The following is a 72089-nucleotide window of genomic DNA, read 5'->3' on the forward strand; positions in this document are numbered from 1 at the left end:
ATGTATGTATTTCCTCTACAGCATAGCAATGCCATCATTACGCTGTCAAAATGCAATGACCAAATAATAGTGCAACGGTCCAAGATCTGATATCTCAAAAGACTTCTCTAAATTAGCTATAAAAGCTAAAATATGATCACCATTAGGGCCTGTGAGCCAGTATGTCATCAACGTATAACATGATGACAAATAAAACATCCTTAGTCCCCTTAATATAGAGGATACTTTTAGCTGGTGGGCTATTGCAAAAACCTTGTGCAACCAAGTATGCATGTATCTTTTTGTACCATGCTTTGGAAGCCTCCTTAAGACCATATAAAGCTTTCTTCAATTTGCATACTTTTGATTCCTGAATTTTTCAAACAAATCCATAAGGCTGAGATACATAGACCTCCTCTTACAAACTTTCCATTCAAGAAAGCAGTTTTGATATCCAACTGACGTACATTCCAACCTTTATGTGCTTCAAATGCAATGATAGTCCGCATGGTAGTCATACAACATGTGGATGCAAAGGTTTCACCATAGCCAATGCCTTTCTCTACGGTGCATAACCCTTTGCAACAAGCCTAACTTTGTATCGCTCAACAGTGCCATCCACTCTACGTTTAAGCTTGTAGATCCATTTCATACCAATGGCCTTCTTGCCAAGAGGCAAGTCTACCAAATCCCATGTATCATTTGGTAGACTTGCCAATAGGCAAGTCTACCAAATCCCATGTATCATTTTTTAGTATGGAATCATATTCAGATTGCATAGCACTTGTCTAATTTTCATATTCCTTTGCTTCATCAAAGGAGACAGGTTCCTTTTCATCACATAAACTAGCAATAATAAGAGCATAACTTGCATCAACAAGAGATGCATGATGAGAGCTTGCACATGTTCTACGAGGCAAAGGAGTTGTTTTCATGTAGTGTTTGCACTAGCCATTTTGGAATACTTTTAGACTCCACAATTTCCCTTCTTTCCTCTCATCAACTGCATCATCCACATTTACCTCATCAATAAGCTGATCACAACGGGCTCAAAAATATGCTGATTTGTAACCTGTGTGGGCTGATTTTCAGCATTCCTTTGATTACCCAAATTATCTATATCAATGTGTCCTACATTGAACAATGGAAGGAGAGTGTCGAATATGTCCTGCGAACGTACGTTTTGCTGTTTTTTACATGAAAGCAAGGGTTGAATTGCATCGTCCACAAATACAACATCTCTACTCACAAGAATCCGCTTGGTAGTAGGATGATAAAGATGGTAGCCCTTACTTTCTGAGTTGTATCCCACAAAAATACATTTAAAAGCCTTATCATCAAGCTTGCTACAAAGTTTCTCAGACCTATTTTTACATTCAACTACACCATTTTTACATTCAACTACACCATTTTGCTAAGGTGTATAGGGCACAATACATTGGTGTTTTATCCCATGATCACAACAAAAGAGGTCTAGAAAGAAGATAAAGTGACTAACATGCATAATAGAGTATATACAAGCGGTCCATAATGTGAACATGCTAAGAGGAGTGGGTAGATGTGGATTGGTCGATGTAGTCCAGTTGTAGAATCTCTGGCAAAGATATGTCGGTGCCAGCAGCTACCAAACCCGCCAGTGAGTTTGACATGTCAACACTCCCCTCAAGCTCACAACTCCAGCTCATGAACTCCGAGTATATCTCAAAATCTGCGGAGCTTCTCAGCTCCCAAGGCCTTCGTGAAGATGTCAGTAACCTGATCTTGTGTGTGCTGACATAGGCCAAGTTGATGTCACCTGCCACCAAGACTCTCTCCCTGATGAATTGGCAATGCACCTCAATGTGTTTCGTCCACACATGGAAAACTAGGTTCTTGGCCAATTGTATACTACTAAGATTGTCCCAATATATGACAACCTTTATCTCCACATGCAACCCCAAATCAACACAAGTAGCTTACGTAACCAAGCTACTTTACATGCTGCCACCGCAGCTCCTCTATTCTCTGCCTCTATGCTCGATAAGGCAACTGTGGGCTGCTTCTTGTCACAACACCACTCCCCAATGAAAACATAAATCCACTGGTAGATCTTATGTCTGAGATGCTACCTGCCCAATCTGCATCCGTGTACCCATATAGCTCCAATGGTACACCTGCTACATAAAACAATGCATAATCAATAGTGGCCCTCAAATACCGAAGTGTGTGTTGAACACTGTCAAGATGTGGCTTACGTGGAACCTGCATAAAATGACTCTCTAAGCCAACAGTGTAGCTCAAATCTAGCCTGTTGATCGTGACATAGATCAGACTCCCCACAATCTTCCTATACATCTTCCTGTACATAGTGGGATCCTCTAATACATAACCTGCATTAGTACTAAGCTTGCCATTTTGATCTAATGGCACAAAGATTGGCTTACAATCAGCCATCCCATACTTGGATAACATGTCCAATGCATACTGTCTATGTGGCAACCAAATACCCTTAGGTGAGCGAATGACCTCAATTCCCAAAAAGTAGCGCAGATCTCCCAAATCCTTCATCTCAAACTTCATTTTGAGAAGACTTTTCACATGCTCAAAATTTTAGCTTGGAAATGGTGAATACAACAAAAGGAAAGGGCAAGCGCAAGAGGGGAAAGAACACTGCTGGCACTACTTGATGAGGTAGATATTTTGGTGTATGATTTTACTCTCACAAAAGCAGGCTACTTGAGAAAGTCAACCATTTCTATTTTACAAGAAAAGATCCCTTGCTTCAATAACTCTAAGCTTGCTAGCACATCCTCGGGTGTACAAACACACGACAGCGAACCCAAGGAGTCTTAGCTTTAGGTGTCTAGTTGACTGCCTTTTGAAAGATTTTTTCTTGTCCTTCAGAGATTGGGTAATATTCTTTTGTTTTTGTATTAAGGATTCAAATGTGATGATATGCTAGTATTGTTGTTATGTCTTAAGAAACCAGCCACCACTAAATATTATATTCTTGTATATTAACTTTCTACTAATAACAACAAAAGCCTCCAACTAAAAAAGGCAAAAAGTCACTCTTTCAAGAAGAATCAGAGTGTCCACAAAACTTTCTTGTGCACCTTGAAAGAGCTCATCAAGAGAAAGCAAGACACCTTCTACGAAATGCTGCTCCAGCTGAAGGAGATGAACTAGAAGAGTTTTTTTTTCCTGTACAGGAAAGTAAAGCAACATCCTATAAAGTGATTTGTGGGGATGTAAATAATCTTCAGAATATCATTCCAAAGAAAGATTACAGTCTTGTTATTGCCGATATCCCATATGGTTTTAATATGAGTGGTTCTATGAATGATTTCAAAAGATGTTACAAAATTTTAAAGATGTAACTACTTCGAATATGTTGAGATTTGTGATCTTTCATAGCACTAGTCAAGCTGCATCAGTACTCCAGCCTTTGAGAAAAGAAGCACATGGTCTAGAGTCTCTTGTTTGGTATGGTTTCAAGAACTTATGTTTTTAGTTTCTTTGCTTTATTATTCAAACACTTTAAATTTATGTTTCACTAAACTTGATTGTAGGGTCAAAACAAATATAGATCATGTTCCTGGTTTTTGTTTCAAAAGTTCCTTTGAAATGATCACGTTCGCTATTAGGATGACATTGAGCAAAGACATGTTAAAGCACATGTCAATGAGTCTAGATGCTCCAATGTGCTTTCTTTTATCGTAGTAACTAGAAAACTAAGGCATGTGACTGAGTCCAAAGACTTGGTGAATCCCTACCAGAAGCCTCAGCACTTGATTAATCGTTTGATCGACCTATTTTCTACGCCAGATGATTGGATACTTGACTTGTTTTCTGGAACTGGTATACACTTATTTTTGCTTTAAAAAATCATATTTAAATATATAATTTTTTATTATTTGTTGTATGTTAGTTCTTATATTCACTTTTTTAAAATTGCAGGTATAACTGTGACATGTGCAGTTAAGAGAAAGAGAAATTGCATTGCAGTTTTGAAAAGGATGAGATCCAAGCAGCCTTTATTCCTATGCATGTAAAGGGTGCTATGGAACTACGAGATGAAGATCAAGAGGTGGGAGCAGTCTCCATTGACGCTAATGAGAAGTTCCAGTCAGCATCAAAAGAACCTATGCCTCCCCTCTCTGATGAGCTTGGGGAATTGGCATCTCTAATAGAAAATGAAAAGCTTACTTTGATGCTCCCTGATCCCCAAGGAGAAGAAAATGATCACCAATCCAATAAAGAAGCCAAGGAATATCCAAATCAAGTCCTAGACGTTTAGATTTTTGAGTCTACTACTTTACATAATTTAGTTTATCATCATGACTCTCCTACTTTACATACTTTAGTTTATTGCTCTAGAAACCTTCAAGAAGTTTCATCTCTTGTATGAAGAACTTTTACTTCATATTATTTGTATCAGCTTTGCTATTTGGGTTTAGAAATACATTCAAGCCTGATTGTAGGGTTTTTTATAAACTATAGAGCTTATGATGTTATCTATTCTAATCTTTTTTTATCACTTGTCAAATAATGTGTATATTCATGTATAGTGGTAAACTTTGTTCCAAGAAAGTTCATTAAAAAAGGTCTATTTCATTCATGAAATTTATAAAATAAATTTTAATTTAAAAAAATTTGGTATTTCTTTAAGTTGTGGAGACTTCTTCTATCCCATTTAAAAGTCAAGTTGTTTTTATGTCAAGCATTATTAGTTTATAAATCTATGGAGATCACCACGTGTTCTCTCTTGAAAAAAGTGTCAAAGTTCATGTAGTTTTTTAATCTACACATGGAATTCTAGATGTGCTTTTAAAAAAAGCATGTTTTTAAGCTATTTTAAAGCTTTCATGCATTTTTGGAGGGAATATTTTTAGGTAACCCTCGTTAGTTACCTATTTTGCCTGCAACAATGTTTCAACCTCTGCACATGATTTTTGACTCTTCCAGATCTTCATGACTTTGCATTCATGGATTCCATAGCCTGTCCTCATTGCTGGAATCCCAAGCTCCTCATCAAGGCTCATCTCTGAGCCACTAGAATCTCCATCAATAAGAGAATGCCCTACATAAATGTCGGGCATACCAAGGGACTCAACCACTTTCTCTTTGCCTTTATGTGATGTACCAACTACATTTTCAGACTGGTATTATGACGCAACCTGCCACTCCATGGTCTATCAATAGAAACACTAGATGAGGACTCTCTTGGTCCAATCAATGATTGTGATTACTGACTTGCATTCTGTGCAACCACATTTCCACTTACATCAGCCCTAACAACATTCTTTTCAGCACCATACCAACTACTCGTCTCATCAAATACAACATCCATGCTTAACCTCAATTCACATGTAGCAGGATTATAACATCTATATCCCTTTTGCTCAAGGGAATACCTAATAAACACACATTTTTCTGCTTTTGGATCTAGCTTGGTACGTAACTCATCTGGCACATGCACATATGCATATGCAATACATCCAAAAACTTTCAAGTGAGACAAATCAAGTTTCTTGCCAGTAAACTTCTCCTCTGGCATTACATCATGTATGGCTGCTGCAGTAGGAGTCTTGTTCATGATCTAAACTATTGTAGAACAGCCTCAGCCCAATAGCTATGTGGCATATTCTTCTCAGCCAATCAATGCTCGTGCTATCTCTGTAATGTGCCTGTTTTTTCGCTCAGCAACTCCATTTTGCTATGGCGTGTATCTACATGTAAATTGTCTCTGAATGCCATTATTTCACAAGAATTCAAAGAGCTCATTAGAGAAGTATTCTCCCCCTCCATCTGACCTTAGTGAATGTAGCCTTCCAAGCTCACAAAAACACAGCAAATCAAGCTCAAGCACGCAAAATATATGCATGGAGCTTTGCTCCTAGCCATAAAAACTGCAAGAAACTCTCAAGAAACACACATATACACACATACCATCTATTCTCTCATCTCTCTCTCTAAGAAAACACCATAGCCATATACCCACACAAGTGGAAAGCCTAGCCTATGCTATGGCACGCAGAAAATACACATGCATATCATCCTCACTATCTTCATCATCCTCACTCTCCATTAGATCTTACAATGCAGCACAAGAGAGACAAGAAACAAGAAAGAGAGAGAGAGTTGTGCCAAGGGAAGAGAGAGTTGTGCCAAGGGAAGAGAGAGAAAAATGAGTCGTGCCAAAGAAAGATATAGGAAGGGAGAAGTTGTAACCAACTTTCCAACTCCCCACCTCTTCAAATCACACGACACACTCCTCTCCTTTTCTTTTATTGATTCCAAAAATTAAAAGGTACAAAAGTTTAAACTTTAGGCTTAGGCTTTCACTTGTGTGTATACATAGCTTGGACCTTTACACAACATGGAGAGAGTTTCTCTGCATTGGCTTTGAATTTTTTTTATTTTTTATTTTTGCAGACCCGCTATTTAGCCAAGAACATTTACATAGATGATAACAACAAGGATACAACTAGGCATAGATGCCTCAAAAAGATGGACAAGATAATGACAATGTGATAAAAACCCCGCATCTTTTAGCCTTTTTGGTGACGAAATCGGAGGCTATCATTCCTCCCCCACTTAACTTGTGAGCTCCCGCGAACAACATGTTAATGAAGATCTCCCCTGTTCAACATACTTAATAAACCCCACCATCACTTCTCTTCACACCCTTCTTCAAAAAAAAAAACTCCTCAACTCCACACTTCTCAAAACTTAGTCAACCCAAAAAAAACATCAACACTTCATCAAACTTCTTCCAAGACATCCCCAATCTCACATTCTAAACTTCTACTAACTTTCCTACTCTAACTTCATCACGCCCATCTTCGAACTCAAACATCACCCAACTCCTACTAACTCTCCTACACTAACTTCATTACTATTCTCATAAGACATATGATAAGGAGCACATCATCAACCTCTCTCCTGCAAAAAACTCACAATCTTCATAAACAAAGTAATGACCAACCCCCAAATCCCATCACCAAAATTATTTCCCCAACAAATGATAAAAACAATGACGTGCTCCCTCACTTAGCATCTCTCAATCAAACCCAACCACCCGCCGATGCATCAGCCTTGCTGCGAAAAAATTCTCCGACGTAAGGATTTTTTTAGCATCATGAAAACGCCAGTGTGTGTGTGTATTGGTTGCTTCTGGTGGGAACGGCCACTTATGTGTTGTTAGGTAGGTGCACATTAAAATGGAAATTGAACCCCTTTCTGAAAAAAGGGGTTCCAGCGCAGAGCCGATTTCTCTCTGTCTATCTCTCACTGTTGCTCGGGCCCATCTCTTTCTCCCTCTCTTTCTCGATCTACTCCAAGTGCCACTCGGCCTCTGTATACTGCACCAAGAGCGCTGACACCTCTCCTTCCTCTTCACCTCAGTGGCGGCCCTGATCTTCTGCAGGTGATACCTCTCCATCTTCTCCTGCTACTCGACACTGGACAACCCTCTTCTCCGGCTTCTTCATCTTCTGCTTGATCTACTTCCTTCACACTCTGTAGCAGTAGCGCATGCCCTTATTCCTCCTCTTGGATTCTTGGTCTTGGTGCAAGGCTCGTCTCCTCCTGGTGCAAGGCTTGTCTCCTCCTGCTCTCCTCTCGGGACCTGCTTCGACTTGCTTTCCCTCATAGTGCCTGCTGGATTTCAGCCATGGATCTACTCCTGATTATGCCCCCCCGAACCTACCCAGACCCTTTTCATCTTCGGCTACAGTAAGCTCGGATGCTTCTTCTCAATCAAATCCCCACTATTCGGTTGAAACACCCCTCCTGATATGGTGCACCACCCTCTGCACTGATCTGCGCTCACTTGCTGGCTGGTCATAGGGCAACATGCCCCCTCTCCTCTCTCATTCTCGGCAACCTATGCAAGAACCAACAAACTGACCACGACCCACTTATCTCGTGTCTACTTTGCATATTAATCTGTTTCAATAGATCTGTAGGCTTCATCATCGCTCCCGCCTTCTGACCACCTCTCAGCTTTACCTTCCTTCAGTACTGCACTGGCCATGCTCGCATCTGCAAGCTTCCTCTCGTTATTGCTTCAATTTTCTCCCTTTCCCATACTAATTCATCTGACTCTCCCAAGAACAATCCCAAGGTGATCAATAGGCTTACAACCTGCAGCTTTCATAGCTAGCCTCTCCCGGCGAATGCACCAAATGAATGTGGCCTTCCAAGCTCACAAAAAGACAGCAAATCAGGCTCAAGCACGCAAAATATATGCGTGGAGCTTTGCTCCTAGCCATAAAAACTGCAAGAAACTCTCAAGAAACACACATATACACACACACCATCTATTCTCTCATCTCTCTCTCTAAGAAAACACCATAGCCATATACCCACACAAGTGGAAAGCCTAGCCTATGCTATGGCACGCAGAAAATACACATGCATATCATCCTCACTATCTTCATCATCCTCACTCTCCATTAGATCTTACAATGCAGCACAAGAGAGACAAGAAACAAGAAAGAGAGAGAGAGTTGTGCCAAGGGAAGAGAGAGAAAAATGAGTCGTGCCAAAGAAAGATATAGGAAGGGAGAAGTTGTAACCAACTTTCCAACTCCCCACCTCTTCAAATCACATGACACACTCCTCTCCTTTTCTTTTATTGATTCCAAAAATTATTAGGTACAAAAGTTTGAACTCTAGGCTTAGGCTTTCACTTGTGTGTATACATAGCTTGGACTTTACACAACATGGAGAGAGTTTCTCTGCATTGGCTTTGATTTTTTTTTATTTTTGCAGACCCGCTATTTAGCCAAGCACATTTACATAGATGATAACAACAAGGATACAACTAGGCATAGATGCCTCAAAAACATGGACAAGATAATGACAATGTGATAAAAACCCCGCATCTTTTAGCCTTTTTGGTGACGAAATCGGAGGCTATCACTTAGGCACTTCACATGCTTTCCTATCTGTTTTTCAGCCATAACTCTAAAATTATGAAAATGAGTGAATACTCCACTCTTCTCCTTCATGAAGTACACCCACACTTTCCTCGTGTGGTCATCAATGTGAATGTTAGACATAGTCTTCACGTAGGACCCCATACACACAGTCTTCACGCAGGACCCCATACACACAGTCTTCACGCAGGACCCCATACATCTGAATGCACATCTAGTACATTCCTACTCACATTTCTGTCATGTGGAAATACATGTTTTGTTTGCTTTCCAAATTGACATGCTTCACAAACTTTCTGCATACCTTAAACTTTAAACTTAGGCAACCCTGCCACAATTTGTTTAGTTTGCATAGGCTTCATTCTTTACACAAATACATGCCCCATTCTCTTATGCCAAATGTTTGTATCTGCAACAACTCCTGAACCATTTGCAAACATTGCAACACTCACTTTAAGCATATTTACGTTCAATGTAAACATTCTGCCCACTTTGTTGCCTTTTACAACCAACCTGCACTTATCTTTGAAGTCTTCTACGTAACAACAGGGTTAAACTGAACGTGCAAACCCTGCTCAATCATCTGGCTAATAGAAACTAGATTCTTTGTAATGTTTAGAACATGAAGTACATCTGCACAAGGTACTTCACTTTACCATCCCTGCATAGACAATGGCACATCTCCAACATAGACAATGAGTAGTGTCATCCCCTATTTCAATAAAACTTGGTCTTTCAAGACTCTTCATTTCCTTAAACCACTCACCATAACTTATCATGTGGTTTAAAGCACCTAAATCAACATACCATACATCATCCTTACATGTTGCTACATCATTTCCAGACACAGCATTAACCACATGTTGCTACATCATTTCCAGACACAGCATTAACCACATGTTGCATAACAAACAACCTCTCATTATTTCTATTAGAGGATGCATAGTTGTTTTTCTCTACACTTTTCCATTTCACATGTCACTCTGCTTCTTATAGCAATCTGCCTGCACATGCCCAGGCTTACCATAGTGAAAACAGCCTCATGTATCATTATGTTGTCTTTTCCAATTACCACAACCTCATTGACTACCCCTGTCTCTAAACTGGCCTCTTTCACCTATAATGTTGTTGTTGTGAATCTTGGGACTGTTACTCTACTAACCATAATTTTGATTACCTATTCAGCCACCACCTTGGCCACGTCCATGACCTCTACCTCGTCCTCTACCTGCGCTTGTGTAGAAGGCCTGCGCTCTAAACTGTTTCTGTTTTGCGAAGACTGTTGATCTTCACCTAAGTGCTTCTCTTCAATGATTAACATTTACACCAAATCTATGAAGTTGGGAATGTTCTCCTGAGTTTGAATAGACATCTTAAATGCCTTGTATTGTGGTATGAGACCACCTAAACACACTTCCACCTTATCATCATTATCTACAGAAACACCAATTGATGTAAGGGATTCCACAATGCCCTTGATCTTCAAAGCATAATCATTCACAGACATATCCTTCTTCCCCACAATATGAAGCTCATTCTTCAACTGAATTTTTCATGCCTTGGTGTTGGTTTCATAATAGCTTCACCAAGGTGTCCCAAGCCTCCTTAGGTGACTTGGAATCTTGTATATGCCCAATCATAGTGTCATTGAAAGATCCCTCCCCCCTCCGCACAACAAAATCTGGGGTGCTAGCAGCGCAAGTAGCACTTCTTGCGTAGGGCAGTGCCTCTCACTCGGGGCCTCGCCCCACGGATATCCGGACAAGAGACTAATCCCTCGTCGGTTCTTCCAAAACCTTCCAAAATCGAACCCAAAAAAAACTTCCCTCACCCAACAGACATAGGCGATTCCTCTAGGATATTTTATTCTAATGTAGTCAAGGTCATCACTAACCAAACTGATTCGACCGAACCTGTAAGTCTCATGGTCAGATCAAGGAAGAGACTTGCACTTGGATCATAGAGTCCAATGCTTTTTTCCTCATCAAGAGGCACAGCCGTTGATTCTTTTTCATAGAACAAGGGTCATTCTGGGATTTACTTCAACTATCGTAACTTAACAGAATTGAGTCTCATTTTAGGGATCCATCAATCCAGCCTAACCCCATCCAATCCCATGGGTTAGCCAACTGCCCAACCACTGTAGTGATAGGATCCATCAATCCAGCCTAACCCCATCCAATCCCATGGGTTAGCCAACTACCCAACCACTGTAGTGATAGGATCCATTTAGGAATTTGGTTATGTTTTGCCCCAGGTACCAGGGAAAAGAGTTCCTAGGTCCCCTAGCCACGCTTCAAGCAAACTTCAAGATAGTCACACCACTTACACACCCAATATGAAATTGCCCGTTTCACAGATCCACCTATCTTTAAAATAATCTTTTAATGAAACCATAGTATCACTGATCATAATCCTCCAAAATATATAGCTTGAGTTTCATTTTTGCAACATTCCTCCATCAGTGTACCTATGGCATCATTGGCAACCAGAACGCTCACCACCTGCTCACTCAGGGGCCTTTTCGATAGTTATTAGCTCATAGTACCCGGAAATATAATCACATAAGGAAATCCAGATGGACTCTCCGTTTGAAGATCAGCAAGATAAACCAATAGATCCATATAAAAGAGCCATGGACTCATCTGTGAGGACCAGCAAGGCCAATCAACCGGATCCATGCCCGAGTTCAGAAAATAACTCTTAACACCTTGTTCCATTTTTCTTCCCCGATGCACGCGCGGGTATCTTCGGAGACCCAGAACCCAAGCACCGTATGGTCAGTACCCTCTAGGCTCCTTCATAGGTCACCTAGCGCTTCACTCATAGTAGGCCGCTTCCTTGGTCCCTCATCCACCGTACTAAAAGCTCACCATATTGTCAGTACCCTCTAGGCTCCTTCATGGGTCACCTAGCGCTTCACTCATAGTAGGCCGCTTCCTTGGTCCCTCATCCACCGTACTAAAAGCTCACCATTTAAATCGAACCAAGGCTGGTCATCATCACAAGACCTCGGCCGAGACCTTGCTATGCGAGACGTCCTCCATTGACTCTCCACTCCATCAACTATTGCAACTTTATCACTTAGGTCTCCATGACCTCATTCACAAGATGGTCAAAATTCTTCCCCAGCATTCTTGACATAAAACAGTCATTTAAAAACATGTTTCATAAATACAGTTTCTAACGAACTCTCATCTTTCCACATTATTCCACATCATTTCTCGTTATTCTACATTCTTCTACATCAATTCACATTGCTTATTCCACATCCAGTCATGTGTATTCCCATCATCTTCATCCAATCACATCATATTACAACTCATCACATCTATCCTCATCACATCTCATCCATTCACATCTACCCATTCACATCACATCTCATCCATTCACATCTACCCATATCCACCTCACATCCATTCACATCTACCCATTCACATCACATATCATCCATTCACATCTACCCCGATCCACTTTACGTCACATCACATTCACATCCATTTACATCTCATCATATCATATTCACATCACATCACATTCATTCACATCTACCGATATCCATATCACATCCATTCACATCTACCTAGATCCACATCACATCCATTCACATCACATCACATCCATTCCCATCTCATTACGTCACATTCACATCTCACCGCATCTCACCACATCCATTCAGATATCATCACATCACATTCACATCCATTCACATCTCATCGCATACATTCAGATATCATCACATCACATTCACATCTCATCGCATCCATTCACATCTCATCACATCCATTCACATTCACATCTCATCACATCCATTCACATCTCACCACATCCATTCACATTCACATCTCATCACATCCACTCACATCTCATCGCATCCATTCATATCTCATCACACCCATTCACATCTCATCACACCCATTCACATCCATCACATTCATTGCATCCACATCACATCACATACATTCCATCCACATCTATCCTTATCACATCACATTCATTCCATCCATATCACATCACATCCACATCTATCCATATCTCATCACATCTCATTCACATCTCATCCATTCATCCACATCGATCCATTTATTCACATCCATCCATTCATTCACATCCATCCATTTATTCACATTCGCATCTATCCACATCCATCCATTCATTCACATCTATCACTTCACATCTCATTCTCATCCATTTACATCACATCACACCCATTCACATCTCATCACATTCACATCCACATCCATTTACATCACATCACATCTCATCCACATCTCATCACATTCACATCCACATCCATTTACATGACATCACATCTCCTCACATCACATTCACATCTTATCACATCACATTCACATCTCCTCTTATCACATTCACATCTCATCTAATCACATCACATTCACATCTCCTCTTATCACATTCACATCTCATCTAATCACATCGCATTCATTTACATCCCATCACATTCATTCAGCTCCACATCACATCTTATCACATCCACTTTTAGTACTGTTTTCTACTTTCGATACCGATAGGACTTTTCTAAGTTTCTGCCAATTGCTTGGCCTTGTTAAAGGTACTTTTTCTCGATCTCATTAAATCTACGTAACAAAGTATTGTTGAAGGTTTAAAAAGGAAAATCATACCTTATCAGAATTGAATAGTTAAAACTCAGAAAGAGCATTTACATATTGTATTTTCATTCCTTAAGCTTCATTAATTAGAACTAAATCTAAACTTCCATTTACTCATTGGATCCTAGATCCTCCTCCCAGGGATTCCAGATTCCCTTTTTCTGAATAAGAATTATCCAAGTTTTCTCGATGGATATTTTCATATTCTTTCTCAAATTTCTCAAGTAAGATATATTCAATATTCTTCTTTTTGAGTAAAAGATTCATGGGATTTACAAAAATCAATTCTACCCATATTTCCCAATAAAGTTAAAAATACTCAAAATTTCACTTTTGATAAATACTCATAATTTGAATTATGCAACAAATCCCTCTTTTACCATTTAATTACTTGGATCTCAATTATCATGGGAATTCCTCTTTTTGCATAAAAATAAATTTTCTAAAAATTCGTCTTTTATCATTTAATTACTTGGATCTCAATTGTCATGGGAATTTCTCTTTTTGTATAAAAATAAATTTACCAAAAATTACTCTTTTCTCATAATCAATTAATTATGCAAAATTATAAAAAATTTATTTCTCATGAATATAATAAAAATCATTCTTTTTGCATAGGATGTCCAATCCTAGAATATGGTAGGAAGTCCTCTATTAGCATTATGCATAAAAATAAGATATGTATTATTTTCTAAAAATTTTACCATAGCTTCGCTCTGCTATTACTGATAATTCTTTTAAAAAAAATCTAACGTATAAAAGCTTGTAATGAAAATATGATAGTAGTTCCTCTTTTATGCACTTAAAATCAAACTATGATCTTAAATCATAATAAAATTAAACATAACTATGATTATCCCACTAGATTAAGCTAATTTCAACATTTCTCTTTTCCCAAATAGTTAGGATAATCCATTTCTCATTTAGAATGAATTAGAGTAGTTTTCAACTACTCATAAACAATCTAAAAGAATTTACTATTATTTTAATAGTACAAAATCATGAAAATATCATTTTCTTACTCTCTAGCTTAGCAAGCTTAGAGTTTAGCTTTGAATTAAGAGACTATCATTGAGAAGCATCCTTTTCCAAGGGATTTAGCCATAAAGATGGCTATTCTTTTAGAGAGAGAGAGATTTACTTAAAGAAAGCATTACAAATAAGCATAAAGATTAACTTTCTCTTAATTAAACATTAAGACTTTAAGGGAAAGCTTGATTTGAATTAAAACAATCATTTAGAAAGCTTCCCAAGCTTGAGAGGGATTGAGAAGAAGAAAGTCATTGAGATAAATTGGAAAAAACCATAAAAATTTATTTTATCTCCAAGTTTGGCTTGATTCTCTAATTGCAGTGAAGCCCCCGACCAATCAATTTGTCCACCAAGAGGAGAAGAGCAACTCCAAGAGTTATTGTAGAGAGAGAGACAGGTCCAAGCTCCCAAGAGAGAGAAAAATTTAAGGGATAATAGAAAATATGATTATTTTAATATAATACTAGCATGGTATAGCTCCAATATCCAATTACAAATGACTGAGGGTCTATTTATAAGTGAAGGATGCCACTAACCAAGTCCAACTGGGTTCTAGAATTTTCCAGGTTCAGTTTGAGTCAATTTAGACTCAATTTAGACAAGATTTGGACCAGTTTGGCTTCCTTTTTTATTTGGTTTGATCATCTAGAAGAGAGGAGAGATAAAAATATCATAATTTTCTTAAATTAAAAACCCTTCCACATGTGAAAGAGGCGCCTACCTCAAGAGTCCCCCTTTTCCTTACCAAGGTGTCAAAAATGTATCATTATTCCAAAATATCTCATTTTTTTAGTAATATCTCATAATTTTTAACTAATAAACCTTGTACTCAGTCAACTCTTCATCTTATGTGAGCATTTACTCATTTTCGGGCATTTTCTTTCATTCCTTTGGATTTATCTCATCCCAACACTTGGATTAATCCAATTGGTCCAATTGGTCCATTGGAACCTTAATTGGACCATAATCCAAATTTTTTTGAAAATGTAGACCCTTAGGCTAAGGTCCCTTATACCATTTTCAATTAATTCCTAATGCACATTGGAAAGTTCATTTTGAACTTCTGTTTTAGGGAAATCTATTTTAGACACTAGAAGGATTTTTATATCCAAAGATATCTCAATTTTGGATTATCTCTCTCTAGGCCAAAATAGGATAGAATAAGATCTTTCTTCTATTTCAGAGAGGGAAATAATTATAAGAACAGAGAAGGGAAGGTTCTTATACCTTTACTCCTCAAAAGCTAGAGGGAGGAATCTTACAGTTATGTATGCTGATAGAAAGCTAATACATGACTTTCCTTGCTCCTTGATTCCAATCCTTGAACTCTTTTATATTTGCAGCAGTTGCATTAATCTCCGGTATCTCCAATGCCTCCTCATGCTCACCTTCATAGTCCCAGTAACCTTTTTCCTATCAAGAAATTTGTCAATCTAAACCTCCAAGCATGGAAGTTGTTCTTGTCAAAAGCTTCTCTGCAACAATCTGGTTTATTCCATCATTTGACATCTTTTCTATAACACAAATTTATCAGCAATAGCACTCTTGCTTGACCTACATAAACTGTTGTATTCTCTGCTATACTACACCCAAATTGTCACAACCAATGACCTTAATTTGCATACATACACCCAATGGCAACTTTGAGACCTTTTTGCAGCACACAGAGTGTCTACACAACTAATCGTCCTTCCTACAGTTCCAAAAATAGAGTTCTACAGAGAATCAAAACTTACCCGTGCAGTGCTTGTGAACGCCTGCGAACTAAAAAACGGAGGTCCAGACGCACCTCAAATGCTTGTTTGGCCCGAAAAGTTCTGTCCAATAGCTTTCCTCCCGCGAAGAAGGCTCCTCAATCGTCGGAGTTCATTTGCTAGTGCCTCCCGAAGAGCTCCTGACAAGGGTGTAGTAGACAACACAAAGGGGGAAGAGTAGATGAAGCTCTTACCCTCGTACCGCTTCTTGTGCTTCTCTTGCTTGCCGCTCAGCCCTTAGCATGAACCAGGCTCTAATACCATCAAAAGATGCAGGGGAGAAGAGAGCTTGAGCTCTTGCAAGCACACACACACTCACACAAACCCTAGAAGAGAGCACACAAGGTGAGAGGCTGAAAATTCTTCTTCTTCTTCACTCACAACAAAAGAGGTCTACAAAGAAGATAAAGAGACTAACATGCATAATAGAGTATATACAAGCGGTCCATAATGTGAACACGCTAAGAGGAGTGGGTAGATGTGGACTAGTCAGTGTAGTCTAGCTGTAGAATCTCTGGCGAAGATATGTGAGTGCCAGCTCTACTACCAAACCCGCCAGTGATATAAATGTCAAACAGACATGCAAGCGCCTTCTGAGTGTCCACAACTTAGCATCACCTATTGCCTTTGTGGTAGAAACTACATGTATAGTATGCCTTTATCTTTCATATGCATCTAGCATGTAAAGGCCACAAGACAAGATATCAAAAGCAACAATTGTCTTACCACTGTTGCGATCATGTACAATACATTTGTCATCATCAAACTAAGCCACTAAGCCAACTTTAGTAATGGCAAAGATAGATAACAAGTTCTTCTTAATCCTTGGTACAATAATACATCTGAAAGTGTGATTGTTCCACCATTTGCAGCAGTGAGAACAATTTTCATGAGGAGAAATATGGACTCTCCATTTTTCCCCTTAAGGAGTGAATAAAAAAAGATTGGCCTGACCAATGAGAGAGCTGGGATTCTAGATCTATGTAACATGGATCTTTTTATCATATCTTTGCCCAAATCTCTTAAGACAATAAAATAATAGAGCCCATATCTTAAAAAAATAAAGAAATGTCAGATTTCATGTCTTGTGGTCAACACATGGAAGTTTGAAAATTAAATTTTCTTTTTTTTCTTTTTTTATGTTTAAATTTTTACTTTCCCTCCTTTTGCATTTCACTACCTTTTCATTTCTCCCCTTTTTTTTAGCGGAATTCAATTTTGCCATATCTTCCGCAACTTTAGTTCTTTCTTCACGAAATTTTACAGGTATGTTGTTCTCCACCACCATATCTCTCTCCTCATAAAATTTCATCTCATTTGGACAAAACCTCTATGAGTTATGTACGTTTTCTCACTGTGTGAATCAAAGCAATAGGTTGCTGTTTATTTCTTGTTATTATAATGTTTATTTTTATTGCTTACAATCTTAACATAGATATTTATTAATCATGCAGTAGAGGTGTTTAATAGGAGAGAGCATCAAATATAGTAAGTTAAATTGGATTTTAATGAGACCAAGTACTTGTGGGAGTTTCAAGGTCAAGCTCAAAGATGTAACAGACCCCAACAAACAATGGAAAGGTAGAATCATAGAGTTCAAGAGACGCACCAATGGTACAATAACAGAGGCTTTCATTCAGCATGTTTATATGCATAAAGAGATTCAAGTGCATCATGACAACTTCAGTGCGAGACATAAGCCTAAGAGTAAGTTTATATCTCTGTGCTTTGTGTTCTTGTGCTTTGAGTCCATGGTTATTAGATAGAGTTTTAATACAAGCATGTCTGTTGCTTGCAGATTTATATCCATCAACTCTGCATGAATGGCAAAATGTAGAGTGCGTAAGTGGAAAGCTAAATGTTTTACATGCAGAGATAGGTGCCTTGATATATGACAACAAGAGTGCAAGCGAATTGGCATCTCAAAATGTTTACTTTTATGATTCCACATAAGTTGTAGAGAAACATAGTTTGGAGTACATTCCACTACCACCATTGTCTAGCCAGGAATGGTATAATCCTAGCTTAGACATGTCATAAGCATGTAGGGTAAAGATAAAAACTGATGTTTATGCTGCCATGAAACCCTCCACAGGCTCTAGAGATGTGCATCATCTAAGTTGGTTTGTTCTATTAGTTTTTTTGCACATTTTTTGGATCCTGTGTAGTAAAGAAAACTAAGATTACGTATCAATGCAAGTGCCCATCTGAGGATTGGATGACTCAGTTACTAGGTGAGTCGTGGCATCTCAAGAGAACTCACCATGATGATATCATTGAGTGCTCAATCACTATGTTAGATGGTATCTTTAGGTAAGATTACACTGATGTTGATTGTTTATAGTTTTTATTCATAAAGCAAGACACCGATCATTGTTGATTTTGTTTTTATGTTTTTATGTTTGTTGTTGATTTTGTTTTTATGTTTTTATGTTGGTTGTTGATTGTTGTTTTTATGTTTTTATGTTTTTATGTTGGTTGTTTGTTTTTTATGACAGATACTTCATTGCAAGACAAACTTTGTGCATTCGCTTCAAGTATAGGAGGTGACGACTTCCTACGAGGGGAGTGGCTCCAAGACATACGAGATGGCACGCATTCAGCACTCATTGATGTGAATATTCTTTGGGAGGGTCATAAACCTTTTAACGTTAATGTAGAAAGTCATTGGCCCCTTAGTTTTCTGAGAGGCACAAAATCTAACTCGTGTCCAATAATCCCCCTTGTAATTTTTATTTCAAGTTGGATGGTAGGAAGGTTGGGATATGATTTCTTATGTTTTAATGAATTGTCATTAATTTTAAGTCTATCGATATAAGTATAAAAATAAATATAACTTTAAGTATATATTTAAGTGTAAATAATAATATAAGTAACTTTGTAAATAATATAATATAATAATAATAATAATAATAATATGTAGCAAGAAATAGAAGTATGATTTATTATTTATTATATTTTATTGAAGTGTCCTTTATTTACTAAAGTATAAACATAAGGTATGAAAATAAATATAAGTTTATAGATATTTTAAGTACAATAATAAATATAAGTATAAATTGCATCCATCCAGCCTCACAAAACCCAAAGTCATGACCCACCACTAGCTTCAGTAAGTGCCATCACCATTGAAGGGGTGGAGTACCTCCTCGTGATGCAGGATGTGTTGGAGCTCTGGAGTTTTAATGAAATAAATATTTATAAGTAGGGGTTATTTTCATTCACTTCTATTGCATTCTCTATCTTTTACTTTCTATCCACCTTGCGCTTGTTGCTCCCTTTACGCCTTCACCATGGCTTCTCATCATGATCCGTTCACAGTGGATGAGTGAAACCCGTTTTACAGTGAGATGTAAGACCAGATTTACCCTAGGTTTTGTTATAGTGTTGAGCTAGAGAATATATTTAGGATTCTACAGCTCGATAACTCAATTCTTGCATATTTTTGCATAGGATGTGATGATATCACATTTTTATCCCTGACTCCACTGCTCGGTGGATACCCCTAGAGTTCCTCTTCTCCATGAAGAGCAGTGACAACCATAGAACGGTTGTGCAAAGAGCACTTGCACATGTTCCCCCCCTTCCGAGATCTACCTCTGTGCTCCTCACTTTTGAGGAGGCAAACCTGATCGATCTCATCGAGTGGGATATTACCTTTGCTATTTGTATATTATGCTCTGATTTTGAAGAGGAGAATGATGAGGAGCCAGTGGTGCCTCTATGTCGACTACCCACCAAGAGGTAGCCCATCCTACCGAGAATGCAAAACTTGCATCATTGAGTGCCATCATTATAGATGGTGTTGAGTACTTGCTCATGTAGGATGTCCTTGAGGTGTTGGATCTGAGGGAGGAAGAGCTGTACTGCCACCTTGTCTGAGATGTTGATGAAGACCTCATTGACTTTGACACTGTGGATGTCCCTCCTCAAGTAACTGAGATTGGCCGATACGATGGCATGAGCATGGATGATGTCTCTGCAATCATCCACATCCAAAGAAGTCCTGCAGAAGCTTCTCCTAACTATGATATCTCAGATGCAGAATTTGAGAGGTTGCAGGAGGATCGCTTTGGACCGCAACCACGAATTGACTTCTCGGACTCTCTTCATGGTGATAGAGCGATCACTGGGGCACACCTAGATGCACCGATCGGGAAACAAAATGATGAGACTGAGAGGGTACGTTAAAAAAAATTTTAATCTTCCTGAAAATTTTAGTGCGGGGACTCAGGGGCCTGGGGACCCCACACATGTGATGTGGCATGCATCGGGGCCCTCCAGGCATGCCGAAGGCTAGCAAGGATGGCCCTGATTCTACATGTGAGGTCCCACGCCCCTGAGGCCCCACACAGACAATTTTAACTCATTTGAAAATATATTTTTTTCATGCAATTGTATTTTGGAATAATTTTTGATATTTTATTTTTGCATGTAAATATTTTCTTAAGGAAATTGTCTATGTCGATGAGTTTGCATCAAGAGCTGGTGGAACAAGGGGTGGCAGAGGAAGAGTCGAGGATGCAGCTTTGAAGGAGTATATTGGCAAGATCTTCCAAGACATCATTGTCTTTCACAAAGTATGCTCCCCTGATGGACAAGTCTCTCTCATGAAGATCAAGGCTTTAACAAGTTTCTCTCGCTCTAGGCTATTTTCTCTCACTAACGTTTTTATAAGGCAAACAAATTTATTTGTGCGCATTGATTGTTCCAAAATTTTCCAAAACATAAGGATAATATTTTCATTAATTTACATGACTCCAAAATAATTCCAAATGGTCCATTTAGGGACCCACACCTATTTAGTAGCTCCCATTTTATAGACTCGTACTCTAAAAATTCGTGTCTATTCTACGATCTATTTATCTTTTTGGGTTAGTGGAAAAAAAGGAAACTTTGTATTCAAGTAATTTTTCAAATCATAACTCTCTCTCTCTCTCTCTCTCTCTCTCTCTCTCTCTCTCTCTCTCTCTCTCTCTCTCTCTCTCTCTCTCTAAGTTGATTTTCTCACTCTAGAATTTTAACTAGAGAATGAAGGATTTTAGTTATACATGCCGAGGATCAGGAAGGGATCTTACACATCTATAGGTGTCACACCTGCATCTTATATACATGACCAATCATAGAATCACACACACTAATAGCACACTAATAGAGAGCTAATATGTAACCTTTGCTAGCTCTCTCATGCCATGCTTTAGAATCCTACACCTGTTGTGGGGTGGGATTTTCTTTCAGAAGCTCGGGCTCCTTCTTGTCACTAATATCCTTTTTCCATGAGCAAGTTTGCCATCCTGAAATTCCATGCCTAGAAGTTGTTCTTTTCCATCTTCTTGCTCACAATCTAGCATATATTATCAAACATTGTTACTTTTAGTAACTTTTTCCTATATCAAATATGGTATTTTATAGGCTAAACAGAATTTACAATAACTTTTACACTCATAGTAAGCTTGAAATTTTCAATAATCTAACAAATACATAGTACATAATAATTACCAGAGCAGTACTATTGTAAATGTATTATGTAGCCAGCTATGAAATCACATACAAAGGGCATAGAGTACCATACAATCACATACACATATAATAACATCCAGATGCAATAACATCCACATGTATATAATATCTGGGATGAAGAGATTATGTATAGGGAGGGTGGGACAAGGACAGAGAGGGAGGGAGGGAGAGAGAGAGAGAGGGTGGGAGAGTGAAAGAGAGGGAAGAGGATGGGAGAAGGAGAGAGAGGGTAGTGTGGGACAAGGAGAGAGAGAGAGAGAGGAAAGAGGGTGGTGATAAGAGTAGGCCAAGCCTCTTGAGGCTGTAATGGGCTATGGGAAAGTATAAAAAGCAAAAAAATAAAATAAAATAAATATAAAAAAACTGTAATTACTCATTAAGGAGCATTTAGGCACTCCGACATGGCCACAATAGAGGGAGTGCCAGGGATTACACAAGGACTAAACCCAATGGCTGTCATCTTCGAGCCATTGAGATCTATGCCACCAATTTCCCTCCCCATGCCATTGGTCATGCCTATAACAATTGTGTCATCAGGTTTTACACCCCTTATGACTTCGATCCCGGGCTTTGGTCCCTTGTCTAACATTCCCGCAAATCCTATAAGTACCAACCCTTTCTTGGATGCCCACACCTTGGACATACTAACTAGTCTAGAAAGGGGGTGGCCCTTTATGAATAGTTTTGTCTAATCATTTGTGGATATTGTATATGTTTTAAAGCTAGCAACACCCACCTATACGCAAGGTTGGCCTAAGGGCAAACCTGGCCTACCTTTCTTGGATGCCCACACCTTGGACATACTAACTAGTCTAGAAAGGGGGTGGCCCTTTATGAATAGTTTTGTCTAATCATTTGTGGATATTGTATATGTTTTAAAGCTAGCAACACCCACCTATACACAAGGTTGGCCTAAGGGCAAACCTGGCCTACCATTCTTGATCCCTTTTGTGCCAGTCGCTAACTACTCCCTCATTATCTTTATGCACTTAGTTGCTGACATGTGATAAGGTTGGGACTACTACCCTATAGCCGAGGTATGACTCACAGTCCTTATGTTTTTAGCTGACTGAAGGAAGGCATAACTACCTCGTTACCTTTCTCATACCTGACTCTTTAAATCAGGAATGAAAGCCGGAATACAAAAGGTCAAATCGATGGGATTTTTTACTCTTATTTTCTAGAAATCCAAGATTTCTTTTTTTAGCCTCTCCTTGTCCATGGTTAATATGTAATATCGTGTAGACAGAGAGTAGCTTGCGTGCAGAGAGAAAGAGAAAGAGAGAGAGAGAGAGAGAATTGCCTGCGTGTAGAGAGAGATAAAGAGAGAGAGAACAGCCCTAGCCCTGCGTCCCCCCCTCCCCTCATGCCTTGCAGCCCTGCGCTTGTCAATTCCTGCCCATGTTGTCGCTCTTGTCGCCCATGCCACTGCCTCACGAGCAGCATCTGTGTTTCTTCCCCCTTCTCTCTCATGCCATTGATCATCATGTGCAAAGGACAGGGCTCTTAGCCACTCGCATTTGCTCAGAAAGACTGGGGGGGGGGGGGGAGCAAAAGAGAAGGGGAGCAAACACCATATTCTGGAGAAGGAAACACAGATCTACGCAGAGGTTACAACTTGTGCCTGCCTCCCTCCACCCCAAGCACATGACAGACCAAGACCCTCCCCTCCTTCTCGCCCACCTCAAGTTCCACACAGCCAAATGTGATGTCTAGCAACAAATGGTGAAGGATTCCATTGAGAGATGTACAGCAGTATGCTACAGCCAAAGGGGTCTGCAGACTTGCTCATATCCCAAGAATGCCCTCACACTCACCATGAAGATCATCCAATTTTTGGAGACCTTGCATTTGATGTCTCACATTCATTTTGCCAGGTCAACTTGGCCCTCCTTAAAGGCTCTACATACTGTAGATGTCGTAAAAGATTGTGCTTCCAAGGTTGTGAAGAAGGTATGGCATGATGCTAATGTAGAGGTTTAATTTGTTGCCATTCAAGCTGTGCTTCAGCCTGTTATTCTAGGTTAAGCACTAGGCGTTTTACCATCAAGGGTAGCCCACTCAAAAATGAGATATAGTCCTTTTTCCTACATTTTATCTTGTAAAAGAATGAACATAGAACATAATCGTATACATCATCATATCTAGAAAAGATGTTCTTTTGGAGCATCATCAAGATTTGCTTCCACCATTACATTTGATTGTTGCTTCTCCTTTGACCAACAATCAAGGTGGCCTATCTTGTCAAATGCATCACATACAAGCTTGCAAGTGAAAGAGGGATTAATCCAATAATGAACGTTAAGAAAGTTAATGAAACCTCAATCAAAAAAGAGGTGCACGTCTAGATCTCACTCTGCACACCACCAAATGCGACTTTGAAGCCACGAGTGTGTTTAGCATGCTCGAAAACCTCTAGGACCAACTCAAATGGTCATGAAGATGTGCGATCGTGATGAATAGCCGTTTTTTCCCAAATTTTTGAGCGCCACTGCAACGACATGGAATTCACCCAGTTCTTGACAATTTTTCTTGATTCTTTCAATATGTGTGGATGCCTTGAGGTGTACTATGTTCTCCTAAAAGGGCTTGCCCAATAGTTGAGGGAGTAGGGAGAATCTAGGTGCTCAATGGCAACCACTACTTGAACGTGTGGATAAGATTGCTTATAGTTAGTAAGTAGCTTAATTAATCCTAATAATATTACTAATTACTCCTAATGCTGAGATTGAGGATGCAATGGTGAGCCTAGCTCTATAATAGCAAGTTGAGAAATACTAGATTTGAGAAGGCTATGGAGTGTGTGGGAGGTACAAGAGAGAGCTATGGTGGGTGGAAGATGAAAGAAGGCATCATTAGAGTATGATATCAACACTAATAGAGATAGTTAAGGTATGAGTCTAGGCTAACCACAACATCAAGACTTGCATTAGTGAGAATGAGGTTCATACATCAATTTGTAACCATAGGATCTTCTTTTTGGACCATATGAGGTGTCCACATGCTACATGCCACTATCCACTTTAATGCTACACATGAACTTAGTTGCCCATTCATTGTTCCTACCCACATGGCTCTCACATGATCTCAACCATACATTTTCCCATATCCTAAGATTACTATCCACAGATAAATCATAATGGAAATGACATAAACCTACATGGTTTGACATGCACACATACATTTGGCACTATATTTTCAACAAACTTGGATACATTTACTAGGAGATGTAGGGCTCTATGCACGAGATCCTCAGTGAGCGGATTTGATAGTGAGCGGATTTGATGAAGGGACCTATCTGACATCTTAGCCTCTCCCAAGAATTATATGTATTATGGTAGGATTGGACATAATGGAGAGTAAGTGGGAGATTCAGATCCCATGGGGATAGGTTTTTTAAGGTCATGAAGCTAGCCTTATCAAGGAAAGGGGCTATTCTAGTAATTGGAGTATGTCGTGGCACTCAGTTGACCCTAACAAGGTTGTCGAGGGGGTTTTGACCTAGGCATGGAGGAGGAAACCTTGGACAAATTGAAGCATTTCTGGTTCTTGGACATAAGAGTCGTTCATAAGGTAAGGAACAGTTCAATGAATGGATCTAGAAGATCCAAAGGCCCCTTTCGAGGTACCTGATGGAGGGGTGAGAGACAAAGTGGATGTGGCATCGCCTACCATGATGTTTGAGCAAAAGTTCCTTGTGCTTAATGGATTGAGCCCTTAGGTTTTGGATAAGTGCACGGTTGTGGAGAAAAGTTTTTTTTTGGGAGAAAAGTTTAATTGTAGTATTAAACAAAAGAGTTACATCATAAGACAATGCTCAAAATTTTATGTAGAATCCACTATAAGGTCCAAAATATAAAAATATTTTAAAGATACTTAAGTGATATTTGTTCCAAAGAGATAGATATCCATCTATATTGAGGGTAGAAGCATCAACATAGGGAGGAGAAAGGAGATCCAAAGGAAAATCCAAAGAGGTAGATATCCATCTATCTTGAGGATCTAGAAGCATAAACATAGGTGGGAGAAAGCAGACCCCAAAGGGAAATCCAAAGAGATGGATATCCATCTACCTTCAAGGTCCTTCAGCAAACTCCAAATAAGATCTTTGTATTAAGATGGGTACCTTTGCATAAAAAGACTATTCAAGCCTAATAATGCAAATTAGAGAATGCGAGTTCTTGGGATATGATGGAAAGAGTCCCAACAAACGATAGGATGGGTTGGTAGGCCTAGAAGCTAAACATAGGTGGGAGAAAGGAGACCCAAGGGAAAATCCAAAGAGATAGATATCTATCAATTTTTAGTGTCTAGAAGCATAAACATGAGTGGGAGAAAGGAGAACCAAAAGGAAATCCAAAGAAATAGATATCCATCTGCCTTCACGGTCCTTGAGAAAACCCCTAATAACATCTTTTTATTAGGATGGATACCTAAGATAACTCCCCCTTTTTGTGTTATGAAATGATCAGTAAAAAACTAAGGGTAGTCTTTTTTAATAAACATCAAATTTTGAGATACAATGTCTCCACCAACTTTAAATTCCTCAAGGAGGTAATAAAGTCAAGAGAAATGTTTCTTTTAAAAAACCATTGAGAAATAATTATAGGTCTCAAAAAATGAGTCAACCCTTAGGTTTTGTAGGACATAATGGAGATGGACTTCATATTATTTTTTGGGTTTGTGGAACTTTCCAACTCTCCCTAGAAGATCCCAATTTCACTTGAAGTTTCATTATATCAGCAAATTCTGTTAAACCAAGGGTTGTTCCAAGGTTTAATATCTAAGGTCACGCAAGGTCTATAAGTGTGCATTCACCAACTCAACCGCATCCTCAAAACTGGCTTCTTGATGGTCTCCTCCTTTATAAGAAGAGGACTCTCCTTATATGTCAGTATATCAGCTAAGGTAGCCGTGGTACTCTCTTCCACCAAGAATGAGAAAGTAAACTCCTATAACTCAATCACCCACTTCATCATAGCCTTAGATAAATTTGCGAGTGGATACATTGCGGGCCTTGGGGAAGAAACAAGTGGATTACAGGATGGTTCCCGTTTGGGTTTTTTTGGAAGAGGGTGGGGCATCATGTATTTGTGGAACAAGGCACCGCAAGGTGTCTAAGGCACAGTGACAAGAAGCTCTTTATCAATGGCATGACAAAGGATCTTGATGAGCATATATACACAATATACCTTTCCCATTGTGTTCTTGTTGCAAGAGCTTTGGAGCTCACAGTGAAGGCTTCGGCCCAGTTTGTCGATTAACCAGAATGCATCTTGGCGAGGAGGGTGAGGGACACCCTATTGTGGGCAGTCTCGAGCCTTCTATAATGAGTGAGGAAAGTGAGCACATGGGATGGGGTACCCATTTTGGGATGACTATGTTATGCTGAGCATGGCTCCCTTCCCACTCTATGGAATAGTTGAGAAATATAAGATTTGATAAGGCTATGGAGTGTGTGAGAGTTGCAAGAGAGAGCTATGGTGGGTGAAAGATAAAAGAAGGCATCATTAGAGTATGATACCAACACTAATAGAGATAATTAAGGTACGAGTCTAGGCTAATCACAACATCATGACTTGCATTAGTGAGAATGCGCTTAGAACATAAATTTTTAGCCATTTGATACATATCCACAAGATAGGATATTCTTTATGGACCACATGAGGTGTGTCCACATGCTACATGCCACTATCCACTTTAATGCTACACATGAACTTGGTTGCCCATTCATTGTTCCTACCCACATGGTTCTCACATGACCTCAACCATACATGTTTCCCCATATTCTAAGGTTGCTACACCCACACATAAATCATAATGGAAATGACAGAAACCTACATGGCTTGTGACACACACACATACATTTGGCACCACATTTTCGGCAGCCGCCCTTGGTTCCCAAATGGGTCTCATCCCAAGAGAGTAAAGTGACATACATGACATGATATTTTTTGCCCCCCTTGATGGCGACACATATACATTACTTAGCCTACATCATCAGTGGGTGGCTAGAGGTGATTAAATCAACATGACATAAGCCATACCATGCCCCCCAATCAAATGCTATTCATGAGTAGGGAAGTAGGTTCTCACCTTTCTCCTCCCTTTTAGTGTGGACATCGTTTCCCTTTAAGTGTGGACATCGTTTCCCTAATCTTTTTCACTCCCTAAAAATCCTCACTAGGAAAGGTTTAAATTTCACAACACGAGAAAAAATTTAATCTTGGAAGGATTGTTCTATTTGCTAGCACATGATAGTTACATTAGCCTCTCAGTACTCAATATGTAGCCCCAAAATAGCTCATTGTGCTTCATACTACCTCTTTGCCATAGTTCAACTTAGCTAATGTAAGGGATACCATCAAAACATTGTGAGAGACTGTGTGTGAGGGAATCATTAAGCAGACAAGAGGAAAGCTTGCAAGAATAAGTAGAGGGATTGAGCGTGAGTAGGAGAGAGAGCCTATATGTATGCTCCTTAATACATCTATCTTTCAAGCACATGTGTAAATGTTTACTAATGCTAAATTCTTGAAATTAAGTTATTATGAAGTGGGCCCAGGGCTCAAGCTTGTGCAGGACCCAAAAGAGACTCACCTTCCCATCCTCTTCACCAACATACACCCTAGCTTATCCAACAACCACACCATGTCGCCCCCGGCTAAGCATTAACTCACTAGTTGTTTCCCAACCATCGATCGCAACCTAGAAAAGCACCAAGGCTACATCACCGTGGGGATGAAGCTATCAACATGCAACCCCTCGCTTGACCATTGCTGGCATTTTAGCAAGTAACGAGCACAACACCGATGTCCATGTCTTCTCATCAAATAAGTAAGTAGCCCCTCCTTTTATTGCTTATATTGGCTCTTGACTGTGTGGGTAGAGAGTGCTCCCTATAGAGGGTAGAGTTGGTATAGCTAGTTGTTTGTAGGTACTCTCCTAGAAAGTCCAAATGCATCTTATTAAATAGTCCAAAACACCTCGCGAACATGCACTCACCTTTTTCATATGAAATGTAAGACCAAAAGCAAATAACTCATTATACGTGACGTGTCAACGAATAATGCAACTGAAAATAATGAGGCAAAACATATAATTCAACCATTATTGTGATTAAAATGAATTGTCAATTGCAATCTAGCTCATCGTTGTAGAAATAATATAATATATTGGATCTCTTTGGTTTTCTATTATATTAGATGTATCATTCATAGAGGAGGAATTCATGGATGCAAGTCTTGGTGTTGATGGTCCACTTTCAAAAAGTGCATGCTGTCAAAAAAGGTGTGATGATGATATGGAAATTATGTGTTCACCCTTTATCTAGATATTAATGGATCTAAAGCTGCCTACTAAAGACCCTTCTCCACTAGTGAATGAGAAGGAGTGGAGGAGGCTTGTGGGGAAAATCAAATTTATCCATAAGAAAGGCGAGAAAGTCGGCCTATGCTCATAATGGCACCCTTCCTCCATATATTAATGTGGGGATAATCAAACTTATCCACCACAAAAAAGCAAAGAAAGACATTTTGTATAATTAGCATCTCCTAACCATGCTTACAACTGCATATCAATTTTTTTTGCCAAAGCTCTTTCTAAGAGGCTTTTTAATAAAATGAAGCTCTAAATCAGATAGGAGCAAAGAGGATTTATTAAAGGATGAATGCCATCATAGATCTTTTGAAGGCATAGAATATGCTAAAGAATGTAATAAAAGATTTTATCTTTTTAAAAGGCCTATGACAAGATGGAATGTCCCTAGATTTTGCAATCTATAAAGTCATAGAATGGACGCAATTTCTCTTTGGTTATGCATCTGCTAGAGTCTTGGTATATTACTTTACAATTGTGATGAGTACAACTTCACAAATTGGTTGCCATATCACTTATTATTGCACAACATAGCTACCACATCATCAATGTTTAAGTGAATTCATAAATTGGTTTGCCACATCATCAATGTTTAAGTGCCTTTACATTTTTATTTACATATTCTCAATGTTTACATGACTTTACATATTATCAATGTTTACGTGACTTGACAACACATCATCATGTTTAAGTGACTTCACATTTTTGTGGGCATATTATCAATGTTTACGTGACTTAATGACACATCATCATGTTTAACTGACTTCATAGTTGTGGTTGCGACATAGTCACTTACATTTGTGAACACAATTTCACATTCACATTCACTTCAAATCCACACATAGCTAGAAAGCAAGCATGCCTATAGAACTCAATAATACTTGGGTTCTCTTGGGATTGGAGAACTTACTAGCCACCCAACAACTACTCAAGTGGTTCCCATTGAGGTGGGGGAGCGGTAATTTTTTTTTTTAATCCCTCTCAAGAAAGAAAAAAAAGTGGTTCGAAGAAATCGAACTCTACCATGTGAACACAAACTATGCAGGAACTATCATTGTGCTGCAACCGCGAGGTTATCAGCTTGTTGGCAGAGAGGCCGACCGACTACTACCAAGAGAATTAAAACTAAAAGTGCTTAACTTTCATGGTTATCTTTGTCGTGAGAACTCCCTAGCCCTCCTTTTCATGCAAGTACTCAAAAACAAACCAAGATCTTATGCAAATTACCCCGTTCGACCCAACCACTCCGCTACAAGATGAAGCTTATGCAACTAGGATATGCAACCATCTAATGTCCCATACCATTTAGTGGGTGACAAGCCCTATAATAGAGAACTGGGGCACATGGAGTACATGGAGTAGCAAGAGACCTTACTGCCGGAGTACATGGAGTAGCAAGAGACCTTACGGCCAATGTGGCTAGAGGCTTAAGGCTAGCCAACCCGTGGCTATCAGATTTGCTCAAGATATGACTAGTCACATTCACGCATGCAAGCGGTGGAGGCGCGAGCATACCGTCGAGTCACGGGGGACGGCTACAAGGAAATACACATGAAACTTTGGTATCCAACCAGCTTGGAGATTGCCTTTCCTTGCCATCAAAGAATGTGTGGATATAATAGGAAAAGATTTCCACAAGCATTTGTCTATAGCCTTTTCTCCACTTAAGATGAATTTTTTAGTCCCACGTCACCTTCTACTGCATGATTACTTGAAAAGAATCCTAACATTACAAACTTTTCTTTAAAATGCTTGAGTAAACATTTGTAACACTACAGATCAAGCAGCCAAGTTTGCAAATCAGAAAAGGGTGTTCTATTCTTTTTATAAGGGTGAGAAAATTATTTTTGCTAGTAGCCTTTGTGAGCCTTACATAATACTTGAATCAAGTTTGAACAATTTTACTACATGCTTGTCATGTCCACTCTTGTTTCATGTGAGTAAATTGAAAAAGTGTCTTCATCAATGTGATAACTTAGTTGATAGTTTCATTGCTTTGCAGGAGCAAGATCAAGTTGATCACACCCCCAAGAATGGGGAGAGAAACTATTGAGAAATCATACTCTTTGAGAGTTCCTTGTAGCGTGGAAAGGATTTTGATGACTTGCGTAACTTCAAATCCCAGATTGCATCTAAGGCAACGCTATTGAGAGTTGTTACTGAGGACAATGAATCCTAAAAGGGGGAGAGAATATCATAACCTACTACTGCTTTAGGCAAGATGCCAAGAGATGAAGTGACTTATGCTCGAAGACAATCTATCCAAAGAAGAGTTGACATAAGTGGCATGGATTATACGTTGACAAGCTGCTAGTTGTGAACACTTATCTGAGGTTAGTTGGGGCTAGTCAATTTGCAACACGAAGGACCAAAGGGTTAGGCAGGGACAAGCTTGTTGCATCAAAGACAGGAGCAACACAAGGTGGAGAGGAATATGTAAAACCGCACCATGCATTTGTTGTAAATTAAAATGCTCTCTCTCTCTCTCTCTCTCTCTCTCTCTCTCTCTCTCTCTCTCCACATGACTAGAGATATACCTATTTATTAAGCCTTCTTAAAAAGTATCTGTCTCTTTCCTAGCGCGTTTCCTAGAAACCTAAGGGAGAAAGCACGTGTAACGCAAAGAGAATCAAGCTCAGAGCAAAACCATGGTATCATTGTATCACTCATGGTCTCACAAACCCTTGGGGTCTTTTGTAGATGTTAATATTACTCTCTCTCTCTCTCTCCCTCAAAAGCACCGCACACAACTAACCTCACAAGCCAACTGCAATCTCAAAGATAAAATGATAAAAGGCTACCCAACTCAATTAACATAATAATTGATAAGGAGAGGCCCTGAGATTGAAACGAGGGAACAAAAGCATTAAGAAACTTATTAGGAAGAGGGATTTTCCATAGAAATGATGTCACTTGAAATAGACAAACGAGAAAGAAGAGTCGAAGTATAGGTTTAAACTGAATAGTTATGGGGGTATTAGATGCAGTACAACATATACGCATGATACATGTTGTGAGTAGACAACATGAGAATTGAAACTATGTCTACTGCCCATTCCTGCTGGCATCCTCCCGGCTAAACCAATCATCCACACTGGCAGGAAGGGGCATCCACCGCCCATTCCTTTCCTCCTATGAATCTTTGATCCATTCACAAGGAGACTAACAGTCATTTTGTACTTTATTCAGCCATATTTTCTTACCTATTGCCTGAGCAAAACATGAGTACAGTAGCAGACTTGGGAGAGAGCACTAATCTTCACAAGGTATCATGATTAAACATGACAACAAATTAGTGAAGAAAATTTACATGGCACCTCACGAACGTACACAAGGTACTAGATAATGCTAGACATGTCTTTTAACATTCGAACACACTAGCCATGAGACAAACAGGAAGTATGCACTGCCCATGGTAGACTCATTGCATTTCTACATTAAGCTCCAAAATATTGTATAAAGTCCTCATCTGCAAAGTCAGGTATGCCTCCAAGAGGGCTAGAGCTATCCATGCACAAATCAAAGGGGGAATTGAAGGTATAGTCAGTAGCAATGCCATCTGAATGAGGTTCAAAATGATGCTCACTGACCTTAGTGCAACCACTGCCAAGCCCTTCTCCTTGCCAGTCGCATTCATCTTCATTCAGGCTAGAGGTAGCTTGTTCCACTAGGCCTTGCTCAAAAAGAGATTGACCACCATCGACAACAGGTTCTGGCACCTCTCTGGTGGAATTGTGTACACTGAGGGTGCCAGGAGCTTCACCATCAGCTGGGCTATTACTTCCCACCGTACCCAGGGCTTCTGCAGGCATTGGGTTCCCATACAAACTGGCAAACAGCTCATGAATCGGCTGGTTACTTCCCATGATAATTTGCCCAGAGCCAGAGGCAGAAACAGAGGTAGACATCCTGTTACACGGGACATGACTCCCAGCCAATGATGAGAGTGCCTCTTCACCGTGATCAGAAGGATACAAGGCTTGTTCCATAATTTCTGAATTGGCTTGTTCATGTGAATTTCGCCTTTGCCCCCATAGAGAAATATCTCCAGCTGCCTTTCTCTTCCTCCCAAGTTGCCCATTTTGCACCGAGCTTCCATTTTGGAACTTCAAAACACCATGCTGCAAACGTACATGTCTGAAGCCCCTAGCAGAGGTTGTGACATCTCCATTCACTCTTTCCATCTCTTCATCCTGCATTTCTTCTCCAAGAGAATCAGCATTCGAAGGTTCATCAGGTGCATCCACATCATATTCGCTGGCACTGCTTGTGGGGAAGACCCCTGCATTGGGGGTTCCTAAAATCTCTGTATTTGCTACTGAGTCAAGCTGACTCAGCTGCTGCATCAACACTTCTTCTCGATTCAATACAGAAAGCCAGGTTGCACTTTCCTTGGCAGTCATCTTGTCCTGTAAGCACTTTGACTGTCTCACTAGCTTACGAACTTTCGCAATGTCGGGTGACATGTGTTTGATCACGGCTGTCAAAACACCTACCTTCCATGCCTTCTTCAGATCATGAGGTTTTTTATATGGTGGAGGACCCTGCCCCTTAGGCAAGCCGACTTCCGGCCACCACTCCTCATCCCCAGAAGGCCACCAAGTAGGGTGCACTCCTTTTTCTAAAGGATAGCGCCGTTGTGGGGGGTTGCAGTGCTGCATTAAGGCAGAGAGAAGAGATCCAAGAGTAGTATCTTGAAGCTCCTGAAGAGTGTGAGGTGTCGAGGCAGCCACCGTACTCGCCTGTCTTCCCCCTCGCACTGCATGAGCCACCTGATACTTTGCAATAGCGACCGGACCATTTCTATCAAACCGGACTTTCTCTTTCCACCATGCCCTGATATTGTCAGAAGCTCCACTAACAGGCTTTCCTTTCTCTGGAATAATCCCATAAACAAAAGCTTGTGCTTTGCAAACCTCCATCAATTTCAACATGTATTTTAGGATACCATCCTGAGCCCGCGACATCTTCTTCCTGCGTGCTTGCTCTTGGGACTGCTTCTGCTTGGGCTTTTCTGCTTGCTCATTCACCTTCTGCATTTCCTTGATACGCCTTAATCTAATCCGATCCTTCCACATTCTTTTCTCAAGGTCATCCACATCTATCTCCTCATCGCTGACCTCATCTTCTGCCATCCCATTTTCACTGAGGATTTCTACAGCATCAAGCTCGAGGGAGTGTGAGAAAATTGCATTTGCTGAGGGGTCCATTGGTGCAACTAAGAAAGTAAAAGATGGCTTTAGACTCTCGTGATGCTTTTCACTTGTAGCCCGACAAAAACTGACTCTGCAATGTCACATTATGCTGCTGCCTTAATCCAAGCAATCATAGAGTGCAATTTCATGGTTGTTCATAAGCCCATGAGCATCCTGTGTCAACGGTTTTAATATCATGAAGTCCTTGCAGATTTCCTGAAACAAAAAAGCAGAGTTCTTTTATAATTGATTAAATGGTTTTTCTAATTATCTGTCATGTTGAAATTCACAAACATGAAAATTAGGCTAAAGCAAAAGAAAGGAAGGGAGGAGAAGGGGAAGGGGGGGGGGGGCGCAGGGGGATGGATGGGGAGGGGGGAGAGAGATTTATTTAAAATTGGCACAAGGCCAAAATGGCCTTCGAGACCAAAAAAGTAGGGTATAAACTGTACTAGGAGATGCCAAGAGCATCCCCCTAAAAGAAATAAAAATTAATATGACTTGGGGATACCAGCTCTATGAATTACTCATAGGTTTTAGCCAGAGATCCTCTGCTAAGGCTGCAAACTCACAGTGTCAAAGAAACGGGGTTACAATGCCTGCAAAGAACCTCAACTTTCGAGGGCCTCAATGGTGAAACCTCCATGTGTTCATGGAACACATCCCACCATTCTCATCTTCCGTAGCCAGCTATTTAATTGGTGCTTCCACTGGACTCCACAAATATAGGGTCTGCAAGATGATGCGAGTGTCTCCGGTATGTGTCTCAAAACAAGTCCCTTGTGGATGGACCTCAATCCAAGATTTGACCCAGCGGTCTTGCTGGCTGGTGTCATTTCAGTCCACAGGAGATGTAGAAGCTATGGGGAATGGAAGATATCCATGGTGGTGAATGGACAAGGGAAAGAGAGAGAGAGAGTGATCTAACAAAACTCAAAAGAGAGAGCAAGAGAATGCACAACTCAATGATATTCTATTGATTGATTGTGAAAGCTTCACCAAGTACAATGCTTTTATAGCCTTATGTCAAACAGGTATAATATCTAGATATTTATTCTAACCACTCTAAGAGTGGGTTCACACACACTTACTCACCTACACACATAAGTGAGTGTTCACACACACGCTTACAAGAACAATAACCCTTTTAGGGGCTGTCCACACACAGACACAAGTGGGTACAAAAACAGGGATACATGTACACGATGGCTGCACACACAAAGACGGATACACACATACGAGACTTCAAATCCCAACAACCCCCCTTCGGAATCACCGTGGTGTTATAAGGATTGACCTTCATATCTATGGCAATTTGGGTCCACAACTACACACATGATTCAAAAGATCACAGTGGCCAACACCTGGCCTCTCATGCCAAGCCTGATAAGAGGCTTGACCACGCGTGATATATGTCAACCATCCTACACTACCCCCCTAACTCAAAACAGGGATAAATTGAAGTATTGGAGCCTTTTATAACATAAAGCGGTACTAACACAAAAACTAACATACATGACGAACACTTATTACAAATCTTTTTTGGAGGTCGACCCAGGCAGAGGACCCATGACACTCACACACAAACACAAGGAATGGAAGTTTAGAAACTTTCGAAGCTGGTGAAGTGTCAATGAAGATGTCGTTTACGACGGCATCGCCAAGCAATTGATGCTTGACCAGTCATTTTAGGCTTGGGGCCAGGGCAAAGGACCCAAAATGTCTTCAATACATCAAAGGAGGCTTCAATTTGGAAAGCCCCAAATTTTTTAATTTGTAGAGACCTCAACTAGGCAATTTTAACCCTAATTTTCAAAATCCCCAAAATTCTATTGTTGCAAGGGCTTAAATGTTTGGGCTACTTGCTGAAATTTCAAAAAAGCCCTAAATTTTTAAAAATATTGGAGCTTTAATCAGAGAATTACCATTAATGTGAAGGATGACCAAATTCGAATGCTATTGAGCCGATAGCGAGGAGTTTCTATCCTTGATGGACGATGGCACTGTTGACAAATGACGAATCTGGATGCACGAGAGCAGCAGATCATGTCTGAGCAAAAATCAAACGCAAGATATGATAAAAACATTGAGATGAACGTGCTGTTGGACAATCTGCAGGTCGACTGGAACGCAACTGAATGAACGGAGCCACGCAAGATAGCTGAACCGCGGACAACAGATGCAGAAGATGACGAATAGCACTCTTAACACACTGATGATTGTGTGCAACACAATCATCGTGACTCAGCTCAAAAAAGAAACGCAGCCTTGATCATAATCATGGCGGCGACAGTCGTCAAAATGCAGATGGCTGGAATGGAGCAAAAAATGCAGAGCGCGCCGGCAGCGAACAGCGCCAAGGAGGCTGAAGCGACCGATGGAGCAGCAGGACGCTAGGAGGTGCAGTTGGGGCGCAGCCAAAATAGGTGGCTCAGCCGGCTGCTGTGGTGTGGTCAGCAATCGCGCTGCCGGCGTTTGGTGGAGACGAGGGCTACCACCGGCGCTGGCGTAGGTCAGAGCTCTAGGCAGAGCGTGGCAGCGCTCTAGTGCTGGTGGGGCTACCCATGGGAGTGGTCATGGTGAACGTTGCAGGGCAACAAAAAATGCACCATAGCCTAGCTCTTATACCAATTGTGTAACATGCAGAAGCTTAGTGGAAGAATCGGTAACTTCAATGTTCAAAATTCAGCAATCGTTCACGACGAAGCTAACACACAATATAGAGAGAGATGTGCAGAAATAGAGAGAGAGAGAGAGAGAGAGAGAGAGAGAGAGAGGGGGGAGGGGGGAGAAGAGGACACAGTATTGGGTCCTGAATACCCTCTGTAGGGGCCCCCACCACGAATGGTGTATTTGCTTTATTAGAATGATGTAAATCTGTAAATAAAGACTGGTTCTTGACCTGCATTCTTCACCTTGGCTGGAGCACTCCCCTTGGCTGTCCTGGCCCTTGGAACACACCTGCCCTTTCTGAATTATGAGATGCTCTAACTGTTTTCTGCCTTGGGTATTTATAACCCTTCTACTGCTGGTCGGTTTGCTCTACAGGAGTCGGCCTGCTGCAGAAATCCTCACGACCTGGTCCTATGCAATAAATCCATTAAAATTCAGCGTTTTCACACACTGTCTTGGCTGGCCACCTTGCACATGCTCTTGGCTGCTGGGAAGCCTCTATGCTTGGCCACCTGGCTGGGCAAGGTCTCTAAGACCTGTCGGTTGTCTGGCCAAGCCTCTTGGGCTGGCCAACAGCCTACCCAGCCCCTCCATAGGCTGGTGGGCAAGGCCTAGGGCCTTCCTGGCCCTTCTTGGGTGGCGTAAGCCTACCCAATGCCCATGTCAAGAGTATGATACTCTCTCTGGGGTAGCCCTAAGGGCTAGACCCCTTTCTACATGCAATCCTACATGCTTCTACAGACGTTTGGTGTCCGGTTGCAAACCCAACACTCAGATCATCTAACATCATTCCAAAGGGAGATTCACAGTACAGACTCGCATTGCTTCATGTGCAAGACAATGCACACCCGACCTTGGACGCTTAGAGTAAAACCCTGGCTAACTCATCTAGGACTGGTCTCACATGGGACCAGTTTCCACTCCAGGTCCTGCACCTTCTTGTTCAGATATGTCCACATGGCATCCAAGTGCGGGACGCACGTGGCAAATTCAAGGTTTCAGCATTGCAGTCCGAAGGAGATGTAGAAGCTACGGGGGATGGAAGATGCCCATGGTGATGAACGGACAAGGGAAAGAGAGAAAGAGAGAGTGATCTGACAAAGCTATAAAGAGAGAGCAAGAGAATGCACAACTCAATGATATTCTAGTGATTGATTGTGAAAGCTTCACCAAGTACAATGCTTTTATAGCTCTGAGCCTCAGAGTCTCATCTGAATGGCATCACTGCTTATGTCAAATAGGCAAAATATCTAGATATTTATTCTAACCACTCTAGGAGTGGGTTCACACACCCTTAGTCACCTACACACATCAGGAACAATAACCCTTTTAGGGGTTGTCCACACACAGACACAAGTGGGTACACAAACACCGGTACACGTACACGATGGGTACACACACAAAGACGGATATGCACATATGAGACTCCGAATCCCAACAATAATTGTGGTTCTTGCTTCATTCTTGTTTGGTCCTATTGTTGCCTCCAATCGTGTGACACTACATTGAAAAGGTAGTAATGCATCCACAAAAAGTGATGAATCTTCATCCAACATGGATATAATCATTCAATATATACCAAAGGAAAGTTCATGTTACTACCCCAACTTAATAAAAACCAAAGTGCGATGGCAGCGTGAGAAGCAGAGGGCAAGAATCCATTCCAACAACCCCCCCTAGATGCAAAGCTCAAAGCCGAGAAGGAGCCGACAAGGCCCTGATACCACGAAAGAACGTGGAACCGCAGAGTACCATGCGCAAAGTGGAGGCGCAGTACACGGACGAAGGCCAACAACCCGCCGAGTCCTCCTCCACCCGAAGATCCCGTGAACCACCATAAAGGTGGGGGATAAGGGGAGACCAAGGGCATCTTACCCTATATAGAGGGGTTAATTTGACCTCATCCCACACTGTGGGATAATAGACTGGCACATGGCAACGTGAGAAGCGGAGGGCAAGAATCCATTCCAACAAGTGTATGTGTGCGTGTGTGCAGGGCAAACTCACCCATGATGAACTAAAGCACTAAAGAGTGAGTGTGTGCACGCACATGCGCACACAGTCGCAGGTTGGGAAAATTGCACCATTTTGAATAGAATTAACATAGACCAACTGGCTGCAACTTGGACGAAGACTTCTGCAATGTTGACTCAGTGCTACTCACAAAGCGTCAAATCATTGCTCACTCCCTGAGCAGCTAACTACATAGAGGAAGATAAGCCCAACCATGGTAGTCTATATGCCTCGCCTATTACACCCATGCGATGGATCTTCTAACGGTATATAATCAGCTGGGACGATGCACCTATGTATCTTGGAGCAGGCAGCACACTCAACTAATGTGATGTGGAATAGAAGTTTACTGCAGATGGTGCAACAGCATCAGAGTCTGTAGTCTCTAAATTTGTCTCCACTCTACTTGAGGGAATTCCAAGGCCCAAAAGGGTATACCATGCATTGCTACTAGTCAAATTAGGGAATTTGGAATGCCTTGGTTTGAACCTGCTTAATATGGGCTCAAAAACATTGTCATTCAAGGAGGGTTAATGAAGCAAAAACTCTCACCCTGCAATGTGACAGACGGTCTCATTGTAAAATTTGGGCCTAGGAAAACAACTCCTAAGTACGTGTATGCTCGAACATCTAGAATTCCATCCAATGGTAATAATTCTTTATACGAATAAGTCGGAAGGTCGTACTTGGTCTTGCCAAGGTCACTTTAAAGTCTCCATCATCACAAAACTTTTGTAAGGCATCTAAATGGCATTGCAGGCCTGCTGGAGAGTGTGGTAGAAGTAATACATCTGCATTGGAAAGGATAGAGTACCACACTTGCGCACACTACCCCCCCCCCTCCCCCCCCAAAAAAAAAAAACCCTACACCTTACACAGCTAGCTCTTCCCGCCATCACCCTGCTTCCCTGCCTCTTCGTCTGCAACCTTGTGCGCCGCTTCTCTGCCCCTTCTCATGTTGGATTTCCACATGCTGAAATTAGGGTTTTCTGCAGATTAGGGTTTTTGTGCAGAAAGTGAACAGAAATGCAAGGAGAGAGAGAGAGAGAGAGAGAGAGAGAGAGAGAGAGTACAGCTTTCTTTTCCTTTTCTTTTTCCAAGAAAAGATCCTTGCATTAGTTACCAAAATAATGCAGCCGAAATGGCTAAGTAAATGACCAAGTCTCAACCACGGGAGACAAGAAAAACATAAGGGGACAAAGAGGCACTTCCTTGCTGGCTAGCCACTCTCGGAGGAGGCTATCTCATACAATCGGAGGGTGTCGGGTTGGGGACCGGGGGGAACAGCCAAACAAGTGGCTTGTAATGCCAAGTGACCTCATGTATGTACCTAACACTAACCCTTGGGGTTAGGGACTAATCTAGCAAGGTTAGGGACACCCTGGGATTAGGGAAAACATGCTTGGATGGGTAGCTAAGGTTCACTACTAATAAATCCAAGGTTATTGGCTATTTATGACTGGAATGTTATTTATAGCAACAATAAACACTATATAAGTGAGTCTTGGGTTATTATTGATTCATTGTGATCTGGACCTAGACCAAGAGGCTTACTCCTGCCATGGATATGGCGGAACACGGGTAGTCTTGCCGAGGGCCCCTATGGGCATGCTTTGGTGGTATAGGACGCCAGGGATGACTGGCATGGACCTGTGGGAGTGGAAACTCAGCCCCTGGCTCGGGGGTGGTTCACAATCGCGAACCTACGGTTGGGTGGTGAGCTTGGCTACACCCTTTCTATTTGGTTTGTACTAATCTTGTTTTGGCTTGTTTATTAGGATTGATCTATGGGAGATCTCACACTTCGTATCAGAGCCATCCTGATCGCAAAGGCGGAAGCAAAGCAAGGTTTGTGTGTCTTTGGCATCATAGGAAATTGTGCTCGCTTAGCCCACGTATTCTTCTTGATGATGTTTTTATGGTTTCAGTGTCGGTGCTTTCATGATGTTACGTGCACACCCGTGCCATGGCCTAAACCTCAGCATGAACAGCATAATCCCTGTTTAGGACAGCCATTAAGTCTTAACACTAGCGCCCGGCCGACTGCCTGCCTGAGTCCCAAAAGGCTGCCAACTGTTGTTGAGAGCTTTCTTACGGTTGCCGACTTGGTTCCGCCGATGATGAAGAGGAGGATGATGATGAAGAGGAGGAGGAGGATGATGAGGAGGAGGAGGAGGAGGAGGAGGATGATGATTTATGCTAAGACTTAACTACTGTCCTAAACAGGGGGATGTCCTGGGTCTACCAATGTACTGCTACAGCTGGCATACTATCAACCTCTGGCATCTGAATCCTGTGGCCCAAACAGATTGTATACTCAAGAAAGGGGATGTCGGGGGCATCCTCTAAGGCGAACGAATCATGCCATTGCCACTCACCCAGATCCCACTGTAGTCTCATTAGTGGTTGGCCCTCCCATAACCATAATCTCCATAATCTCTCTTTGGCCACTTTGGCCAGGGGAGATCAACATGCCACCTATGGTCATGAAACCCGATCACTCTCACTCTGTTTAAAGTGCAACTACTGAGGTGCTCTATCCGGGGGGGGGGGGGGGGGGGGGGGGGGGGGGGGGGGGGGTCAATCTGCAATGTGGTCCAATAGAAAAGGTCACGAGGGTGCCTCCATCTGTACCATGGACTGTAATCGGGATATCATGTCTCGTTAAAACCCCTACCCACTCAGGGGGAGGCGGGTTGAGGATCGGTGCGAGCCACTCTAGGGGAATGGAAGAGTCAATGTCGAAAATAAAGCCTATCTCTGCATTGGATCCTAGTGAGGCTCCGCTCACGTGCCATGCGTAGGAGCCATCTGAAGGTGATCCACTTTCCAAGAGATTGTCGGTCCCTTGCTCATAACCCCCCAAGAGACAGGCGGGCGAGAGCCTAGCATGTGGCCGCTAGGATGTTGGACTTGTTAGAAGTCATCTCCTGTCTATACATATACACCAGGGCCTGTGTTGTGGGTGTGCCCGCCCTTATTAGGTGTTTTCTCATTTTCCCCACTCTCCGTATTTTTCCCCCATTTTTTCCCTATTTTTCTGTGGCATGGGAGGCAGTCTTGTAGTGGTGGTAGGACCTTGAACTTGGCCGACTGCATCTGTGGAGACACTGGAGGTGGCCGACTGCTCTGCACAGGTCATGGACCTCCTTGATGCTAGCCGACCCCCCTGCTGCTGCTGGCCCGACTGTGCATTTCAGCAGTCGTGGGGTTTTGTCGTCCTGTCGGCTGCCCTTAGCAGGCCGACTGCTGTTGGGGGGCCATATAAAATGGCCCCCAGCCCCCTTGTCACTATTGTATCATTCCGGGATTCTTTTGTGTATATAGAGTAGAGTTACACGCCTCTATCTCTCTCTCTCTCTCTTGTGCTGTTATTTTCTGCATTGTGTTTGCTCTTGTTTTCCCAGATCTGGTCATCATCTCCGTTGCGTATTCTGACATGGTATCAGAGCCTAGGCTCTAGATAGTTCTTGGGATTTGTGTGAGCAAGAGGGGGACTGTTGTGTTGCTGATTGGTGGACTGTTCGGGACTGTTCGGGAAGAGGAGAAGCAAGAGGACGGTGGGCTGATTTGCTGGACAGCCACTTGCAGGTGTTAGTTCTTCTTTGTTCCCACCCACCCACCCTTTTCAGAGTACATCTCCGCAATGGCAGATCTGTTAGAGATGGCCGAGAGGCATGTGAAGATCCCGACTCTCCCCACGTTCCCTGTGCACCATCAGTTGGACGGGAACAACTACGGCATATGGAAGGTTATGATGGAATCTGTTCTGGAGTCTTACGACCTCGCTGATTTCGTCGTTGTTGGGGTTCCACGGCCAGAAGTACAGGAAGGGGAGTTACCGTCGATCCGAAAGGACCAGGAGGCACAGGCACAGATGTGGGATCATGTCGACGCCAGGGTCCGTTTGTTTATCTTTCTCAACTGCACACCGCAGGTAATCAATCATGTAAAGCATATGACGCTGGCCAGAGGTATATGGCAGCATTTGGCCTCTCTTTACAACAGGGTATCGCCCATGAAGAGGATTTCCTTGGAAGTACAGATGCGGGTTATGAGCCCTGCAAAGTCGTCGACGATGCGGGAGCATATTAACAAGCTGCAGGCTCTTCAGCAGGAAGTTCTTCAGGCTGGGAAGGAGATATCGTCAGAGGACATGGCCATAACGTTGCTGTCACACTTACCCTCTCGGTACTCAGCATTTTACTCGTCTTTGATTACCAGTGGAAGGCTCAGCACCATCATGTGGGAGGAGCTTGTGCCCATGGTCTTGGACCAGGAGGAACGATTCACGAACCCTCCTCAGGGTGGAGGTTCGGAGGCCTTAACTGGCCAACGGTCGAAAGGCTGTAACACGGGCAAAGGGAAGGCTTCATCGGAGAAGTCTTCTAAGAAGAAGTCCGTTACTGACCGCGAGAAACTAAAGGCAGAGAGGACCTATAATGATTGTGGCGAGAAAGGCCACTATTGGAGGCAGCGTCCCAAGCAGAAGACCGAGAAGGGTGAAGATTCCTCAGTAGCAATCATGAAGACTCCGGCTTTTGTGCACCTGGAGGTGATGGACACCGATGTTTCATTTTCTTCAGGCAGGGAGGAGATTGGAGGATTCTCCGCAACGGATACTCGGGAGTGGATTCTAGACAGTGGTGCTTCCAGGCACATGACTCCTTCCCGTTCAGATTTACAAGATCTCTGCAAGTGGATTCTAGACAGTGGTGCTTCCAGGCACATGACTCCTTCCCGTTCAGATTTACAAGATCTCTACAAGTATTCTGGTCACATTCTTACTGGGGATACATCCACTATCCCAGTTCACAGTGAGGGTAGGATGGAGATAGTTCCCGATGGCAGAGGGGGGAAGCATTCCTTCCAGGTGTTGTATGTTCCGTCACTTGGTTTTCATCTGTTGTCAGTGCATCAGGTTTGCAAGACTGGTGTACGGGTGGAGTTTGATGAGCATTTTGTTGCTCTCCGCGACAAAGCAACACGCCAGGTAGTTTGGGAAGGCGGAGTGGAGAATGGAGTTTACAAGCTTTCAGCACTCTCTCTCCCAGGTCCTCAGGTTTGTGATGAGTGGCAGTCTAGTAATGGCCACTTAAGTGTGGATACGCTGCAAGTGCAGGCTTTCCGGGACCAGATGGTGGATAGCTTGCCGGTTGATGGCAGCAGTTGGCAGAAACTTTCCAGTACTGATGTTGGTGGTTCTTGTGTTCGTCAGTCAGAGGAAACTGAACAGGTAACTTATGCTCTGATGTCTCGTAGTATTCGGGACAAAGAAACTCCTGTAGATGAGGATGTTCTTTCCACGGGGACCTTTCAGAAAGCCAGGCAGGTGGCAGTTGATTACTTGCAAAAGGAGGTGGTTTCTCCAGGCTTTGTGGTTCCGGTTTCAGAGGGGTGGTGACAGGTTTCAGAAGGCCTTGCGTGGTCTTCAGCAGGTTTCCAGGACTTGGCTTTGCACCGTAACAAGTGTTGATCCTTGTGAGCAGTGTGATGCCTCTTTGACTCAGAAGCAGAATGGTTCATTGATCTGGTTGATGGACACCAGATTGGACGAGAGCTTCCTGATGAGGCAGTTGAGCTCATGGTTGCAGATGACTCTTTGGTTGCTAGAGTTCTGTTAGACGGAGGAAAGTACGGTGGACCTCTTCACAAAGTCGCTATCTCAGGATTTGCTCAAGCGGCACCCCAGCTCCCTGTGGTTGGTTTCACAGCCAGGAGCTGAGAGGGGGTGTTAGAAGTCATCTCCTGTCTATACATATACACCAGGGCCTGTGTTGTGGGTGTGCTCGCCCTTATTAGGTGTTTTCTCATTTTTCCCCACTCTCCATATTTTTCCCCCATTTTTTCCCTATTTTTCTATGGCATGGGAGGTAGTCTTGTAGTGGTAGGAGGACCTTGAACTTGGCCGATTGCATCTGTGAAGACACTGGAGGTGGCCGACTGCTCTGCACAGGTCGTGGACCTCCTTGATGCTGGCCGACCCCCCTGCTGTTGCTGGCCAACTGTGCATTTCAGCAGTCGTGGGGTTTTGTGGTCCTGTCGGCAGCCCTACAGCAGGCCGACTACTGTTGGAGGGCCATATAAAATGGCCCCCTGTCACTATTGTATCATTCCAGGATTCTTTTGTGCATATAGAGGAGAGTTACACGCCTCTATCTCTCTCTCTCTCTCTTGTGCTGTTATTTTCTGCATTGCGTTTGCTCTTGTTTTCCCAGATCTGGTCATCATCTCCGCTGCGTATTCTGACAGGACTGTGTTTACCTCCAACATTTATCCCATTTATTGCAACATTTATGTAGCATATTTATCTGATGTATTTTACAAAGTCGTAGGTATTTTTTCCCACAGTTTTAGGCATTTTTCCCTAGTCGTGGGTATCTTCTACTTGCCGACTTGGCTATTTGTGTTGTATATAAGACCAGGCTTTTTGCCATTTAATTCATTCATCATTTTGCTCAAGTTTTGGATCATTGTTGGTTCCTCCAAGTCTCTCCTATGCTTCCACTTGCTGCCTTCAACCATTCTCTCATCGTGTCAAAGCACTCACGTTCTCAGGCCCTTGCTTCTATCAGGAAGACTATCAGCCAGCATTTTCTTTTTTTCCAACCCTCCCTCCCTGCAAAGGCAGCAAAACGCAATTTTTGTTGGTTTGCCTAATTTTTGTAGTTTGTCCCTGCTGCCACCCAGGACCAGTTTATTGGATCATCGTTGGTTGCTCCAAGTCTCTCCTCTACTTCGCTCAGGTTCTCAAGCCCTTGCTTCCACACTCTACAAAAAGACTATCAGCCAGCGTTTTCTTTTTTCCAGCCCTCCCTCCTTGCAGAGGAGGCAAAAACGCAATTTTCGCTAGTTTGCCTAATTTTTGTATTTTGTCCCTACTGCCACCCCGGACCAGTTTGGTGGATCATTGTTGGTTGCTCCAAGTCTCTCCTCTACTTCCGCTTGCTGCCTTCTACCATTCCCTCATGGTATCAAAGCGCTCAGGTTCTCAAGCCCTTGCTTCTACACTCTACACAAAGACTGTCAGTCAGGGTTTTCTTTTTGTCTAGCCCTCCCTCCTTGCAGAGGAGACAAAACGCAATTTTTGTTGGTTTGCCTAATTTTTGTAGTTTGTCCCTACCACTACCACCCCGAACCAGTTTGTTGGATCATTGTTGGTTGCTCCAAGTCTCTCCTCTGCTTCCGCTTGCTGCCTTCAACCATTCTCTCATGGTACCAAAGCGCTCAAGTTCTCAGGCCCTTGCTTCTACACTCTACAGGAAGACTATCAACCAACATTTTCTTTTTTTCCAACTCTGCAATTTTTACTTGTAGTGCTAGCACCGTGTACTTGCTCCGTTAGCTTCTCCCTCCCTTACTTCATCGCGCATCGGGTCAGCTCCCGTCTTGGAGCACAGTTCTACATCTTTCTTCACCTCACCTAGCGTCTGGGGAGGAGTGGGCAGCCCTCGAGTACCTACTTGCAGCCTTTCCGTTGTAGATTCAAGAGGACTTCCACACCGACTGTCATCTCTTCATCTATTCCCCAACTTCCCAAGGAATCCATCCTAGATGAGACCAACTACCTTGATTGGTCTTTGCAAATAAGACTTTATTCCGGTATCATTGGCTATGATGTATTGTTACCGGGGTCGACGCCAAGCCAATTGCGACTTCTCCACAGGCTGAGATTTATGCCTGGTGTGATATGGATGCTCGGGCACATGCGTTCATCATCTTCAACATTGCTGCTCATCAATTTGATGACAATGATGATGAGACCGTAGAAGAATTGTGGGATGCCATTCAAAGGAGGTATCATAGAGAGAACTCTACTCTAAAGATTGCCTTGGAGAATCAGCTTGCCAACTCATCCTTCGCATGCCGCAGAAACCACAGGAAACGCAATCCTGCCTCACAAAGGGACATCTGCAACCAAGAGCTCAACTGCCTCATCAGGAAGCTCCCGTCCAATCCGGTGTCCATCAACCAGATCCATGAATCATACAGCTTCTGAATCACAGAGACATCACACTGCTCACAAGGATCAACACCTGTTACGGTGCACAAGCAAGTCCTGGAAACCTTCTGAAGACCACGCAAGGCCTTCTGAAATCTGTCAACCACCCCCTCTGAATCCGGAACCACAAAGCCTGGAGAAACCACCTCCTTCTGCAAGTAATCACCTGTCACCTGCCTGGCTTTCCGAAAGGTCCCCGTGGAAAGAACATCCTCAACTACTGGAAGTTCTATGTCCCGAACACGACGAGACATCAGAGCATAAGTGACCTGTTCAGCTTCCTCTGACTCACGAACACAAGAACTACCAACATCAGTACTGGAAAGTTCCTGCCAACTGCTGCCGTCTACTGGCAAGCTATCCACCACCTGGTCTCGGAAAGCCCGCTCCTGCAGCGTATCCACACCTGAGTAGCCATTACCACACTGCCACTCATCACAATCCTGAGGACCTGGGAGAGAGAGTGCTGAAAGCCTGTAAACTCCATTCTCCACTCCACCTTCCCAAACCACTTGGCCTGTTGCTTTGTCCCGGAGAGCAACAAAATGCTCATCAAACTCCACCCGTACGCCAGTCTTGCAAACCTGATGCACTGACAACAGATGAAAACCGAGTGCCGGAACATACAACACCTGGGAGGAATGCTTCCCCCCTCTGCCATCGGGAACTATCTCCATCCTGCCCTCACTGTGAACTGGGATAGTGGACGTATCCCCATGTAATATGCGGAAGCTTCGGAGAAGGAATCGGTACTTCAAAACTCAGAAAACAGCAGTCTTTTCGCGACGGAATTAACGCACAAACTGAAAGACGATGTGCAGAAAATAGAGAGAGAAGGGGGAGATGGAGAAGGACACAGTATTGGGTCCCAATTACCCTCTGTAGGGCCCCCACCACGGATGGTGTATTTGCTTTATTAGAATGATGTGAATCTGAAACAAATACAAGAATACTTGACCTTTTCTTGGCTGGAAAACCTGCCCTTGACCTTCAGTCCTTCACCCCTTAGCTTTAGCACTGTTCTTGGCTGTCCTGGCCCTTGGTTGCTTGGAGCTCTTGGTGAATTATGAGATGCCATGAATGAATTATGACTTGGGCTTTTATACTTCCCAAATCATGCAGTCGGCCTGTTTATAACAGCCCCACGACTGTGTCTTGTGCAATAATTCAATTCACACCATAATTAAGTGTTTTCACACTTGTCTGATGGCTGTCCAGCCTGCGCATGGCTCTGGGACAGCCTTCTGGCTGCTGGGCATTCAACGCAGAGGTGTGGGGCTGCCCCCCACACCTGGCCGACTGCTGCCTAGGGCTTATACCCCCTGTCGGCTGCCTGTCCAGAGGGTCTGGAGCTGGCCGACTGCCCCTCCAGCCCTTGCCTTGGCTGGTGGGCAAGGTCTTGGGCCCTCTTGGCCCCTTGGGGGTGGTTCTACACCTCCCCCATGCCCATCTAAGCATGCACATGCAAATACCTACACTGGGGTAGCCCTATGGGCTGGCCCCATCTCTACATGCAAACTACATGCCTACAGAAGCCTGGCATCCAGTTGCAAACCAGATACTCAGCACATCTGACATCATTCCAGAGGGAGACTCACAGCGCGGACTGGCACTGCTTCTTGTGCAGGACATTGCACACCTGACCTTGGACTCATGTGCAGGACAATGCACACCTGACCTCGGACGACTGAGATGGATCCCTGGCTGACTCGTCCCGGACTGGGCTCACATGGGACCAGTTCACCATCCCAGGTCCTGCACCTTCTGTACAGAATGTCTACGTGGCATCCAAGTGCGGGATGCACGTGACATCCCCTTCTGCTTAACTTGACGGAAGCTGCATAGCCTCCAAATAATCCGTCAATAAAGCCGGATAATCTTCGAAAAATTCTTTGTCGAGCCATACCGCTTCATGAGTTCCTCGGTCCTGAAACTTCGTGAGGAACTGTCGTAGTCTTCGGCCTGAGCCATGCTTGAAACGGTGCAGAAGGATCTGTTCTGGAACCATTACTTCGGCTTCATCAATGATGTCTGGTTCCGCTTCGTCTTTGACCTCTGAAGGGGGTGGACCTGCATATGGTTTTAACCAACTGACATGAAATACATCATGCATAGTCCAACTCGGAGGTAGCTTTAACTGCATAGACACCTCATTAATCTTTTTCCGGATGGGGAATGGTCCGAAGCTCCTGAAAGACAACTTTGGGCATCGCTTGCCCACCTGCTTTAATCTTTGCTTCATAATCCGAAGATATACCCAATCTCCTTCCGAAAACTTCATGTCCCTTCGGTCTTTATTGACCTGTCGAGTGTAGGCCTCTTGCGCTTTAGCCAACCTGTCTTTGACGGACTCTAGGATCTCCTGGTAAGACTCCGTCACTTTGTTCGCCTCCGGTACTGAAGACGAGGTCCTGGTTAACAACGACTGGAAAGGCCTTCCAAACGCTGCCTCATATGGAGTCCTGCCAATAGCTGAAGAAAAAGAGTCATTCAGAACAGCTTGAACTAAAGGCAAAAACGATTCCCACTTACCTTGCTGATCGTGGACATAACACTTCAGCACATCAAAGGCCAACTGGTTGTATATCTCTGTCTGGCCATCTGTCTGTGGGTGGAATGCACTGGAAAAATTCAACTTAGTACCAAAATTATCAAACAATGCCCTCCAAAAATGACTGGTAAACTTGGCATCTCGGTCTGACACTATGGTTCTAGGAATCCCACCAATCGGGTACCAATGCCGAATAAATAGCTGGGCGACATTCTCGGCGGTCACATTGGCCCTGCAAGGAATAAGCATCACAAATTTGCTGAACCTGTCAACAATAGTCAAACACTGTGTATTACGCTTACTCGGACTGGGAGGCAGATTTGTGACAAAGTCCATCGAAATGTCTTGGAAAGGACCCTCAGGAATTGGCAAAGGCTGTAACAACCCTATCTTCTTTCCACGAGGAGCTTTCACCTTTTGACAAATGTCACAGTATTGTACATAAGTAAACACATCACGCCTCATCTTTGGCCAATAGTATTGCCGTTCTAACTTCTCCAGAGTCGAATTCATGCCCCTATGACCACCTGTAATGGCGTCATGGGCATCATGGAGAAGAGCTGCCCGGAATGTTTTCATGACACACAGTCGGCCTTTGTAATAAAGCCAACCATCGCGTATCAGAAAATGGCATGGTCCTGTGGCATCCAATGCCTGTTCCCACTGCGTACCGAATTCCTCGGAATCCGCGTACGTGTGCTTCATGTCTGCTAGTCCTGTACCAACAAGGTCTAGTCTAGTGGTCTGAATCGCGGATACTTGTCCCTTCCTGCTCAAAGCATCGGCCACTGGATTGGCCTTTCCTGGAAGGTACTCAATCATGCCACCAAACTGCTGGAATATCTGACTCCAGCGGTGCTGTCGATCACTCCACTGTGCACTTGGCATCGTCTGAATCCAGCGCAATGCCTGATGGTCAGTGCGGACCTCGAAGTCACGGCCATACAGGAAATGTTTCCAATGTTTCAAGGCCTGAATGACTGCTAGGAGTTCACGATCGTAGACTGAGTAATTCTTTTCGGCGGGCAGTAACTTACGAGACATGTAAGCTACTGGATGACCATTCTGTTGCAATACACCTCCAATTGCGATGTTACTCGCATCGGTGATCACCTGAAATGGTTCGTCCCACGAGGCAAGGGCTAGACAAGGCGCTTCAGACAAAGCCACCTTGAGGTTCTGGAATGCCTCCAACGCTCGTGGAGTCATTCGAATCTTTTGCCTCCTTGTTTTCACTCCTTTTAGCAGATCGGTGAGGTCTGCCGAGAGATCAGAAAACCTGTCAATGTGGGTGGAATATGCCTGGCATATACCCACAAATGATCTAATGTCATAAGCAGTCTGAGGTACTTCCCAGTTCACAATCTCGGCCACTTTAGCCGGATCAAGTCGAATGCCTTCGGCACTGATTATATATCCCAAGTAATGTACCTGGAACAGATAAAATTCTGACTTCTTTTCATTGATATAGAGCTCGTTGCTTTCCAGCAACTTAAGGACTTTCTCCACATCAATGTCATGCTGCTCAACTGTAGCTGAAAATATGAGTATGTCGTCCAAAAAGATGAACACACACACTCCAATCAACTCCCGGAAAATACGCATCATCATGCGGTTAAATGTAGCTGGGGCGTTCGTCAAACCAAATGGCATGACCACAAATTCATAGTGGGCCCGTTCTGTACGGAAAGCGGTCTTGGGGATGTCCCCCTCCACAATCCGAACCTGGTGGTACCCACTCTTTAAATCCAATTTAGAGAACACCTTAGCTCCATTCAGCCTCTCGAGAATATAGTCAATTCGAGGCATCGGGAATCTGCTCTTGATAGTCAGCTTGTTGAGTGCACGATAATCGACACACAACCGAGAAGACCCATCTTTCTTCTTGACAAACAAGATCGGTGCTGCAAACGGCGACACGCTGGGGCGGATGAAGCCAGCTTGCAACAATTCTTGGAGTTGGCGGTCCAACTCCGATTCCATTGCCTTCGAAAGGCGATACGGAAACTTGCTCGGGGGTTCCGAGCCTGGGAGGAGATCAATCTTGTGATCCTCCGGTCTGGACGGGGGAAGCTGGGGAGGGAGACTGTCCCGAAGAAAAATCTTCTGGAACTTTTCATGGAGAACCGAGTACTTCTCGGAAGCACTGGCCACCGTCTGGGCTGTCTGGATGTAAATCATCGCACACTGTGCGCCTTTCCTGACTGCTCTCTTAGCCTGCAAGTGGCTTATGAGCGGAAAGTTTGGAATACCTGGCTCACACTTAATGGTCACAGGGGTGTTTGACACATTCCGATCAATCTGGAACGTGTGCTTGTCCCACTTGACATCAGGGAGAAACTTGTGAAACCACTGGATCCCCAAAATTATGTCTGCTCCTACAAGAGGGGCAACCATAAAATCACGCACAAACTCTATGCCCTGAATGACTAATTTAGCACCTAGAGCTTCATACTTGACGCTCGTAGTCATACCTGTGCTAAATCCCTCAACTTGTTTGTCCACCGGAGTGAGCTCGAAGCGGGCACGCCTAGCGGCCTCTTCCGTGATCACATCCTCCGTGCTGCCGCTGTCAAACAAGACAACGACTCTCTGGCCACCTATGTAGCCAAAGGACTTGAGCAATTCGTTGCGCTCATACTCCTGGTCATGGGCGCCCTTCTGCTTATCTTCGAGCTCCCGGCTAATAATTGCTCCAACTGAAGCACCGGGGGTTGAAGAACTAGGGGTAGCCGCTGGGATCTGTGGCGGAGCTGTGCTCACCACGGAAGCTGTGGAGGCGGCGGCGGGCTTTGGAGGCTTCTTCGGACAATCCCGAGAAGTATGGCCTTTTGTGTGACAAAAGTAACATCTACCCTCCTTCCTGTACTGAGCAAGTTCCTCAGCACTCAACTTGCCACCTGTCTTGCCTGCCTCCGCTTTCTGGTCTGGAGTAAGCTTAGACGCATTGTTCGAGTTCTTGGAGCCAGAGGCTCCCGGGCTCTGTCCTGGGGAAGACCCCGTCTGGTTCTGGCTTTTGCCCCCCGAGGTGTTAGCCTTGGGAGAAGCCGGCTGGGAAGTCTTGGGCTTGCCACCATTGTGTTTCATTTCTGCACTCTGCGCAAGCGAGAGTGCGTCCTCAAAGGTGGCTGGTCTAAACATACGCACCTCCCATTGGATTTGCGTGTCCAGGCCATACAAAAACTGCCCTTTCTTGTCCGCATCAGATAAGCCTAATTGTAGACACAAGGTCGAAATTCTATTGGCAAACTGAAGGACTGGTTGCGCGTTCTGACGCGCTCCCCTGAACTCGTCTTCGAGTCGCTCAAGGTAGTGGGGCGGTAAAAACCGCTGCTTAAGGTCACGGACGAACTCGTCCCACCCATAAGCTGCCATACCTGATCTGGTGTGGGCATGAGCCCACTGAGTCCACCAAGGAATGGCCTCACCTTCCAAATACCAACTGGCTAAGATCACTTTGTCAATATCTGTTTTCCTAACTGCGGCAAAGTAAGCTTCAAATTGATGTAACCATGAATACAGAGTAGTGGGATCGAGTTTACCATTATACTTACTGAAGTTCATTTTCTCGGGAAAATGATTCGAGGGCGCCGCCGGTGTCAATCTGGCGTCCAAAGCTCGGAGGTAACGCTCGTGTTCCACTCGTCGCATGGCTTCGTCTTCTCGTTGTCGAATCTCCAATGCCTGTATCTGCCTCGCAAGCAAGGAGCTTGACTGCGGCTGTGACCCCTCGAGAGGGTCCCTGTGACGAGGATCTGGTATCTGGGGTACGGAAGGAGAGGGAGGAGGAGATGGAAAACGCGACGCTGGAGAGCGAGAACGCTCCTCCAGAGCCAAAATCCGCGCCTTCTGCTCGTCCAACTTGGTTGTCTGGTCTGCGATTGCTCGCATCATCTGCTGGAACATGTCTTGTACACTCAAGCCGGGTGCCCTAGCTGGGCTGCCTGGTGCACTCTGGTCCCATGGTTCTGGTTCTCTCTCGTCGCCAAAGCTCGCCATAGCGGGAATCTGCAATTCCTTTCCGGAACGCAATCTGACCATCCACTGGCTGTGTGGGAGACTTCCGGAGGCTTCCGGAGGCTAAAAACCAACCGTCCTTCGAGGGACAGGAGTCACTCCGAAAGGGGTAGTCCACCGGCGTCTAAAAACCAACCACACGAGCGAAAAATTTTCTGGTTTTCTTTGCTGAATCTTCGTCCTTGAAGTAGGCTCTGATACCACTGTAATATGCGGAAGCTTCGGAGAAGGAATCGGTACTTCAAAACTCAGAAAACAGCAGTCTTTTCGCGACGGAATTAACGCACAAACTGAAAGACGATGTGCAGAAAATAGAGAGAGAAGGGGGAGATGGAGAAGGACACAGTATTGGGTCCCAATTACCCTCTGTAGGGCCCCCACCACGGATGGTGTATTTGCTTTATTAGAATGATGTGAATCTGAAACAAATACAAGAATACTTGACCTTTTCTTGGCTGGAAAACCTGCCCTTGACCTTCAGTCCTTCACCCCTTAGCTTTAGCACTGTTCTTGGCTGTCCTGGCCCTTGGTTGCTTGGAGCTCTTGGTGAATTATGAGATGCCATGAATGAATTATGACTTGGGCTTTTATACTTCCCAAATCATGCAGTCGGCCTGTTTATAACAGCCCCACGACTGTGTCTTGTGCAATAATTCAATTCACACCATAATTAAGTGTTTTCACACTTGTCTGATGGCTGTCCAGCCTGCGCATGGCTCTGGGACAGCCTTCTGGCTGCTGGGCATTCAACGCAGAGGTGTGGGGCTGCCCCCCACACCTGGCCGACTGCTGCCTAGGGCTTATACCCCCTGTCGGCTGCCTGTCCAGAGGGTCTGGAGCTGGCCGACTGCCCCTCCAGCCCTTGCCTTGGCTGGTGGGCAAGGTCTTGGGCCCTCTTGGCCCCTTGGGGGTGGTTCTACACCTCCCCCATGCCCATCTAAGCATGCACATGCAAATACCTACACTGGGGTAGCCCTATGGGCTGGCCCCATCTCTACATGCAAACTACATGCCTACAGAAGCCTGGCATCCAGTTGCAAACCAGATACTCAGCACATCTGACATCATTCCAGAGGGAGACTCACAGCGCGGACTGGCACTGCTTCTTGTGCAGGACATTGCACACCTGACCTTGGACTCATGTGCAGGACAATGCACACCTGACCTCGGACGACTGAGATGGATCCCTGGCTGACTCGTCCCGGACTGGGCTCACATGGGACCAGTTCACCATCCCAGGTCCTGCACCTTCTGTACAGAATGTCTACGTGGCATCCAAGTGCGGGATGCACGTGACACCCCAGTAAGAATATGACCAGAACACCTGCAGAGATCCTGTAAACCGGAACGGGAAGGAGTCATGTGCCTGGAAGCACCACTATCGAGAATCCACTCCCGAGTATCCGTTGCGGAGAGTCCTCCAATCTCCTCCCTGCCTGAAGAAAATGAAGCATCGGTGTCCATCACCTCCAGGTGCACAAAAGCCGGAGTCTTCATGATTGCTGAGGAGTCTTCACCCTTCTCGGTCTTCCGCTTGGGACACTGCCTCCAGTAGTGGCCTTTCTCGCCACAATCATTACAGGTCCTCGCTGCCTTTAGTTTCTCGCGGTCAGCGTCGGACATCTTCTCAGAAGACTTCTCCGATGAAGCCTTCCCCTTGCCCGAGTTACGGCCTTTCGACCGTAGGCCAGTAAAGGCCTCCGAACCTCCACCCTGAGGAGGGTTCGTGAAACGTTCCTCCTGGTCCAAGACCATTGGCACAAGCTCCTCCCAAGTAATGGTGCTGAGCCTGCCACTAGTGATCAACGAGGAATAGAAAGCAGAATACTGACCAGGCAAGTGGGAAAGTAACGTGATGGCCATATCTTCGGACGATATCTCTTTCCCAGCTTGAAGGACTTCCTGCTGAAGGGCCTGCAGCTTGTTAATGTGTTCCCGCATCGTCGAAGACTTTGCAGGGTTCATAACCCGCATCTGCACTTCCAAGGATATCCGCTTCATGGGTGACACCCTGTTGTACAAAGAAGCCAAGTGCTCCCATATGCCTCTCGCCAGTGTCATGTGCTTCACATGGTTGATCACCTGTGGTGTGCAATTGAGGAATATAAACGACCGGACCCTGGCGTTGACACGGTCCCACATTTGTGCCTGTGCCTCTCGGTCCTTCCTCGTCGATAATAACTCCCCTTCCTCAGCTTCCGGCCTTGGCACCCCTTTGATAATAAAATCAGCAAGATCATATGGCTCCAAAACTGACTCCATCATGACCTTCCAGATGCCGTAATTGGACCCGTCCAACTGCCGATCCACTGGGAACGTGGGGAGAGTCGGAATCTTCACGTGCTTCTCAGCCATCTCGATTAAATCTGCCATCTCGGAGAGTAACCTGAAAGGGTGGGTGGGTGGGAAAAATCTGAAAATCAGAATATATGCAAGTGGCTGTCCAGCCCCTCTGCCCGCCTTCCTCTTGCACCTTCACTTCCCGTTCAGCCCGAAACCGTCCACCGATCAGCAACCTGTTGCTCCCCCTCTTGCTCAGAAAAACGCCCAAGATCTCCTAGAGCCTAGGGCTCTGATACCATGTCAAAATATGCAGCGGAAATGATATCCAAACTTGGGTAGACAAGAGCAAGTAGACTGCAGAAAATAATCAGCACAAGAAACACAGAGAGATGTGTGTAAACTCTTCTCTATACACAAGATCCCGAAGATACTGAATGAGAAAGTGGAGGAGGATGGGGGGCAATATATACAAGCCCATGAGGGCAGTCGGCCAGCACTGGAAAGGGCCCACGACTGAGCAAAACTCCCACGACTGCTGAATATAGCAATCGGCCAGCATCTGATGCCCCACACCTGGACAGAACAAGTCGGCCAGCATCTGATGCCCCACACCTGGACAGAACAAGTCGGCCAGCACTCAGACAACCCACGACTGATACAGATGCAGTCGGCCAGCTTCAGAGTGCTCCTGGCATCAACTCACAGCCCTCCAGCCACTAGAAAAAAATGGGAAAAATAGGGAAAAAATACGGGGAGTGTGGAAAAATGATCTACGGGCGGGCACACCCACAACAGAGGCCCTGGTGTATAAAACTGGACAGGAGATGACTTCTAACATTAAGCCCCCAATTCAGCTCCACAACTGGTGCAAAAAAAAAAAGGGACCTTGAGTCCCAACCCATCCATAACAGTTTCGGCACACGACTGATCTCCAGCACCCACCCTAAAAGGCCAAGATCTAGTCTGGCAACCTGAACCCATTTCTGATGCCTAACATTGCCCTAAACCACTGCAGGAAAACCAGGCGCATTAGAGTTTGAAACATATACGGGTGTCAACATGAAAACTAACCTTTTAAGACCAAATGGGCAATCTCAAATATAATCAAGATGGGAGCCTTTTGGATATCATTGCTAGGCTTATAAGCTACCAAGGAGATGAGATTGATATGGAGGCTAGGCTGGCAACTTAAATCAGACAGTAACCGTAATTGCCAGGAGATGAAAGTGTGGAAAATCCTTTCTAACCGTCTCTCGTTCAATCAACGGCAAACGGTGCCCAATTGCATGTACATTGATGGAAAAACTAGCCACGGCAGGCTTACCTGAAGAGCGAAGTCGACCTGCGCTAGACTCCGAAACCCACAATTGCTGCTAGCAGAAAAATGCTTGTAACACGTGCGTCTTCGATCTTTCACCATCATCATCATGTGCAAGACCGCCTTCACACGCTTGTCGTGTGGGCGGCCGCGCTCGACAATGGACGCTTGTTCGTGACCGGCACATCCACTATATATACACACATATATATCGCTCGACAATGGACGCTACCTTTGCACTATATATATATATATATATATATATATTCAGGCTGCAGGTATATACATTAATCGGGTACTAATTAATGTATATACTAACTTTAGACTAAAGTTCAGAACGTGAATGCCACAGCAAATTAGACTAAGGTTCAGAACGCAAACACCACCAAAAAAAAACTTCTCTTCCTCTCAACATTCCCTCTCTCTCAACACACACACACTCTCTCTCTCTCTCTCTCTCTCTCTCACTCTCAAACTTTGGCGAATGGCTTTAGCTGCAGCCCACCTTTTATATACATCCTGAGGCGGTTACGAAGAAGCATCGAGAGATGTATATAAAAGAAGCATCAAGAGACTGATAATTTTTACATCAAGAGGCGGTTACATCCTAAGGTTTTACTACTACAACTAATAATTAATGTAAAAAACCGTTTGGGACCCATATTAGGAACCCAAAACGTCCTTTTAATTAATTAAGCACGAATATTCTAACCCACAGGATATTTGTTTTAAGAATTTAGTATGTCAAATCTTCTTTTTTTTTAGTAGGTGTGATGGGCAAGTGTGAACAGGAGGCAATGGCTCACGTAATGGTGTCTTCTCTTTACCTCTCACCTAAATATTTGTTTCTAGGGTCTAGCAAATTGAAGCCGTTGCATCTTACGCATGGAAAATAGATTATAGTTTGAGAATGATGTGGATCATTCATTGTGGTGAGGCTATTCTTAAAAACTTAAAAAGGTAGACCATGTTTGGTTGCACTAAACACAATAACTTCATCACTTTCAACCCAAAGTGGCCCAAATTCGATGCATTGTTGCAAGACTTTTTGTCAAAAACTTGCCGCACAACTAGTTCATTGGTGCAATTATACTCCTACCGCTCTACGATACAAGCTATGGTTTGAATGATTACAATAGGATTTTTATTTTCATCTTAAGGAATTAAGCTACTTGTGATGAACACCAGTAGCATGTTATAGTTTTCCTCGAGTGAGAAGCATTCTTTAGGGTCACTACATTTTCCCCTATTACACTACGATGGCGAGCGACAACTCATTGACGACGACGGAGGAGGAGAGCTTGGATCACCACCCAGCCATAGAGGGAATGGGGATAAGGTTCCCCACTTTCGGGTATATATGGTGGCGTGCCTGCCCACACATACCCGACCACCCATGGAACTATGACCGAGCGCCCTCTCCTCTAAACCCCAGCTCGCGCTTGCCGCCCACTCTGGTGGGCAATCTCGAAGTTCGTCGGTCAAGTTCCCCATAGCCGCGGCTACATAACATTACTCCCCCCTTAAGAAGAGTTTTCGTCCCCCGCGAAAACAAACTCTGGAAAGTTCTTGGTTAGCGTACTCAACGCCTCATCCTCGCGATCCTTCCACTTAACAAGTTCCTCTTGGTACAGAGTGTGCCTCGTGTTCTGATCTCTGAATTCGATAATCGCTCGGGTTTATGTGGAAGAATTGATGGTTCTAACAACTCCACTAAAACGCTTGGAGAAATTGTGTTCTCCTTAATGAACGGCTTCTCGCAGTCTACTGACATGAAAAACAGGATGAACTCAAGAGCTCTCCGGCAACTCAAGTTTGTACTAATCCACCAACCTTCTTAAGGATTTTAAAGGGACCACAGTATCTAGGTGAAAGTTTTTAACACTTTCCCATCTTGAAAGTCTCCGACTTCGCACGGACTTCCAAATATACGAAGTCACCTTCTTAAAAGGCTACTTCTCTATCGACCCTTGTCTACATGCGTCTTCACATGATCTTGTGCACTACGTATGCTATCTTTTGTTGCTTGTAGCATATCTTGCATGTCTTCAAGGAATTCCTTGACAGACTGCAACTTCTTCTTCTCTAGCCCTACGGCTATAGGAGATCTCGGCTGGAAGCCATACATTAACATGAATGGGCTAAACCCAGTCGCGCGGAATGTTTCGAACTATTATAAGCAAACTCAAAATGTGGCAAGTACTCCTCCTAATTTGATTGCTTTTTACTGACATATGCTCGAAGCATGTCCTCTACACTTGGTTGACTCTCTCGGTCTGACCATCAAACTATAGATAATCAGCCATATTCATACTCATAGTATGAATACTCAGCCGTATTCATACTCATAGTATGAATACTCTCGGTCTGCTGACCAAACTATGGATAATCAGCTGTATTCATACTCAGTCATATTTATACTCATATTAGTGTCCAACTTTTTGAAGACTTCCCTCCAAAAGTGACTATCGAACTTCCTATCTCTATCAGAGACTATATCTATGGGGGCAAGCCATATAGCTTGTAGAGATGTTCAATGAATAACCTATCTAACTTAGGAGTTTTCACTGTTTTTTTTAATAGGTATATACTTAACCATCTTGGTCAATTAGTTAACCGCTACCCAAACCAAATCATTCCCTCGATTCGTTCTAGGTAAACCAGTGATGAAATCCATGGAAATACTTTCCCACTCCCCTTTGGGAATATCCAATGGATGCAGCAAACCTCCAACCTTGAGGCGCTCATGTTTATTGACCTGACACTTCTTACATTTTAGCACGAAGTCCTGGACGTCCTTAAACAAACTAGGCCAATAAAATTGTCATTTGACTGGTGCATAGGTCTTATGTATCCTAGGATTACCATCACTTGGACTATCGTGACTTTCTTTAAGAATTTGGACCCAAAAATCACCAAGAGCTGGTACACAAACTCTACCCTTATAGAGCATGTACTCATTGTCTATGGAATAGTGTTTATACTTTTCCCCCTAATGAACTTTATCACCCCCAAGTAAACTAGTGTCAAATGGTTGTGAAAGGTCCACTTCCGAGTTCTCCATCTTGGTACATAATCCAAGAGACTCATCTAGTCACGAACAAACTAGCACTCGCTCCTCTTACTGAAGAAACCTCAACTAATCTCTCCGAACTAGTACTCCTTTTTTACGAGAGAAGTGGCTACTGTCTATAATAAGTGGGACCGCATACAGTGCGCCATACCTCTAAAAACGATGAATCGTGCTCACATAAACCATTTAAAGATTCGAAGAGATCACTCTTGAAGGTGGTGAAACTTAACTCATTCACCATTAGCATGTGATTCAGCGCATATGCTACTAATACGTTAAATTTACCTCTTCGGTAACAAAGTTTAAAGTCGTACTCTTGTAGGAGCTCCACCCACGTCGAGCTTTTCTACCTTTCAACTCACCCTAACTAGAAAGCCATTTCAGGCTTTCATGGTCTATCTAGACCTCAAAAGTAGCACCATACAAGTAATGTCACCACTTTTTAAGAGCATAAATAATCGCCAGTAACTCTTGCTCGTAAGCCGAGTAGTTATGCTGGGCACGGTCGAGCTTTTTTCTTTCAAATGCAACAAGGCGTCCCCTTGCAATAAAACCGCCCCAATGGCCTCCCCACTAACGTTTCGCGATGGCCATCTTGAGTCTCTTAAAACTTCTTCATTGAGGATCCCCGCAACGAATAGTTTTATCTTTTATCCTCAACTCATTGATTAAGGGGACTGTTATCTTCATGTAGTCCTTTACATACTATCAATAGAACCCCAACATACCTAGAAAAATTGACAGTTCCTCAAGATATCTAGGTTCAGGTCCTCTGACAATGGCATCCACCTTGTCAGGATCCATCCACGTACCATCCACACAGACAATATGGCCTAAATAGTGGATCTCCTTAGCAAAAAATTCACACTTGGATTCCTTCCCAAATAGCTTATTTTCCTTTAGGAGTTCGAACATTGAGTGCAAATGTTGTAAGTGTTCTTCTTTTGACTTACTATATATAAGTATGACGTCAAGGAAAACTACTATAATTTTTTCCATATATGGACATAAAACCCTGTCCATAAATGTCATAAATGTCGTTGGAGCATTCGTCAAGCCAAATGGCATGATGAAGAACTCATAATATCCTAAACGAGTCCTAAATACGGTCTTGAGAATATCATGTTCCCTTATCTTAACTTGGTGATACCTTGATCTAAGATCAATCTTAGAAAAGTATTTTACACCATTAAGTTGGCCAAAAAAACTCATCAATGCGTGGCATTAGGTATTTTTTTTTAATGGTAATTTGATTAAGAGCATGGTAGTCTATGCACATCCGCATAGACCCATAAAGAATGAGAGATGCCCATGGTGAAGAACTCAAGCGTATAAACCCTTTCTTCATATACTTGGCTAATGGTCATTCCATTTCCTTTACCTTGGAGTGGCTTAACCTGTAAACAGATTTGCTTATAGGTTTTGACCCTAGTAAAACATCAATGCCATGGTCAAGCTCCCTATACGGTGGAACACCATTTGGGAGATCATCAAGAAACACATATGTAAAGTCTCACAAGAAATCACTCGAAGCAACTGCATACTTTTGTTTTATTGTCTTGATTTTAACCTTGGTAATTACGTTTTGTTCATAAGAAAACAAAACAAGTTTTGGAAAACAGTGATCTCAACCAAGGTTATTTAAGTTATCACAACTTAAATTAGTTTCAATTACGAAAACTTTATCATTTATTTCATCTACGAAAATAAATTGATGCAAGAGAGTACAAATATATACCTACTATATATCGTCAACGTCGATGGCACGACACAACTCTAGGGATGAAATCATGGGTGCAGCTCGAACCTCCTGCTCACCCTATAGCCTCACCACTCTTCCCTCATGTACAAACTCTAGGCTATTGTCTTGGTAGCTACTCAGGGTAGGGCCAAGGTTATAGCACCACTCCCTACCTAGATAAATATCTGCTCTAGCCAAATGCATGACCTGGAAGTCCAAGCTAGTGTCATAGCCTTGCATAGCTAAAGGTGCCCCTAAGACCACTATCTCCCAAACAATTTGTCATGACCATTAGCTAAACGACATCGTATACTTATGGTCAGACTTGGTCTGTGGTAATCACAACTTCTGAACTAGCGCATAATTAAGAAAATTGTGGGTGGCTCCATCACCTAACATGACGATGACTCTACGGCCACCACCTATCCTGCCATACAAATAAACCAAATCATGTGGTCCCACTAATGGGCTATCACATCACCTGGGTAACGTAGTAAGCATGGGTACTATCTGTATGTCTGATAGTTACCTCTTTGAACTTTGTAGAACTAAGAGGTAATTGCTGGATAGTATTAGGTGAGGGAAATGCCATGCATCGAGCACTAATCCCAATCACGCCAGGACCTCTACAACTCGTTCACAACAAAAACTCTTTTCAAAACAATGTTTCGAAATCTACCCAGGTGCTCAGAAGTCTGGCACTCTCGGCCAAACTTATCCACCATTTGTAAGCCTTGCTTGTCACAATGACACAGGCTGGCGACTGCCTGAGGTTGTGATTATCTAACCACTTGTGCATAAAGATATTTATTGAGTCCTTATTGCATTCTTTCTCCTCTCCCCAAAAGCTCGGCGGCTTAAGATCCTTGAGAAGATTAGCAGTCACGCTCACAGACTGCTTCACAATCGTTATGGCCCACGACCCTGCTCGAGGCACAACATCCTCTGTAGAAGAGAAATTCACCCTCCTTTGTGTAGATCTTGGTGCAACTACACTACTCCCTGTAGGAGTGCCATGACTAGCATCCAAATGAGCATGAATGCTCTCCTAAGCACAGACATAATCTTAGCTTGATTTTTCTCCAATGCGCTGGTTCCATGACTAGTGTCCATTTGGACAATGGACCCTATCAAGATATCTATCTCGTCATCCTCTACATCCACATGAGTGTGTAGAGAATCATCTCTGTACTCCTCCCCATCGAGAAGGTCATCTACAGAGTAGTCATAGCTAGCATCGTCAACCTACAAAGGTTGCTCGTCCACTAACTCCATATTGTCCATCATTGCAAACGGACCGACAGGGTCATCTACTACAGACAGGGAAATATCACGACTTGCATCAATGGGAACATCCCCGACCTCCTGCGTGCTCGAGGGAGATCGTACCAACCCAGCATGGCGAGCAGTCACTACTTGATGTATACAGTCAAGTTCGGCCTGAGATAGGCCCACACGGAGGATAACATACGAGAAAAACCCCCTAAGCCACCTGCTGCATTGGTGAACTACCCCCATAGACAAGCCAGAATCCGAGACTTCTAAGTCTTGTTCTTTTTATTTTTATTTTATAGATAAAATAAAAAATATAATAAATAAATAAATAACATGAGAGAAATTGGAACTAGCTACCCGAGTCCCATAGAGTGTTCTGGCCTCATTGGAGACGTGATCTCGTCGATATGCCGATGGTGGTCGATATACTGCGGCGTCAGCAATCTCATGCGCATTGTGGCGAGGTTACTTGAAGGAATGTCTAGCGTGCTATGGCACTATCACTATCGATGTTGAGGCTAAGGTGCATCCAACGATGTGGTGCAAACATTGACAAATGGTGGCAATGATGTGGGGCACGTGACGACGCAAGCAAGGGGTGCGGACAACGACGACGGTCTGCGCGCTGCTCGATGGCTTTGTTGGTGGCCAATTAGCCTGTCTGACCGTCGCCCAAAGTCTCTTTAGTAACAAATTGGTCATGTGCTAAGACTTTTATAGACAAGCAATGACCCCAAGAAGAAAAAGAAAGGAGCTAATAAAAGGAAAAGAAGGAAGAAGAGACTTCTGACTCGGATTCCAATGAAGACACCTCAAAATCAGACTCTAGCTAAGATTCGGATGCCAAAGAGCGGAAGCTCCAGAAGAAAGGCAGGAAGCAGGTAGGGGATGTTCAAGAAGAATTGAAGGCCGCCCTAGCCAAGCTTGCTAGAGAACACATAGGATTCGGATTGAGACCAGATGTTTGGTGCACCAAGTGTAACAACCAAGGTCATATGAAACAAGAATTGTTGAGAGGTATGATTGCGGTTGTGCAATGCTACGTTGATGAGAGTGATGGGTGAGTTGTTGAACACCTTGATTAAGAGGGGGCATTGAGAGATGTAATCGCGGTGTTGTGTATGTGGGAAAGCACCCTAGAGGTGCAAGATATTGTGGTAAGATAAGAATGCCACATGTATGGTGTGTGAGTGTTGACCAAAAGAGTGGAAAAGGGAGTGCCACTTGGATGATGACATGTAAAGTGGGATAAGGCTAGAAAGCCTATATCATTGTATGGTTCACTTGAGATATACAATAGAATTGAGTGTTGATCGTGCAATCTCTCTCTCTCTTATGGAGTTCTTAGTGTGGTTTAATCCACCTTAATTATGTTTCTTAATCTATGTCTACCACCATGATCAATCCCATTTTAGGACTGTTCAACATGGTATCAGAGCTTGGGTGGGCTCTTGGTCATGGGTGAATATCTATATATAGTTTTTCTTGGTTATGAGTTCATTGACTAAGCATTATTTTCAGTTTATTATAGAAAAAATTAGCACTCATTGTCATTAGTATTGCATTTGGACAGAGATTATGCTCATAGAGATTTAAAGATTATGGTGCTGGCCAAAGAAGCTGAAAATGGAGATTTCAGCAAGTATGAAGGCTATGGAGTCTTCGGTGTCAACAAGGATGCTAACAAGAAAAGATTTGTGAAGGTATTTTGGTTTTTGCCTCATTTCAGTTTTGGTTTGAGCATGGATTTGCTCAAGTTGAAAGGGTTGCTATGTGATAGGATGGTGAATCCCACGGTTCTTTGCTTGTGGGCAAAGAGGGGAGAAGGTGCATGGTTGCTTTGCTATGGGCAAGCAAACTTCGGCTCATTTGGAAGTCCATGTATGTGAATCCTGCAAGTAGAGGATGCACTCATTTGGAAGTCCATGTATGTGAATCCTGCAAGTAGAGGATGCACTCATGAATGGTTCTCAAGGATGATGAGCATCATTGGTGAAGGCCATTAGAGTCTCTCACAATTGCACCTAAGTGGGTTTCTCATTGGTGAAGGCCATTAGAGTCTCTCACAATTGCACCTAAGTGGGTTTCTCATTGGGGGAAACATGTTAGAAGCACCCTTAATGCATGCAAATGGAAGAGCATGTGCTTTCAAAGGCCATGTAGATTTTCAAGACCTCATGCAAGAGGTCAAGGAGGAAAAGCATTGCAGCTAAGTGGAGGTGCATACACAGAGAACTTGGAGAGCTAAAAGGGTTGTGAGATAAATAGGCAACTTGAGTGTCAAGCCAGAAGTGCCGCCAAGTACTAGTTCCGGTAGTTGCATGAGGAGCTTAGAAAAAGCTCAAAGATTACATTGGAGTATAACCATATGGATGGTTAAAGAAATTGGGAGGAAAATTATGGTTAGGTAGCCATGTTACAGGTGGAAGAAGAGTGCTAATGATGACATAGCACACAATTAAAGACGACCTATAGGAGGCCATGTATGAAGAGCAGTCATCAAGGAGTGATAAGAGCTATTGTCCAACTAGTAGTCGTCAGAAAAAGAGATTAAAGCAACATAAAGATGCAACAGTAAACCCTGCAAATAGTTGCAAGCAGCAAGAGCGAGCCAGGGACGCCACTATCAAGGAGCTGGTTGAAAGCTGCATCTGCTGCTCATGTCATCACAGTAAAGGAAGAGATAACAATATGGAAGGGCATGCCTAAGAGAGAGAAAAGGCTTAGAGGAGGCAATAGCATAGCGTGTGAAGGTGGTTATCGGTGCAAAAGACAACAAGGTAGCAAGCGCAACATCTCAAGTAGCAAACAAAAAAATCTGGAGCAGTCGTAAGATGGCACAGGTCTCCACCGAGCTCGTGCACAAAGCACATCAGAGCTCTTTGTAAACTGCACAGCAGGAACAAGGTCGCCACCCATAGCTTGGCGAGGCAAGGTCAGAAGAAGCCCGAGGAAGAAGAAGACCCATTGGCTGTGGGTCCCAAAGTTGCAGCGTGTAGCAGCATTCAAAGCGGTGCAGCTAGCGAGATTCTGCAAGAAAATTTGGCATGTAGCAGAGGAAGCAACGTAGTTAATGCCGACAGGTGTGCGCTATCAAATAAAAGGTTTTATTTATTTATTTAAAAAAAACCTTTAAGTTTTTTATTTATTATCCTGCATAGCAGTAGTCCAAAAACTACTTAAGATCTATCCTTTAACTTTTCTTTGGATAAGGATGGTTTCACACAATCCCAAACAAGCATATGTTCACATGGATGGTTTTTATAACCTATTTCAAAGGATTGTTCCTATGTGGGTGCCCTGCTCGACTACGGTTAAAATGGAAGTTGTTAAAAATAAAAATAAAATTCACCCATGTACTTAGGGGTAACCGTACCCGAGCTTGTGTGCTCAAAAACGAGATTTTTTACCCATTGGTATGAGGGTTGCCCTACCCAAGCTCACCGAGAAGCTCAAAATGGTTATTATGTGTGCATGAGCGATGCTCGTATGAGGTGCATGCGCATGGGTTGGTTCCCACCTGAACTTCTACGTTCAAATTGGACTCAGTGGTTCTGCTATGAGCAAATCGGCTCAAAATGGACTTGGTGTCTAAGATGGTAGACACGCACACACATGTTTGGTTGATGAACACTCCAATGTATCATTGAGGGGGAGTGTTGAGAGGTAACGATTGCGGTTGTGCAATGCTACATTGATGGGTGATGAGTGAGTTGTGGAACACCTCGATTAAGAGGGGGTGTTGAGAGATGTAATCGCGGTGTTGTGTGTATGTGGGAAAGCACCCTAGAGGTGCAAGATATTGTGGTAAGATAAGAATGCCACATGTATGGTGTGTGAGTGTTGACCAAAAGAGTGGAAAAGGGAGTGCCACTTGGATGATGACATGTAAGGTGGGATAAGGCTAGAAAGCCTATATCATTGTATGGTTCACTTGTTGAGATATGCAATAGAATTGAGTGTTGAGTGTGCAATCTCTCTCTCTCTTATGGAGTTCTTAGTGTGGTTTAACCACCATGATCAATCCCATTTTAGGACTATTTAACAAGAATGTCGGATGAAAACCACATAGCAACCATGTGCTTGCAATAAGAGCAACCACACCGTTGACACATGATTTTACAGCACTCAGAATAGGAATCCAAGAGTGGTGGAAAGGTAACAACGATAGCAACAAACAGGTTCCAATTGTCAATCAAGTCACCACACCGAGCCTCAAAACAACAGACCTTATGAAAGAGGAGGTGGAAGATTTGGACAAAGAGGAATTGGGTTGATTTGCTACTATTGGAGTTCCCTTGGGCATAGGTAAAATGATTGTCCCATACTACATCACCATCACCAGGAACTGCAAGAGGCAAGGCTACAAAGAGAGGCAAACCCAACAAGAGCTGCTACAGCAGTGAACATGGTGAAAGTGGATCAATGGGTAGGAAAACAACAAGAGAAGCCACCAGTAGTGATAGCAGTGAGACAAGGTCGCAAGGACTTGTCAATATAGTTACAGGCAAGAATGTTGATCCAGAACAAAACTAGAAGCCGGAATAGTGAGTAGGGCAGTAGAGGGTCCGAGAGCAAATCACCAAGCTTGTGCAAAGTGCACACACAAGGAATGGTGTGGACAATGCAAGAAAGCCCGCTCCTGAATGAGCATGTTAACACGAATCCGAACAGGACAAGCTTGCTCAGGAAAAGGGAAGACATTGCAGCAAGCAAGAAGCCACTAGGTGATGTTAAGATAACTGTAGAAGGGATGCAAAAGTGCCTAGAGCCTATTATAGCCCAAAGCAATAAAAGCATCTTGCAGAAGGAACTGGAAAGGAATCCAAAGAAAGTCTAGATAGGGTGACTCCTTCGAGGGTGGGATTAGGTATGTTCTTCAGGGTGGTGACTAAGGTGGGGTACACCTTTTTGACTGCTTTGAGCAAAACAACCACTGCATCATCTTCATCCATTCTCGCATTCACTGATGCAAGTTGAGCCATAAGGCCCTTCAATGCCATCTCCCTCTTTGAGTTCCAAGCTGAAAAATTCAATTTTGAGTGAGATCTTGGAATTCTTACCACGAGCTCCATAGAGCTTATCAAGCTCATCCCATTTCTCCTTTGCAGCAGTCGAAAGCTGGTCCACATGGTGAATGAGTGCCTCATAAAGATGAAGCATGATGATGGCTTGTGCCCTCTCATCATCTTCAATATCTTCAGCCTTTGATCAATAACCTTAGTGCCGGAGATGAATGGCCAAAAACCTTTGGACATCATCTTGTATTTGACAAGGACTTGCCAAGTGTGGAAGCCCTCTCCCGAGAACTTCTTGATTTGAGTGTTGTCCTTTGACATTGGTTATTGAAAGAGGTTATGAGAGAGTAATGGGCTGATTTATGAAGAAGAAAAAACATGATATTTAGGCTTAATTAGAAAGAGAGAGGCTTATGAGAGTGCAACAACCCTAATCAAGTCAAGAATGTTACATAAATAGGAGATTAAAATAGTAATTTTTATGGTTTAGCACTTAAGGTTTGTGCCCAATTACTAATTTTGATGGGGATTAGCTTCATTAATGTTAATGAACACTTTGGTTGGTGATTAAGATCACCATTAGTGTTTAGAAAACATAATTAATACTTAAAAGCACATTTTTAGTATCTAATGACACTTATTTTGGTGATTACTTCACCATTTGTGTTTAATAACACTCTTAGTGTTTAAAAATACTTTATAATGACTTCCCTTTGCTGGATTAACAGCTTCATTAGTGTTTAATCAACACTATTAGTGCTCATAAGCACATTTTAAAAAGCTTTAAAAGCTTGAAAGTGATGTTGATGATGGAGCTTGATGGGAATGAGGCTTATGGACACCTCATGTGGTTGGCCACCACTTCAAAATCAAGATGAAGGATCAGCAACAATCATTCACATCATCACTTGGGTGATTAGAGCAAGGGGGGAAGGATTAGAGCAAGAAAAAAAACAAGTTAAAGCTTTAATGGAAAGCTTGCATGGAGTGAAGAAGGTGACTGGTTTTCTGTCTGTAGCGCGTGCGTCAGTGCATCATTGGAGCTCAAACTTGAGTTGTGAATAGGGGATGGAGTGGGCTTCAAAAGCCCTCAAGTCCCATAGGTAATCATGGCCTACAGATGGAGTATGGCTGTACGACCCCGACTGCAGCCAGAAAAACGCGCCGGGCTGCAACAGAGAGAATGCCGCAGCGACGACGAGTAGCTCATTCTTCAAATCGGCCATATGTTCATGAACACCCGGACCTGCTCTTCAACTCCCATGTTGAGATCTCCTCAAGATGAGGCCTCTACAAGCTGGTAGAGCTCCTCCACTGCCAGGGGGTTGAGCTCCACAAGTAGAAGATAAGGGAAAATGAAGCAAAAAGTGACCTAATCTACACCACAAGAGTCCTAATCAACCTAGGCACTCTAGATACCATGTTGAGAAAACGTGGTGCTCATGCTAGATCAAGTGTGTGGAGGAAAAGAACTCACAAAATACAAGAACAATATCTTGCTTATTAAGTTGTTTATGAATATAACTAGGCCTTGCTCAATACAAAATGCCTCATAGCTCCACCTTTAAATAGATGAGCTAGTGGACCTTAAGTCCATTCACACACACCCTTCTCTTCCCCTTCTACATAACCTTAGTCTCTTAATAAGAGAGAGAGAGAGAGAGAGAGAGAGAGTGTAGAGCCTTTTGGCGCGCATAGGAGATCACAAATTCTACATAACCTCCTTATCGCACCAAATGGCCATCTAAGTCTTGCCTTGTGTATATGTGCATATATGTATCTGTGAGGTGGTGCATGTGTGTGTGCGTGTGTGTGTGTGTGTGTGAGAGAGAGAGAGAGAGAGAGATACACACAGACTGAAGTTCTTTCTCTCTCTCTCTCTCTCTCTCTCTCTCTCTCTCTCTCTCTCTCTCTCTCTCTCTCTCTCTCTTAATCTCCCTTTCTCTCTCTCTCTCTCTCTCCCCACTAACACTAGAAACTAGATTTGAAAAAAAATAGTAGTTTCTATTTTCGACTGAACGTTAAACCTCAACCATACGATCGGCATATCACCTCACACGTGTACGGTCTTGAAAGACGTGCCCAACGAATCAATTTTTGAAAGACATGCCCAACATAATTTTGGCTTGATTGTTTTTGCTCACCAGCCCTGTAAGATTACTTCCTTCCACCAGGCCCTACTCTTCCTAATGTTCCATACCCTATTAGCCTTCTCAGTGATTCAACGCTTATCTTCTACCATCATATGGTACACTCGATTTATTGCACACTGCACACTGGTGGACAATGTCCTAAGGCTTTCTAAATGCCGAATTTAACCAAGGTTGTTGATCCTCCAACTGAGGAATATCACCAAATGGTGTAAGTTCTGCCCTCACCTTCTCCCATACTTGTACATATCCATGTGGAACTTGAAAATATTGACGGATTTTTTGAAAAGACCATAAGCGGCCTCTACGTGGCAACAAAGTATTCATAATTCTCCCTAGTCCCAATCAAGCCATTCTATTGAATTTTGGTCAACAAGTTTGTTAGGCCACTCTAGAAGTCGTGAAGTAGCCAACACCTCACCTGCCCCATAGAATTCAATTGCAATCGCCGTCGCTAATCTGAAGGCTTCCATTTAGTGTGTGCCAACACCTCCTTCCATGAGATCATCAAATGAGAAAGAAGAGGTGAAGCCACCACTCGAACCTGTTGTTGGGAACCATTCACTACATCCCAACATGTACCATCAATCATGGTATTACCATGCATAAGTGCGACCTCCTCTATGAGGGCCTTAGCCATTACCACCCATGGATCTTGAGATACACACATATCTTGCAATAAAGGCCATCTCCTAGCGACCATATGTAATTTGACATCTAATAGGGCTACCCCTCCACTCCTCTTTGGAGTAGTAATATGTTCCCAAGAAATCCACGTCTGCCCTAGCTTATTTCCTGCTCTTTTCCATAGCATAAATCGAATTAGCTATTGTATCTGATGCAAAGCTTTGCCCATCCATGGCAATAAAGGCAAGAAAAAAGATATCATGCTAATCATAATGGATTGTGCCACTTTAAGCCGAACATGCTGCATAGGCTAACCCTGAGATTTCCAATGCACAAACTTATCATTTATCCTTGCAGAAATCCATGCCAACAAAGCCTGTGAATCAACATCAACTCCAAACGGATAACCCAAGTGGCGTGTGATGCATCCCCTTTGTATGACCTAAACATTACATCCCAAACCAAGCAAATCGCTCTCGGTACAGCTTATTAGAGGAGATTTCTGCATATTAATGCATAACCCTGAAGCAAGAGCAAAAGTATCCCAAATAGCCATAGCCTTCTAAACATTATCTCTTTGAGCCTTAAGGAACATGAAAGAATCATCTGCCAATGCCAGGCTGACAATCTACTCTTCGCTTGGAAGTGTAAGCCCTACAACTTCACCGTCCTCCACTAGCTTATCTATTCGAGATAAGATTGGATGTGTAACAATTCCAAACAAGAGAGGGCTAAGTGGGCATCCCTGCCTGACCAATCTCATTAAATGAATAGACTCAATCACCCCACCATTAATCATAAGCCGTGATCATAAGCCTTTTCAATATCCAATTAAATCATAACCACCTCTTGCCTCAAAGCCCTTGCATAATCAATTTCAATTTGTACATTCAGTATATTATATTTTGACCTTTAATAAATCCATATTGACTT

General features: G+C 43.2%; 1 pseudogene across 2 annotated transcripts; it reads right to left on the minus strand.

Annotated features, from left to right (window-relative positions):
- Window positions 1-32492: 32492 nt before the first annotated feature.
- LOC147635898 (ETHYLENE INSENSITIVE 3-like 1 protein pseudogene) lies at window positions 32493-57464 on the minus strand (annotated as a pseudogene). 2 transcript variants are annotated; one of them, XR_015266456.1, is made up of 3 exons: window positions 57279-57464; window positions 36341-36437; window positions 32493-34631 (listed from the first exon to the last, which is right to left on the minus strand). The product of XR_015266456.1 is annotated as an ETHYLENE INSENSITIVE 3-like 1 protein pseudogene, transcript variant X2 (transcript). The 2 variants fall into 2 exon arrangements; XR_015266455.1 differs by lacking the exon at window positions 36341-36437.
- Window positions 57465-72089: the final 14625 nt, after the last annotated feature.

Source organism: Cibotium barometz, chromosome 8 (genome assembly GCF_041138505.1).
Source record: "Cibotium barometz isolate CiBa-2024 chromosome 8, ASM4113850v1, whole genome shotgun sequence".
NCBI classification, from domain to species: Eukaryota; Viridiplantae; Streptophyta; class Polypodiopsida; order Cyatheales; family Cibotiaceae; genus Cibotium; species Cibotium barometz.